This window comes from Arvicola amphibius, chromosome 17 (genome assembly GCF_903992535.2).
Source record: "Arvicola amphibius chromosome 17, mArvAmp1.2, whole genome shotgun sequence".
Lineage (NCBI taxonomy): Eukaryota > Metazoa > Chordata > Mammalia > Rodentia > Cricetidae > Arvicola > Arvicola amphibius.
The window spans coordinates 14,956,129-15,028,217 of record NC_052063.2 but is presented as its reverse complement, the minus strand read 5'-3'; the positions used below and the strand labels follow the sequence as shown (position 1 = coordinate 15,028,217).

Sequence of the window (72,089 nt, the reverse complement as noted above, 5' to 3'; positions counted from 1 at the left end):
CTGTGTATTTGTATGTGTGTGTGCGCGCGTGTGTGCCAGTGTGTCTTAGAGACCAGAGGTTGGTGTTTAGTGTCCTCCTTATTCACTGCCCACCTTGATTTTTTGCAACGGGGTCTCTCACTGAACCTGGAGGTACTGATTTAGACCAGCAATCCCGGCCAGCAATGTCCAGGGATCCATGGGCCTTAGCCTCCCCCATGCTGGGACTACAGACTCGTACCACTGTGTCTGGCTTCTTATGTGGGTGTGGGGCTAGAACTCAGGGCCTCCTGTTTATGTGACAAGCATTTCACTGACTGAGCCGTTTCCCAGTGAGGGAAACATTAATATGAACGCTCATCCAGCAAACTTTAATGCGAACATCCACTTGGTCTTCTTCGTTACAAAGGATAAGCAAGCTCGCTCACGTTTTGCTTTCACCAAAACCCCAGAGACTAGCCTGAGTAAGGAGAGGGGCACTAAGGTGTCTAAGTTCCTGTCCTTATAGTAACAGTGAGATCAAAAAGAAAATCCAGGATTCTAGCTTGAAAGGTGGTATGCGGGCTTCTGAAGCCTTCACATGTTTTAGAGAAGGTTCTATTTACATTCCAGAAGCACCAACTCATAGTTTAGCTTGAGTACTACTCCCTTAAATAGAGGAAATAGCTTGAAGTTAGTCACTGCGTGCTTTTGCTCATTTATTCAGGCACACTAGTTCTTAATGTATGCGGTTCGACAAAACGAATGCTATCAGGAACCACGTGAATATAGAATTCTGACATTAGAAATTATGGGTTGAATCCAGCAAAGACGCCATGATTATAGTTTTTTTATCATATAGTTTCCTCTGCGTTTGCAGCATGTGAATGACACCCCTACTAATTACCAATAGCTATTTTCAAAACGTCGCCCGTGGTCTTGGCAATAATTAGTATTATATGTATAGAAAACTGGCAGAGCAGATGCAGCTCCCCCATTCACAAAGTTGCAGGTTTTCTATAAATAAAAGGAGGTGATAATTATTCCTGGAGGATTTGCACTTTGCATGCGAATGAGCAAAGGAAGAAGAGTGAGGGCTCTCAAGGCATAAGATGGGGGAACTAGCCGGTTAAGATTTCCAGCTTTCATCCATAACTCGCCTTTCAATTAGATCACCCTAGTTCTTCCTCTACCCAAATGATGGTTAAACACGCTTAGGAAATGCAAGCCACACAACCCCAATTAGGAGGTGTTCCTGTTGAACTCTTTCTGGCAATACTGTTCTGATGAGAAGAGTTTTAAGGACAATATTCCTATGAAAGAGCGGGGACTCTCTTTCAGCTATTTGATTTCAGGGCATCACTGTCGGAGTCAATTTTTCTGTTGCAACAGAATACACGAGGCTGGATGATTTAGGAAGAATAGAGGGTCACAGTTCACGAAACGGAGGCTGGAAGCCCAAGCCCAAGCCCATGCGGTGGCATCCAGGAAGGGCCTCATGACACTTTAACTTCTGGCAGAAAAGCAGAAGCAGAAAAAGTAGATCACAGACAGTGAGGACAAAACTGTCCCCCGGGGAGGTAGCAGGCTCACTTCACAACCGTTCGCCACGGAGAACTGCTCCAGTCCTAGCCTAGCGACGACAGCTCGCTCACCGTTATGGTAATTAACTCAGTCTTGAGGGAATGCCATTAATCTATCTTAAACAGCTTAACCACCACTTAAATGTCTTTTAGCCTGGCCAACACTGTTAAATGAGGGCTGAATTTTCACGTGAATTTTGCAGGGGCAGACCAAATCCATGCCACAGCAGCACCCGCGGTTTGAATTAGCATGATGACACTTGCATATATGAGACCTGACGATACCTATAGTGGGGGTTTGCAGATCGAGTAAGCTCATGCGTGCTTTAGTTAGTGTTTTCAAGGTCTTCCAATGCGCTTAGCCTTGCATTTCCAACGTTATGTTTAAGAAAAGCCTCTAAAATCCATGTATAGCAGAGATTCCATTCCAGAGACTCTGTTTTGGTTCATTGTTAATGGAACCCCAGGGCAATGCCAAGGACTTTTCACCTTCAGGCTGTACTTGGACCTGCATGAATGCCCAGTACTTTGGGACACAGTAAGGTAGTGGTGTAGGAGAGCTCGAAGTGACTGGGTTTCATGCTCTCAGTCCACTCAACCAATGCGATATCAAGAAGAGGAAATCTACAAGGTTAATATGTGTGTGAACTGCTTACAGATGGGGACACATTTTGAGGCACACTTCAGCAGGCAGCTGATGCTCTAGGAACATCATAGGGTATACGTACATACACTGAGGGGTTAGAATGCCTCAGAGGACAAAATACTGAACCATGTTGGATGCTTTCCATCAGTGACTGAGATGGAGTGACAGGTTGTGGAGAACATCGAGGAAAGTTCTACTCTACTTCGGGGCACATCGGGATAGGACCTCTGTTGCCCATGTGGATAATCAGCTGGATTCTGATTTTTTTTTAAATCTTCATTATTTTCTTGACTCACTTTTCGACTTTCCTACTAATGCTTTCTAAAACAATCTCCTAGATAAATAACTTACACTGAAATTCTTGCCTAAGTCTATTTTTAAGAGCAACCGTAGACGTAGGTATTTGTGACATGAACTTAAATGATAAAGCAAACAACATATAAATCTACAGGCATTATTTAGAAGGAACAATGGTATGGATAAAAAGCATTGCTGTTTTTGCTGAATTCTTGTTTCATCATTACTTACCAACAAGAACTCTTCAGTGTTCACACATATTAATATGACCTTGCCAATATAGCACTTATGAGGCAGTTAATGTCATTTGTGGAGCTGAAATTGAGTCTTACACATAGGCATTTTACTGTGGTCCTTGTGCATAAGACTTTTGGAAGCCCAGATCTGAAACTAGTGTGTTTAAGTATCATTGAGCAGAAAGTCTTCCCAAAATGCAAATCCCTTTTAGAACTTATACCCATAATATTAAACTGTCTTCTAAGTCCTTGTCTGTAGATGAGTATAGCTCTTGCTCCTCTGTGGAGGAGCCCCTTACTGTAATGGACAACAGATAGCACAGAGAGACTCACAGTCAGCATGCTGAAAGCAGGACGCTGTGAGTGCTTACCCATTGATGGGACACACACACACACACACACACACACACACATATCGTTCAGCTGGAAACTCCACCTCAGCCTCACTCCTCCCTCTCCAGATACCATCCTCTCAGAAAGAGCACCACAAATCTAGGCTCTTCCCTCCAAAGCTCGACTATATCTACAGGGTATTCTACAGCGTCGGTGGAGAAACCTAATATCGGGGTACAAAAGCCTATTATATATTACTACTTCCCCCATGCCTCAGGGTATTACTGTGGAAGAGAGGGTGGAAAGACCATAACAGCCAGATGTTGGGGAGAACGCTGCAAAGCACAGTCTGGGGACAAGACTCACAATAATCTGCCTCCCAGCATAAGATCAGCACAAGATCAAACCATCAACCTTCCAGTGTGGATGGGGAGGGGCTCATAAAGTCCCACCCCAGCTTAGAGCTTTTAGCAGTCGGCAGTTTCTGGGGAAGGACAGTCAGTTTCCTCAGAGGTGGGGTACCCATAGGTTGTCCATGCTGTGATACATGGCTCCCCACCCATGTGCATTTGGATAGCTCTAATTAGACTTAGCGAGGTATTAAAGAGAACAACAATAAAGAAGATATGAGGTTGGGTAGCAGGTGGAGGGAGGAGTATGGGAGAAGTTGCGGTGATCTGAGTTGCCTTATATATAAAAAAAATAAAACTCTTAAATAATAAATAGATCAACAAAACTTCAAAAATTAGTGCCTTCAGGAAGAAACTAATATTTACCTAATATTAGTTAACCTTGTTGAAAATCTCATGACTACCTGAAATAAAGGCCATCTTTCTTTAAAAATCAAGTAAATTTTATTCATGAAGAATACTACTCATTATAAAAACATTTCAAAATAACAAATAAAACTTGAGTCATGGAAGTCGCATGAGTCACTCACTCACCATCTGCCAAGCAACTTTTCCTCAGAAATGAGACTCGAGTCCAGTTGATTGATGTCACAAGGTGATAAATCACTGGCAGAAAAATCTTAATTCTGGTTCACTTTTTAAAAGAGGAAGTTCTAGTTTTCTGTAAAGACAGAGCCAATGGCTCATATTCACAAATTTAGGATGTGACTAAAATTTGTAAGTTGCAAAGACTTGGCCTTCTTGTCTACCGCTGATTTACAATTAACCAGAGAAGATTCTCTGAACATAGGAACCTTGCTGTGGTAGAAAGTGAAGAGAAAAGCACTTCTAATAATCCCTAATAAGACTCATAATCATGCTCAATGAAGAATTACTTGTACTCAGTACCCTAGCAATATTTAATGTACAGTAATAAAACAACCCCCAAACCTCAGAATAATGAGGAGTGTATTTATCTTAATAATAGCATCATCATGGTGGAAAACAATGTGGGACACTATTGAAAGCATAAACACTAATGTCTGGCAAGTATTTGACTAATGCTAGCCCCTTACATAGTGAAGTTAGTTTTACATAATTAGAAATGAACTCTTTTTGAAAATAGGAGTTTATTATTTTATTCATTTTATTTGAATGTGCCTCTGGATATGAGTTCAAGTGTCAGCAGGGGCCAGAAAAGGATACTGGGCTCCCTGGAGCTGGAATAAGAGGTGTTCGTGCCATGCCCAACATGACTGCTGGCAACTGAACTTAGGTCCTCTGCAAGAGCACCGAGTACTCTTATCTGCTGAGTCATCTACCCAGCCCCTCTACCAAATCCCAAATGAACATGGATTTCTTTTCTCCTTGCTGCATTCCTTTCTCTCTTTTGCTTCTCTCTCTCTCTCTCTCTCTCTCTCTCTCTCTCTCTCTCTCTCTCTCTCTCTCTCTCTCTCTGTCTCTCTCTCTCTCTCTGTCTGTCTCTCTCTCTGTCTCTCTCTCTCTTCCTTCTCTTCCTTCCTTCCTTTCTTTTCCTCTCTTTTTTTTTCTTTATGATTGGAGCTAATTATACAATGTTGTCTTAAGTAGGGTTAAGTTTTGGTAAGTTTGCCTCCACACAGCCAAACATCAGAAAACAGAGGACAGCTTTTCATGTTAAGTTTCTCACAATTATAGACATCGCTGCAGTAAAATAGAAAGTCAGTATGCAGCAACTCAGGCATGCATAGTTTATTTTCTAAAGGAAAGAATAAATGTGAGACCAAAGGCCTACTTTAAAATGTTAAGTGTTTACCTATATGGTATTCTGCCAAGGAAGATTCCGTTTAGTGGTTGTAAGTTATTTGTAAAACTAACTTGTTCTATAAAAAGAGAGAACAAGTGTATCTCAAATTTTAAAAATAGCAGTTCTTTCATCTTTGCACTATGGTTACTTAAATATGTATTTGTTACTGTCACTTCAACCAAATTCTGATCATAGGATCAGATATGACTTAATGACTAAAAGAATATTTATGTATACCTACTTGGTACACATATTGTCCCAAGCTTTCGAGACACAAAGGAAAATGAGACAAAGGTCTCTTTCTGAAACTCCTTTGAGAGTTTGAAAAAAAAAACAGATGGAGAGAGAGGTTGTTCAAGAATGATCAGATCAACTACTGTACGTCTGCATCACTCAGGGTGACATTCAGACATAAAAAGTAAAAAAAAAAAATGGAGCTGATCTGCAACAGGGTGACAATGCCCCTAACTAGACACCACAGGGTAACAAACAAAAACCACAGTGTCAGACATGGATTATGTCTCTTAGAGTTCCTGATTAGTGAGGTCCACAGACCCTGACCCAACATTACAGGCTATTACCATGGTTTGGGTTGCCCTCCATAACTGTACTATTGCCTTAGAGACCACATATGTTACTAGAGAACACGAAGAAATCAAGCGTGTAGTCACCTGGGAACTTTATCCCTATTGGCTAGCATTCATCATGCTGGAAGTGCTGTGTACAGTACTGAAAGAGAATCATCTTATCCTTTGTAATATTGTCAGCCTGTGAAATACGATAATGACTGGCTTGGCAAGACATGTCTACCGGTGCAATGGTGGCCCAAATATCACGGGTGTAGACAACAACTTTCTGATTGAAGTCTTATCCACAAGATGACACCCATAGGAGGCATGGGCCAAGAACCTATGGCTAGACAGGTCATAAGCCCTGAGGGAGAACTTACTATTATTTTGCCGCAAAATGACATAGTTTTAAATTGATTCTTAATTACTTGTTGTTGTACCCATAGATTAATTCATCTCTCAACGCTCATTGGAGAAGCTTCTGTTTGCAGTACATAGCTATTAACACAGAGACAAAAAAGCAAAGAAAAAGAGACGCTGGAATGCTCAGCTCTAAATGGAACATACGTGGCATGCCTTCCTCCTAAGGCTCAGCTATTACATAAGACAGGCCGGAAAAAGTGTAAGAGACAAGATGGTAGGTGACCACAAGGAACCAGTGTCTCCTGAACAGAGGAGGACAGCTGCACAGGAGAACTCAGGATGGGTTTGAAAGCATGTTCAGGTTTGACCAAATCCCAGCATGGAAAGGGTGTTGTGCATGAAGGCCCGGAGGACCTATTGGTAAAGGATAGTTTCTAGGCCATAAAAAAACTAATTTTCTGTAAGAATGTAGCCCCTGACCAGTTGACCACACTCCACTGGAAAGACACATGTCTTAAAATATTATGTCAGAACAAATTCAATTTGACAGGTTAAGAACAAAAAAGGACACAGAGCTGGGTGGCTAGGGGATGGGCTGGATCTAGAAGCTAGGAGTGTTGTAGAATATTCCTTTACATTGTGTGAAGATGTGTCCCTGGGATTGGTTTAATAAAGAGCTGAATGGCCATTAGCTAGGCAGGAAGAAGTTAGGCAGGATTTCTAATGACAGGGAAGACTCAGAGAGAAAGAGAGGCAGGGTTACCAGCCAGACACAGAGAAAGCAGCATAGGCAGTAAGGGGAGATGAGGTAACGAGCCATGCAACAGAACGTAGATTAAAATACATGAGTTAATTTAAGTTATAAGAGCCAGTGGGACAAGCCTGAACTAAGGCCAAGCTTTCCTAATTAATAATAAGTCTCTGTGTCATTATTTGGGAGCTGGAGGTACAGAGATAGACTTGCTACATAGAGGAGGAGGAGAAAAACGATTAAAACACATTGTATTCAGTTCTCAAAGAACACACACACACACACACATGCACACACAATGATTGGTTATCTTAGGAGAGTTTAAAAGGAAACAGAAAGCAGTAACCATGCCTTACTCAAGTTGTCTAGGAAGATCATTTTTATTGAATTTATTGATTATTGAGAGGCTGTCAAGCACATTAGAAACATGGTACTAACTTCAACACTCAAGAAGAGGAAAGTTAAATTATCCAGTGAGATATTATTTATATAAAAATGAACAGAAGGCCAGTGAGATGAGTCCATGCGTAAAAGAACTTGTCAGCAAACCTGACATCCTGGGGTTAATTCTTGGGACCCAGATGGTAGAAAGCTAACTCCTGAAAGGAGTCCTCTGAACTCTACACAATCAGTGGTGTGTGTGTGCCCCTCCCATGCACACTGAGTGCAGGGGAAGGGCCCACCAGCCCCTTCTTGTCCCATCTCTCTGTCTCCTGGTAGGCAGCCTCTGTCAAATGCTCCTGAGATATTAATGTTCTGCCTTGCCCCCAGCCCAATGTAGAGGCTTCAGTCATGCCTGGATTGAAACTGCTGAAACCATGAGTTAGAATCAAATTCCCTTCTTAGCCACAGCAAGAAAGGGGAGGGGAAAAATCACCTTTATGAATCAGAGGAAAAGGGTAAGTGATATTGACTAAACAATATTTGAAAACCTTTACCGGTTAAGCATACTGTCCAGAATTGTTCTCATATTTGTTAGAACCTGTCCAAAACGCCCATTAGTTTCTACAACATTGCTTTTAACTACTCAAGGTTGAACCCCAAATATCTAATCAAGTTCTTAAGCTAGAACTGAGCCTGCAATATGACTTGAAATGGATAATCAAATAACTAAGAGCATTCAGAAGCTAGTGCTCAATCTGAATACAAGCTTCAGCTCTTAAAGAGTATGTCTTGGGTTTTTATTGCAACGGCAGCTCTTTTAATTGGGGTGACTGGCTTACAGTTTCAGAGGTTCAGTCCATTATCGTCATGGTGAGGAGCATGGCAATGTGCAGGCAGACATGGTGCTGGAGCTGAGAGTGCTACATCTTGCAGGAAGGAAATAGGAAGTCAAACTGACTCTCAAAATGAGCCAAAACTTGAGCAAAAGAAAGCCCCCCCCCCCAAAGCCCGCCCCCACAATGACACACTTCCTCCAACAAGACCACACCTCCTAACAGCGCCACACCCTTTGGGGGCTTTTTTCTTTTAAACCACCCCAGAGCGCTTGCAGCGTGAACCGAGGTTGGAAGTCTTATTAAATAGGTATAAACGAGCTTGCTTCTGCGACAGAAATAAACTAGTTTGCTTCCTTTCCAGTCTTCACCGTAGTTCCACGGAACTACTCTGAGCACGGCTGTCTGGCTGAACTCAGAACAAAGACTAAGAGAAGAAAATGATGGAGAGGCGGCCGTGAATGATGACAGGAGCCTGGAAGCAAAAGCAGCACACTGGCCTGCAGCCACTCAGAGAGACCAGTGGCCCACACGGCTCCTGACACGAGGAATCTTGCACGAAGCCACCTGCTTCCAGGGTCCGTTTCCTTGTTTCTGGAGCCTGTCAGGTGGACTGAGGCCAGCCAGAGTTCAGCAGTAGGAAAAGCTCATTTGTAATGCTCCGGCAATCCTGGCGGCTGGAGGAAAAGTCATTCAAGGAACAGGAAGTACGTAAAGCATGCTCAAGCAAATTAGTTCAGGTGATTTATTGGTTCGCCCGTCCGCGCACAACTTCGTGGAAAAAGTAGAAAACAAATTAAGAAGCTACAATTCAGCTACTTTTACGGTTCCACAGGGTACAGGCTGTTCAAATTCTTCAACACAGAAATGCCCTTTGCAGGCGCCATCATTTGATCCGTGGAAATCAAGGGGAGCTGCTCGTTTGTGTCCATTCCTGCCACTCTCCAACTCAGTTGAAAAGAAACTACCTTTGCCCCGCTTTGAACTAAAACGAGGCTGCACAGTCCAGCATGGGATAACTCCTCCAAAGGACTGATTAAATCTCTCTTTTCTTCTCCGGATCAAAGGGAGCTTTAAAAAAAACAAACTTGAGGTTTTATATCTGCAGGTATTAAATTCTCCCTTCACATTTGCGTTCGTTCATGTAGCATTTGTGTGGCTTATTACAGCATCTTTCATGTAGCAGATCTGAGAGCCTCTTTGTGAAGCTGGAGATAATACCATAGTGTGCTATAGGTTGTAAGCCGGCAAGTAGCCTTTTTGCAGACAGTAGCTGCTGTGCCCATGTGAAAAGTCTCTTTTTCTGGCCGAGGTTGAATTCTCCATTCATTCTAGGAACTGCTCTTTTTTTTTTTTTTATTTTAACAGGTAACATGTTAGGTGGCCATTTTCCCCCTTTCCCTGTCAAGCAAACAGAAGTTGCTAAATATAAAAGTATAAAAGTAAATGAGAGCCACCTGGAATGATGGTTGGACCTTTAGCTGGGACCTTCGGCTGACCTTAAGAGTCAGGGGTCTCAGAAATATAATCCACTAGCCTGCTTTTTGAAGTGAGTTCAGTTGATTTGGATGAAGGTCTTTTGGGGGGAAACAATGGGCTAAAATCATTCTTAGAAGAACCTGAACAGGGTGCTCCTGAACAGCCTGCTTTGCCACTTTCTGGGGCTGACTGATGAATTTTCTGGAACTCCAGTCATGCGCATAACAGTAAATTAAGTTTTGGAAATGACAAAAAAAAAAAAAACAACTAGAAAAGATTTAAAAGGAAGTAGCCTTTCTTAGCCTCTGATTGAGTGCTATGAAAATCATTGGTCAATGTTGAATGGACAGGAAAATAAGAAGCCATTGGTTGATTTTAAAGCATTACAGAGATTTCAATAAACCTAATTATATGTCATGAAATCCAATTCTTATAAAGCATCTTGGTGAAGGCAAATCTATAGATTATAGCGTAGATTAGTTTAATAAGATTCTGATGAACGTTCCAGCTTGTTTGCTGTCAAATCAGCAAAGATACCACACGGAGATGGCAAAATGCCTGCCATTCAGTTGTAAATATTGATATGCACTCTACTCAGAAACCCAACACGGGGCTGTAACCTGTTCTGTCCCAGTGTCCTTCGGGGGACCGGCAAGGGAAAGAAGATAAGGCCTTCTTGTTGGCAACAGCGGCCAACAAGACACACCTGCACTCCATTCTGTGAAACCTGGGAGTGGAAGGAAGAATAGAAAACATCCCAAATATTTCAGCGGACCACACAGTGATATTGCTCCAACCCGATCAGCCAGCTGCTGGAAAGGTTGCCAGCTCTGAGAATCTGGCAGTCTGGTGGGAGCACCTGGAGAGAGGAAGCAGTCCTACCTGCTGTAAATCCACGTGATCCAGATGCCCAGAGAAATCCATTTGAATGCACACATGCTTAGCTGGTTCTAGTGTTGCTTTCAGAAGTGTTTCTACTCTGTGGAACCTAATATTCCTAAGAAAAAATTAACTCCTTATCTTTCTGTCAGTTGGTCGTGATTGCCTTGAGGAATTCAGAGGCCGCACATGAAGCATTGGGAGACCAGGTAATTGAGAGATGCAGGGAATCGGAAGAAATGCCTGCATTAATAACCTGGCTCCATGAGTCTCCACCCATGAGCAATGGAGCATGTGAATGCAACATTCTGGACTTCAACTTCCTATAATATTCAAGATTATAATGATGCCGAAGACAGTGACATCAGTTTGCTTTGAGGATTTTTTTTTAATTTGGGCAACTTTTATCTATTTATTTATGATTTGTTTTTATTTTATGTGCGTTGGTGTTTTGCCTGAATGGAAGTCTGTATGAGGGGGGTCAGGTCCCCTAGAACTGGAGTTACAGGCAGCTGTGAGCTGCCACGTGGATACTGGTAATTGAACCAGGGTCCTCTGGGAGAGTAGCCAGTGCTCTTAACCACTGAGCCATCTTTCCAGCCCCGACAATGACATTGATTAATACGTGTTTATCATAGTGTTTGATTCTTGTCTTAGGTTTCCATTGCTGTGATAAAATACCATGACCAAAACCAACTTTGGAGTTGGGCAGTGGTGGCGCATGTCTTTAATCCCAGCACTCGGGAGGCATTGTGAGTTCGAGGCCAGCCTGGTCTACAAGAGCTAGTTCCAGGACAGGCTCTAAAGCTACAGAGAAACCCTGTCTTGAAAAACCAAAACAAAACCAAAACAAAAACAAACAAACAAACAAACAAACAAAAACCAACTTTGGTAGGAAAGAGTTTATTCCCATCTTACAGATCTCAGGTCACATCTCATCACTGAGGAAACTCAGGGCAAGAACTCAAGGCATGAACCTTGGGAGAAGAACTGAAGCAGAAGTCATGGGAAGAACACCACTTAATGGCTTATGGGTTACTCTGGGTTTTCTCAGCGTGCTTTCTTATTTAACCTAGTACCATCTTCTCAGGGGCGGCATTAAACACAGTGGCCCACATGCTCCAGCATCAATCTGCCCAAGAAAATGCACTATAGATGTACCTACAGGCAATCTGATGGGGGCGTTTCCTCAGGTGAGGGTCTTTTTCGCAGATAACTTGTGTCAAGTGGATATATAAAACCATCTAGGACAATTGGCACCTTGTCTACCGGCACACAAGCACATCAGTATTGAACTGTCGCATTTCTTTCTTGCTAATCCCCAAGATGGCATATTGATACCAACATCACAATAGAAAACATAAATAACTGTAAAGGTGCCACAGTCTAGAAATTCAAACACTTCTAAAAGTTCACTCTTTTTAAGACATTCAGCATCTCTTTCAAAGTTCAAAACCTTTCAAACTGACCCAGTCTCTCAAAGGTGGACTTGTACAATGTCAATGAAACAAACAAAAACGGGTTGAATGCTTTCTTATTCCAGGAGGGAAGAACCAGGACACGGTTACATTCAAATCATAGGAAACCAAAGACCAGCTTCTGATCCAAAAGGCTCTTTGGGCACGATGACTTTTCTGGCGCCTCTCTCCATGGCACACACAACTTGTCTACTGCATAGAGACTGCACCCTTATCCAGAGCCTCTCGGGGACTCTGACCCTGCCACGTGGTGCCGAGCCTTAGCTTTCTCTATGAATCCTGGCCTTCTACTGCCGCAATGGCTTTAGCTTCACCAATGGCCTCTCCTGGCCTCTCCCACTTGACCGCTTTTCATGTCTTCTTCAAACCAAGCACCACCTATGAGACTCACATTACCACGTTAAGGATCCAGCACCACCTTAGCCCCTGTTGGACCACAATTCCTGTGGGATCCCAGGAAACCCTTCTTAGAAGGTTATGCCTCAAGGATGCTGGTCTGAATCACAAGTGATACTTCAGGCCCGTGTGATGGGTATCAGTTGTCCCAGCAAAGCAAATATTTAGCTTGAGTGGTTCTGGTCTCTTAATAATCACCACTAATTCTTCAACTCCAGTTGATCAAAACCATAGAATCTTAACTCAAAATAGCAAACAACCCTGATAGATTCTTTAAGGGTCTCTCAAACTTCCCTCTAAAACTTCACAAGACAGGCCTCTCTCCATCAGCTGCGCTTTTCTCGGCATTATCTTTTAGATTTCCACAACAGCTCGTTAAGCTCTGAACGCCCAATAGCTTTTTCTAGTCCAAAGTTCCAAAGCCCTTTCACAATTCTCCCGAAAGCACAGTCCGGCCTGTGGCAGCAATATCCCATGACCTACTACCAATTTCTGTCTTCGAGATTCTACTGCTGTCATAAAACAGCATGACCAAAAGCAATCTGGGGAGGAAAAGGTCACCTTACCTTACAAATCTTAGGTCCCACTCCATCACTGAGAGGAATCAGGGCAGGAACCTGGAGGCAGAAACCTGGAAGCCAAAATCTGGCAGCAGGTGATGCGAGAGCCATGGAAGAGTGTTGTTTACTCTTTCACTCCTGGTAGCTTTCTGAGTCTGCTGTCTTACACAGCCCAGGACCACCTGCCAGGGCGGACTGGGCCCTCCACCCACCTGCCACTGTGGACTGGGCCCTCCACCCACCAGCCACTGTGGACTGGGCCCTCCCACAGCAATCTTTTCTCAACGAAATGCCCTACAGGCTTGCCCAGAAGCAAAATCTGAGAGAAGAATTTTCTCAATTAAGGTTCCTCTTCCCAGACATATCTAGCTCCTGTTAAATAGACAACAAAACAAAACCAGAAAACAAAATAAAACAAAAACCCCAACAGGTCAGCCCACAGTGAATATTATCCTATTATTATTATTATTATTGCTTTTTTTTGGAAAAAAGATTATTCTTAATTTGAAAAAGAATTTATTGTTTGAAAAGGGGTCTCTGGTAGCCAAAGTTTGTCTCAAACTTACTATGGAGCTGAGGGTAACCTTCACTCCTCATCTGCCTGTTTTCGCCTCTAAGAATTACAATTACAGGAGTGCGCTACTACAGTGAGCTTCAGTATGCTTTTAAAGATCTATTGGAGTCACACTTTGTATGTAACAAAATGCATACGTTTATATTGCACAATCTACTGACAAATTCCAGTTAACAAACTGGAACGTACTGGTTGTTTCCATCACCCCTAGAAATTCCCTAAGACACTTTTTAACATTCTATCTCCTCTGAACCAGGGAAACACTCCGGCTTCTAAACCTTTTACTTCGCTTATTGCCTCCTTCTAAAGCCTCATCTAAATGGTCTTACGATGTCGTCCTGGCTGGCCTGGGACTTCCTCTGTTAGACCAGGCGCCCTTGAATTGGTTACAGTTCCTCACTGTCTCTGCCGCCCTAGTACTGGAAGTCTAGGCAAGTTCGGGCATGCCTGCGCAAGTGTTTCAAGTTCTCATCGCATCACAATACAGCCAGCCTTGCCCTGGAGAACAAGCAGACTGTCTTTTTTAACCACTAGGAATTAATTGTTGCATATATCTTGTAACAAATACATGCTTTCATTCACTTTATTAAGTGCCCAGATATGGAATTGTTAGAATATATATATATATATATATATATATATATATATATATATATAAAATGTTTAAGTCTATAAGCAACTTCCAGATCCTTTTCAAGTTGCATTCCACACCATCACTGATGATAGATGAGGGAACCCCTACTCCACACCCTCAATATTAAGCATGTTTTAGTCCTCCAGGAGCTTTCTCACAGTTCGAATCCTGAATATTCTCTAAAGCCTACAGTGTTGAAGTCTTGGTCCCTGACATGTTAGGAAAGGTTGCTCCCATTCTGTGGAAGTGGGACATATAAGAAGGAAGGGTCAAGCCACTCCTTGGAAGGAGGTATCCTGTCCCTTTTTGCTTTTCGGCCACCCATGGAGTGAGCTCTTTACCTCTGTGTGCTCTCTCTATAATGTTCTGTGATCACTAGAGGCCAATGAGTAACTCGCCAAAACTGAGCTAAAAGTATTTCTCCCTCTTTTTAAATTAATTACATCAAATATATGGCTACATTGATGGTTTGATTCATTTGTTTCCCTAAAAACTAATGGTGTTGAATAGCTTCTCATATGTTTTAGAAATCGAAATATCTTTTATTCAATGCCTTCTTTTAATAAGTTTTTTTATACTTTTACACATGTTTTGCCTGCCACTAAAAAGGAATTCTTAATGTATCATAAACACAATTGTTATTATCTTCTTAGAGCATGGATTTAATTTTGATAGCATATCTTTCATTACTATGGTGCTGTAGTAAGAATCTGTTGTGTCTAAGAAACTTGCACCCACCTCAGCATTGTAAAGATGTTCACCTGTATTCTTTTAGTTTACAGTGTTCATTTTATAATTAGGTTGGTTGATACATTTAGAATTTTTTGATCTTAAATAGTTTCATTTGCCGAGAAAAGCACATTCTTCTGCCCTTGAATTACATTGCTGTCTTACAGGAAAGAGCAGTTTACAACATGGCAGTGGGCATCTGTTTGGGACTCTAGTCTTCCATCTACCCCTTTTCCTGCCTTTACTCTGCGGCTGTGTTTTCTTGATAAACGTAGTTTGCATTCTTGAAATCGCAGCTATCGGTTTGCTCATTACCCCATCAATTGCTCCGGGAGTGTCCCAGTCTGCACGTAGAGATGCAGGTTTCTCTCATATTGGCTCTCTGTTTCCCCTCCTGCAGTAGAAGTTCTTGGAATTAGAAGATCGGCGCTTTGAGAATCACGTCGTTATAATAATCTATAGCTGGCGGTAACTCGAATCAACAGAACAGCGGCACTGAATTTCCCAGAACTAGAACTATGTTTCTTTTCATCTTTATACTTTAACTTACATACTTTACTTATAGTTATGCTTTAACATACTTTAACACTTGAGGCGCTTGACTTTCCATTCTCATCTAAGCCAGTCTAGGATGTTTACCAAGTTGGACAGTCATCGAAACAATTCTCCCTCATATTCTTCCCAACTTTTCTAAAGCGTCTTTCACCTATTTCCCCTGGCATTATTTTCGGTTGTTTCAGGGGCTACAATACAAACTCTTACCTGATCAGAGCTCACTTAAATCACCACCACCACACCAAATACCCCCAACACACTAACTCCAATTCCTTTTCTCTTTCCTCTGTAGTAGTTAAGCTCCATCCTTACGCTTATGTATGTCAGAAGATATAAAGTATCATTTTTTACTTAAAGTGGTTTACTTTTTCAAGAATTTTTTTCATTTCTTCAACTGCCATAGAATTTCATCATTTCCTCCCCTTCCTTTCCTCCCTCCAATACCACACACAAGCCTTTCCAAGTTAGTAGCCTCTTCACCTTTGATTATATCTTTGATTATATCTGTTACACACATACTCTGAGAGAGAGAGAGAGAGAGAGAGAGAGAGAGAGAGAGCTTTCAAAGCTGACCATTCTGCACTAGACAAACTATAAGAAGGCTCACCGCTGACCTCCTTTAAATAATTTTTAACAGGATAAAATAACTTTCTATATCCACCTACATACATACACTTTCCTTTGTGCTCCATGCAAAGTGGTAGTTGCTTTTTTTGTTTCTTGTTTTTTTCTCCTGTGCTTTGCCAAAGATGACTTAGTCTCTTAAAGACACACTTGTTCATATATGGAAATTAGGCTTGGCAGTGATGAGGTCTGCCTTTGACTCACATCCCTAGAGGACATGTCTGAAGCAGACTGCAGCTCAAGATTTGCCAGAGGAAGGTTATCAGAAAAGCAGCAGCTGGAGGACAAGAACAGCGGCAAGAAAGGCCAGCTGCATCCTAAATCCAGCTGAAGATAGAATACCGCTTCTCATTTCTTCTGTCATTCGCTGTGATGTAAAGAACCTAGGAGACATCACAGTAAGCAAAATAAGTTCGGGGAAAAAGAAACGAATACTATGTGTAGAATCCAAGAAGGCAGAACCCATTGGGAGAGCAGAGTGGCATTAGCAGCGGTGGGGGATAAGTTTCAGTCAATCAGACTCCACAGGGGAGGTCTGCAGCCCCAATTCTACTAGCCAGTTCGGTATTGAGCAAGGTCGCTGCCCTTTGGTTCCCGCTGCTAGCCAATTGCTGGCTAAAGTGGCCCTTCCTCTTGGAATGGAAGAATGCTCAGCCTCCTGGGACAGGTGGTTTCTGTTAGCTGAAACGCAGTCTGTTGTGAAGGAGCAGATGTGCTATGTTATCAGCCGAGATCTGGCTAGGCAGTAAGTTATCCCTTATAGGGAGGCGAGAATACAGTCGAGTTTTGAAAAGAGCACCCAATACTCACCGATGTGTTTCCAATAGACTGAGTACATAAATTCAGAAATGAAAGTGGGGAAAAAAGTCTCTTCCTTTCCCCTTTGCTCTAGTGGGCTGCTTGAAGAAACTGACTTTCTTGCTATTTGGAGAAGTTGCCTTTGTTACCGCCACAAGGGTATGTTCTGTGGTTGTTGATGCTCCGTCGGTAGAAAGGCCAGCACAGAAAGGGTATATGCTGCCAGGTGCAATTGGCCCTGATCTTTATGAGAAAAGTGACTACCTCTCAGTGTGGGAGCTGAGTAAATGGGTCTAACACACGGCCGAGGTTTTATAAATGCGCGCCTCGTTTAGTAGTCCTATGAGTATGAAAAGGAGCCATGATCTGACGCAGCCGTGACCGCTGTGACGGCTAGAAGCCTAGCATTCCTCGGAGATGAGAATCTGTGTTGCTACCCAAGACAAACAGCTAGGTCGCAGCCCTGCGTTTCTAGGGTGGTGGAAAGCTAGACTTGGAGTATCTGTTGTTTGATATTAACTTCAGGGACAACGAAGTTACTCCGGCCAATAATATTCCCCTTGTATCTCTCCTAGGAATTTTGATCAACCACCTTGGCGAGGTTGAGGTGAAGTTAGTATGAAAGGCATGTGCATTTTTATGGGGCGAGTTATGAGCTGAAAGTCTCGGGGTGACTGACCTTCTCTGACCGCTTCATTGAGCTGGAGATTCTATCCCCAGCTGAAGTGAGTTTGGCTATTAGTCACAGGGAGGAACTGTCCGTCATGTGGGCTGATAGGCGCAGAATCACTCTAGAAGTTGCTTCCATGAACCCGTGTATTCCACTGGCTGTACAAGGGTTCAAGGTCTACTCCTTGTCTTTCAAAGGGGAGCAATACTACTGTGAACTCCGCGATCTACTTTTCTTCCTGTTTCTTTCCTTATGTCAGTTCAAAACCACCTTCCAGATCAATGCTTCCTGCTTCTAGGGAACTGAAACTAAGCCAACATTAAAAACAAAAAGAAGCCAGGAGGTGGTGGTGCACACCTTTAATCCCAGTACTTGTAGAGGCAGGAACAAGCAGATATTTGTGAGTTCGAGGCCAGCCTGGTCTACAGAGCAAGTTCCAGGACAGCTACGGCTGTTAAACAGAGAAATCCTGTCTCGAAAAATCAAACCAAACAAACAAATAAATAAATTAAAATTAAAATTAAAAAAATAAAACTTAAAAACATTTCTATGCTCCCTATTTGTATTTAATTTTACTTCTTTGTCTCCAGAAATTTCTCACTGTCTGACAATACATTTTGAAATATTCTAAAAACATTTTGCTTAGCAGAAGTGTTATTCTACCTATCCTATTCTATGGTTTCTGAATGAAAAAGTGGATCAGTTTATTTCTACCCAGGTTTAGGCAAACCACATTCTTAGTTGTTACAGTTATTAATCACTTGGCATGTATTAGGCATTATGCCTAAAATATTACCTTTATTAACTCATTATAATCGGGCCACTAATCCTACAAATTATCCAAAGGTATTCTAGTTGCATTCTGAATAAAGAAATTATGCCACACAAATTTCAATTAATTTATCTTAAACAATGTTAATGATAAGGGGTCAAACCAAGGTCCTACTTAGCAGAATAGTTTCAAAGCTCATAGATTACCTACGGAGGTACAGTAGCTACATACTATAGCTAAGGAAGTTTTCCTAGCTAACTTTTGCCAAAATAGTTTTTCACAAATTATGTGCCAGCACGAGGGGTTTGAAAGTGGTTTTCCTGTTAACTCCCACATATGTTTTATCAAATGCAAATTGCACTCAATTTGAAGCTTTCTGAAGCAGCTTCACACCAATGGATGATGGTGTGAACATTTTAGATCTGTGATAGGAAGAAACAGTGGAGCCGGACAACAGTATTGCCCAAGTAAGAATTGTAGACTAAACATTCAGGTCATTTTTACTACTTTTTATTATGCTACTGAGTACCAATAGGATTTCCTGATAGTTTCAAATCATACGTTTAAATTCATTAAAACTTCTTAAGAAAATGCATTAGGGGCTAGAGAGAGCACTCAGCAGTTTGAAGTGCTTCCTGACCTTGCAAAAGACCCAGATTTGATTTTCCAGAACCCACATTGCAGCCCACAACTACCTGTGCCTCTAGCTCTAGGAGACCCAAAGCCTCCTTCTGACCTTTGTATCCTCCTGCATGCCTGTGATGCACATACATGCACTTAGCACCACATACATGCACACAAAACATCTAAACAGAGAAAGCAGTGTACTGGGCACAAAGTATTTGCTGAATGAGTGGTAAGTAAAATGTGAAATAGCATTTTGCTAATGAACTGAAGGAAAAATACTACCACAAGAAGTTGAGGGTAGCCGGGCGGTGGTGGCGCACGCCTTTAATCCCAGCACTCGGGAGGCAGAGGCAGGCGGATCTCTGTGAGTTCGAGACCAGCCTGGTCTACAAGAGCTAGTTCCAGGACAGGCTCCAAAGCCACAGAGAAACCCTGTCTCGAAAAAGCCAAAAAAAAAAAAAAAAAAAAAAAAAAAAAGAAGTTGAGGGTAAGTAAGAGTTATGTGACCAGAACATCAAGCACGTCTCTCTGGTAAGAAGGAGATCCATGTGTTAAAGAATTAGGTACCATGAAGAGAATGTCTTTCCCTAGTGTGTATTATGGGCATCACTGTCAAAGATCAGTGAACTTTGAGCCAGGCAGTGGCAAGCCCTTGAAGCCCAGCACTTGGGAGGCAGAGGCAGGTGAATCTCTGTGAGTTTGAGGCCAGCCTGGTCTACAGAGAGAGTTCCAGGACAGCCAGGGCTGTTACACAGAGAAACTCTGTCTCAAACAAACAAACAAAGGATCAATGGACCTTACATGATTAGTTTATCTTTGGTTCTCTTGTGCATCCCACTGCTGATGTATCTATTTATACATGCCAGAAATATATTGTTTTGAGCATGATGGACTTATACTATGATTTGAAATCAGGAAGTATGATATGTAGTGATTTTCTTTCTCAAATCCCTTTTGCTATTCAGGGATTTTCTTGTTTGTTTGGGTTCCATATGAATTTTAGGATTGTTTTTGCCTTTCTATATATAGTAAATGCCAGTGGGATTTTGAAAAGATTTGATTGACTCTGTGTACCACTTTACAGTGTATGGACGTTTTAACAATATTGATCCTTTCAATGTGTGAGGATGGGCTATCTTCTCTTTGTATCTGCTTTAATTTCTTTTTTTAGGAGCTATGCAATTTTCAGCGTACAGGTCTTTTGTTTAAAAATCTCTTTGCTTAAGTTTGTTTCTATGTATGATAATATACTGTTTGATGCTGTTGTAAATTGGTCATTTTCTTAAGATTCTTTTTTATAAATATAATCAGAGATTATAGAAGTAACAGTGGTTTTTAGATGTTGGTTTTACATTCTTTAATTTTGCTGGTATTTATTTGTTCAAACAAATTTGTAGTCTTAGAGTTTTCTAAATAGAGATAATTATTCCTTTTCAGTTTAGACAACTTTAATTTCTTTTTCCTACCTAATTGTGTTTGCTAGAACTTCCCATATTATGTTGAAGGGAGGTGGTGAGAATAGAAATATTTTTCTTTCTTTCTTTTTTTTTTTTTGATCTTAAAAGAAAGACTTCAATTTTTTTTCTATCATTAAATGTGATGCTGTGAGCTTCTCCAACATGGCCTTTATTATAGTGAGATCATTGCTTCTATACTAAGCTTATTGTGCTAAATTACATTAAGAAAATAGGACATATACACATAGCAATTAGGCCCAGATTGAACACCACACATACAAATTATTATGAAGAAGATTAAAATTTAAGATTTGACATTGGAAGAGTCTTAGACGAAAACAGAAAAAGTTATTGGATATTAGACTTGGCAGCTAGTTCTTGGACATCAAAAGCACAGACCACAAAACCCAAAGAGACAAGTGCAATGTCATCACACTAAAAAGCTTTTTTGCATCAAAGAAAGTGATCAGCAAGGCAAAAAGGCAAGCCACAGATGGAGAGACAATATTTCAAAACATATATGATAAATAGCCAATCTCAGAAATGTTCAAGGAATGTCTTCAATGAACAGCAATGGAACAAACAAACCAATTATGAAGTGGGTGAAGGCACTGAGGAGAAGCCTTTGTGTAACAGTTTCCTCTGACCCTGAAACATTCCAAGCTGTAGGAAGCTGCTAAGACAGAAGGTAAACAACTCAAAATAGCCCCAGGAGTCCCTGAAGCTGACCAGATTCATTAGGCCCCTCCCTGCCAGAGTAAACAAGGAAGACTGAGCTGCGAAGACTCAGAGACCTGGATCTGCTGCCTGGAAGAGGCAGAAACCAGCTGAATTGCCTGGAAGAGGTTGAGATCAACCCAGTCTGTTGGAAAGTGCTGTGCAGGGTACTCCAGACTGCCAGCTTTCGTGAGCTGTCACCAGTGCTGGGGTAGGCTTTGGTGATGCAACTGTCTTTGTATCATTTCTGCCCTGTCAGTATCCCCTCACCCCTATTCCTGTAAGTAACACCTATGAAACTCATTAGTTCCCCAAATTGGACTTCAGTGGGTGGCATCAGTACTTTGATCTGTCAAGGTCTTGTTATCTAGGGTGGGTAGTGTTGCACCTCACCAGAAAGAGTATTTTCCTACAACAGTGTCTGTCAGTGCAAGCATACACATACACGGAGCGGTACTAAAATTTCCAACTGTCAGGAAAACTAACCTGCAATATTATTTCATACCTGCTAAACAATTTCCTTTATGAAAAAAAAACAGGAAGCAAATGCAGGTGAGAATGTGGAGTATACAAAGAGCTCATTACTACTGTGGGATGGTTAGTTGGGATGACCACAGTGGAAGACACAAGCACTTCCTTGATAAGTTGAAACTAATACTCTCCTATGACCTAGCCGTCTCACATCTGTATACAGACTCATGAGACAAAGAAACCTCAGTGTGAGCTGGGCGGTGGTGGCGCACACCTTTAACCCCAGCACTCAGGAGGCAGAAGCAGAAGGATCTCTGTGAGGATCTTAGCCTGCACTACAGAGTGAGTTCCAGAACAGCCAAGGCTGTTACACAGAGAAACCCTGTCTCGAAAAAACAAACAAGAAACAAAACAAACAAACAAACAAACAAAATGGTCGTGCAGGAGAATTGTCTGTATTCTGTCAATCATGTTTTAAATAAACGCTGATTGGCCAAGCAAGAAGTATAGGCGGGTCAACCAGACAGGAAGTAGAGGCAGGGCTATGAGAACAGGAGAATTCTAGGAAGGAGGAAGCCCATTCCTCCCAGTCCTGCCCAGATCACTGAAGAAGTAGGATGTGACCTGCCTTGCTGATAAAGGTACCAAGCCATGTGGTTAACATAGATAAGAATAATGGGTTAATATAAGTTTAAGAGCTAATAAGAAGCCTGAGCCAATGGGCCAATCAGTTGATAAATAATGCAGACTCTCTGTGTGATTTTCTTTGGGGCTTGCCAGCTGTGGGAACTGGGCAGGACAGAAACCCCAACAAGCCTGGCCCTCATGTTACAAAATGGGAATCTCAATGTGAAACCTGCACACTTATGCTGGTTCCAGCATTATTAGCATAGGCCAGGACAGCCACAGAACCGAAATATATCCATTGTATGCTACTTGAGATCAATGACCACGCCCTGCCCCAGACTATGCAATGGCCCTTCCAGTGGCAGGTGGCCAAGCTCTGTCATTCACACACACACACACACACACACACACACACACACACACACATATATATATGCAAGATTATGACACAGAATCCCACCAATCCCAGGCCACCATGGAAAGCTACTCCTATCGCCCCCAAGAGGCCCTATATAAAGCCTTCTTTCTGCCCAATCTTTGTTGCTTCTTGCCTGAACAGAGGCAGACACCCTCTTGTATCTTTCTCAGTACTTCTCCTGTGTAAGGTTTCTTTTTTGTGAATGACTTTGTGGTATTCCTTGCCTCCCAACTGCTGAGATACCTTTCCCCTCAGAGCTGCAACACTTGCATGGGAGGAAGGGCGGGCTTTCCCCTCTGACCTGTAATGGTTATCATCCATCACCAGATGAACGCGTAAAGGAAAAATGTGGCCTATACATCAAATGAAATATTATTCTCCCTTAAGTAGAAGGAACTCCTCTTATGTGTTTATCATGGCCGAGCCTGGAGGACACTATGCTTTGTGAGTTAGACAGAGGAGATCAAATATTATGTAGTATACTTGCATGACAAACTGAAAATAGTCAAACAAAACAGAGAGTAGAGTTTTTTGGTCTCTTCTCCCCGTCTCCACTCTGGGAACCGAAAAACCATCTGGGAATGTTTTACACATTAAACCTGGACTTTTAAGTCTTAATTTGGTTTGATTTGGACTACTGAACCATCAGAGAGTCTTAATATTGAGGTACAGAAACCTTTCAGTGAAAAACAGAGAGGTTTGAGTCAAAGGTGTAATGTTAGAGTTTTGCTGTAAAGTATAGGGATTATAGTCAACAATATACTAAAAATATGAAAAAATAAAATTGTACTTTACACTAAAAATATGAAAAAATAAAATTGTACTTTATACTAAAAATATGAAAAAAAAACCCCAAAAGGCCAAACAGAAGGCTCAGTGGGGAAAAGCATGCAGTGTGCAAGAGTAAGGACCTAAATTCAAGTTTCCAAAGCCCATGTGAGAACCTGTGCATTGTTGTGTGTACCTGTAACCCAGCACTGTGCAAAGCAGAGACACAGGGATTCCTGGGAGGTGTTGCAACTCAGCTTAACTCCAGGTTCATTGAGGCATCCTGCTGTATGGAACAAAGCATCGGTAGAGCAATGAAGCAGGGTCCTATGTCATCCTCTGGCCTCAGCATAAGGGTGTGTATACTCACCCTCACACACATGTGCACATTCACATGCACACACACACATACACACAAAGAAAGAAAAAAAACCCTGATAACATATATAAAAATTATCTGAAGAATATACATCAAGAAAGAAGAGAAATGATATCACCTATAAAAATTATCTGAAAAATATATCTTATGCTCAGTGCTCTTAATAATTAAAATACTGGTAACTAAGAGAAAGGGAGAAATAGCTGGAGAGGATGGGTGCACAAGCCCTTTGTGGTCCTGTGCTACTGCACTCCTGTCTGATTTCCTTAGGCACATAAATGTCTTTAAGAGAGATTTCTTAGTCTATTGCATTTGCTTCTGTGGGTCCTTACTTCCTTGAGCAATCCCTGGCATAGAACGGTTGTTTTATAAATATTTATGGAATCACTGAATGTATAAATATAGCTACTAAAAATAATGTAATGTTAAAACAACAGGTTCCCTTACGAAGAGCTCTTAGACAACTTACATGTACAAAGCTGCTCAAAGTCACAAGACATGCATTTTTTTCTTTCATTTCTCAACCTGCATTCCAGAAATTTGTGTCGTTTATAGGTAAAAAGATGAGAGGATTCTTCCAGGTCTCTTCTTTTGGCCAAATGTGTACTGAGAAGGACTGAATGAGTGGGAAGAATTGGGTTGTGCCCTCAGGAGAGTTTGAGATTTTTTATAGTAAAAACTATTTGGCACATAGAGAGCCTTTGAATGGGCTCGGCATCCTTCAGAATGAGACCCAGACAAGGCTCTTTGCCTTTGTTCTGCCACTGCTCAGACTGGAGTCTGTCCTCCAGTCTACAACCTAGTGACCTCCCATTTTCCAATCATTAAATAGAGCTTATAATCCTGTCCTTACCTACAATGGTCCTGGGAAGTGTGATTAATTAGCCAAGGTTTATGAAACACTTTGACATCCTCAGATGAAAGACACTAAAGGGATACAGAGTGCTATTATGTTTTTTAACAACCGGTAAACCTAATATTAAAGCAGTGACAACTTATACTTTAAAAAAATTATACTTTGAAAAGATCAAAAGTTTTTATCCAATGTGATTTTATACCCTTTGCATAAAGAAACAGACAGGGCTGGGATAAAGCCTGTTTCCAGTTATGATCTGCAAAGGAAATGAAGGGGTACCCACCAATGTTCTGTGAGTGTGAAACTTCAGAAGAGGCTGGGTGGGGGCTGGGTAACTGCATAGTTCAACAGATTGCCCCAGCTCTGAGATTTGAACGACCCAGTTGCTTGCACTGCGGGGAGCAGGGGAGACTTAAAAGCCAAATGGCTTCATCATACCTTATACAAGTGTTCACAAATATCAATACTTTCTCCACTAGCTATCAAGTAGAAAACACAGTAAGTACTTCCTCAACCCCTCCTTCTACCCAATTGCAGACCTGTGCTCTAATCTGATAAGAGCCACAATAACTAACTCCTTCCTTGCCCATGCAAGCACGATAGAGATAACCTCAAAGAGGCAAAAAGCAAGAACAAACTAAGGACCCAGTTACCTAATAAAAGGAAAACAAGGGACCCCTTTAAGGTGGAAGCCACTGGAGGAGTCCGAAGAACTTTTATCCATTTCGTATTTGTAAATAGACCACATGTAAAAAACAAAACAAAAAAAGCAAAAACAAAAGACTGCACTAAGCATGACGTTGTCCTGGGTGACTGAAATCCCTACTGAATCCTATGAGGAACCGATTTTCAAAACCTAACAAGTCCTAGCTTGGTCATTTTTATAAACTTTCACAAATAAAAATAAAACCTTCGACTAGTACACGTTGATCATGTCATTTTATAGTCCTGGATAATAGGGAACAGGGATGTTTTCATGGGTAGGTGTCTGTGCAAAAAGCTGCCATGCAGAAAAGTGCCCAGCCAAGATATCATCCCCCTGGCCACACACAGGTAGATTAACAAAAACCCAAAAGTTCAGAGAGTAAATGACTCTGTGATATATTTGATAAATGTACCATCTGTGTCCAGATTAAACGTTCAGGAGCCTGATAAGAGAAATAAGAAAAAGTGATTATAAATGAAGTATTGCCTCTCTATATTTTAAAATATTACACCTGAAGCATATACGACATACATCTGTCCAAATGGAAAATGACCATGCTTAGGATGCTCTTTGGGGCAAGGAATGAGATGGGAAGGAGAGAAGTAAGTAGAAAGATAGGGAGCGGGAATTGTTAAGACCTCTAACAATTTCATCCATTCTTCCCTTCAAGAGCAGATACCCATAAAACTTCTATAATGGATGTCATGACTCTTGATGGTTCTATCAGCGTTATTTTCCCCATGCCCTGAATAGTGTACATTGGATGATGGTGCTGTACACAGATACATTTATTTGAGTCAGTATGACTTGTAACATCAAGATAGTTTTCATCTTGTGGTCAATGATGAATAAGGGTAGTTTTGCTAGTTGCAGGTTTATGACTTAAAAACCTAAAATGAATAAATTATGCAATACTGTAGATTAATTAGCCCCAAGAATTCAGGAATGGATGAGTTTCAGAAACTTCGTTCTGAGGCCTAGTAGAATAAGGTAGAAAAGGGACTCTGGATGTGTTGGGATGAAACAGAGAAAAGCAAATATGGCAAATGATTTGAAAGAGACTGAGAATTGTAAGGCAATATTACTAGACAATGTTTTGTAGCAATACATTTGAAGGTCCAAAGTACTGATTTCTTCTTCAGGAGAAACTAAATGATATTCTAGGAAGTCATTAAAACTAACAAAAATGGAAAACCCAAGCTAACAATCATCAAAGACATTAGGACAGTAATGTAAATACAAATCTTTAAAAAGTAAAACCTTTAAGAAATAGGCCTTTGTTCTCTATTTAAACCATTTCTAATTCTTGGGAAAGACACAGGTTTCATTAGGCCAGTAAGTGGCTACAATATCACAAACTTAATGTATTCAATAATTTAAATATAAAGCTTAAAAATGATGTTAGTTGACAGAAATAGTTTACCAAAGGTGCGTACACCATGATCCAAATGAGGTTATTTGAGATGTGAAGATGGTCTTGAGATAGTAAAATCCATTAATGCAACTTATTATACGAATAAAGAGATATAATAATTTATTACTTTATACAAATTTGAAATGCTCATGCTTCTTTGGGGACATGATACCCAATATTAAAATGCACTCTAAATCAGTGGTTCTCAACATTATGATTCATGACAGTAGCAAAGTTACAGTTATGATGTGGTAATGAAAATAATTTTGTGTTTGGGGGTCTCGTCAACATGAGGAACTATATTAAAGGGTTGCGGCATTAAGAAGGTTGAGAACCACTGCTCTAAATAGTAATATTTACAGTGTAGGTAAATAGAGTATTTATTCAAATCTACTATGGCACATAGTACATAATGAGATTCAGCTACTACTTAAATTAAAAATGAAAGATCTCTCTGCTTCATACGTGCATATGCATATTATATATGATCTATTACATTGGATTATGCCCTTTTTCTTTTATCTTAAAAACTTAGTATTTGCAGAGGTGTGTCTTTATATGCATCATTCTCTGTCAATATTTTCTAGGTCAGTGCTTTGTTAGATAATCACTTCCCTGTGATTTTAAATATTTTAAACAAACATCTCTTTCATATATTTGGTTTGTTTGTTGTTGAGATGTGGTATAGCACAGATGACTCTTAGAAATACTTGCAAAGGAATAATCATAAGGACTCAATATTGTATGATTTTATTTGTGTGAACTTTTTATAATAGGTGAAACTAGACAGAATAGTTTGGGGCTCACATCGGGCTGAGGAAAAGAGGGGGTAGACATGTGTTTTTGCCATGTGGGTAATGGAAGCATGAAATACATCCCTCGATTAAGTTGTGGTGATGGTTGTACAACTTGCCTACACTAACAACACCACTTCTAAAGTTTAAATTATATATTCTGGATGGCATCTGAATCATCTATTATCACTAGTAAGCCAGTTTATTTATTGATGTTACTGCTTTAACACTGACAGTAAACAGGCCCAATCATGATTTCTCTGCTTGCAGCTGTGAATTGAGAAGTTCTTTCATATCCTGAAAGACACTGCAAGAGGCTGGTGATGGTCATTCCTGCTTCCAAGTTGGGCAGAAAAAATAAAATCAATCTATACTTAACAACAGCAACAGAGTCATGAAAATACCAGGAAAGTCCCAGTTATCTAATATCCAATACATTTTATATATATATATATATATATATATATATATATATATATATATATATTAAAAGAGTATCCAATACATTTTTAATCCCCAATAATCGTATTTTTCACTTCTATGAGTTCTAATTAATTATTTCCCAAATCAACTTATTGTAGGCAGAAATTTCTGTCCCACCTGCCAGTTCCCAAATAGCAGACACAGAAGCTTAATATTAATTGTAAATGCCTCGCCAATAGCTCAGGCTTATTACTAACTTACTCTTACAACTTAAATTAACTCATTTTTATTAATCTACATTCTGCTAAATGGCTTTTACCTCTATCCCATTTTGTGTATTCTACTTATCCTGCATCTGGCTAGTGACTCTTCTGACTCTGCCCTTCACTCCAGCATTCTTAGTTTGAATTCCCGGCTATACTTCCTGCCTGGTTACTGGCTAGTCAGCTTTTATTAAACCAGTCTGAGTGACAAATCTTCACAGTGTACAAAAGGATTATTCCACAGCAACTTTTTCTATTTTTTTAAAACTTACCGCCTCTTACATATTTAATAATAATTTAAGGATTCTTATTGAATAATTTGTCAAAGACTTTATCTAATTAAGAGTATTTACTTAAGAAAGTTTAAATCCCTTACATAAAGAAGGTACTCAGTAAATAATTTTTGAATTTATGAATGAATGCCTACTGCAAGGAGAAGAATTCTCCCCATTTTCCCACTGTTTTCCTAAAGAAGCGTCATTGTCTCAATTCTTGTTTTTCTTTATAACACAGAAACAGAAATAACTCTGCCAAAGTTGTTAAGGATCAAAATGAAAGTATGTCTAGTTACTACCGGCCACATAATCTGCATGTAGTTAGCCACATTGCCTTTCTGCCATCCTCCACACTGCTGTTTGGTGTCTTGTCGAGTCTGAAACATTGCTTCAGGATTTGCTGATTGTTCGCTGTGTTTTACTGCTCAGGAGGGCTTCATTGCTTCTCTCATCCTTACACAGCCTGTTTCTCGTTCTTGAGTCCCTTCACTGTTGGGCTCTTAGGCTTTATATATAACATTTTATATATATATATATATATATATACATACACATACATATATACATATATATGTGTATATATACACGTATATATGTATATATACGTGTATATATACATACACACACACACACACACACACACATATATATATATATATATATATGACAGTCCTTGTGTTTTACTTCTATTTGGTTTGTTTAGACGCTGGATTGATTGGTAACAACTGTGCGATATGACCTCAGGGCCGGCTATTCCACCTGCCTCAGGTGGGTGGGTGTGGGGGATGGCATCTCTCCACCAGCCAACCTGCCCGGTGACAGATAATCGGGTCAACTCTCCCATGTTCACATCTTCTGGGCTAATTCATCCACAACTCCGCTAATAGGATCAGCTCGACTGTGCTGCCCAGCTGGTACAGGGATGCAGGGCAGCAACAGGATGTTCAGGAAGAATCCCAGGGATGGATCACCATCGTTGGTGTGGCAGAGACCAGGGATCTCAAACCAGACCACTGATTCTTTGCGATGAACGTCTACATGTAAGATGTATGGCTAATGGGGCTTGCTGCGTGACTCACTGTGTCACACTGCAGCTTCTGTCATGAGGTTTTCCTTTCTCCCATTTCCCTTCTTTTTTCTCTTAATTTTTATTCTGGGGGTGGGAGTGAGGGGAGGAAGATGGGGGAAATCAGGAGGAAAGATGTGAAAGACACAGAGAATAAAAAGAAAGTTAAAAAATAGCTATGCTATAGTGTAAAAATTCACTGAATCATAACTGAATCTTAACTAACATACATCCGGAGGCCACTTCCAGTTCTGCTTCCTCTCAGTTTTACTGGGTACTCTGTTCAGTACCTTAGGACCTGCACTTTAGACTCCCTTCGATTGATTCAGGAGTTACTTTAGCTAGCCCCTGAGGTATTTTGTACGTCCTTCTTTGAGGGAATAGAGAATCCACTAGTCACAAATCCAAGTACCGTTCATTGGGAAGGAAATGAAAACAGACAACTGGAAACTTAAAATTGTGTATCTGTGCACAGTGCTCTTTAATTTTTTGCCTTGCTTGAGTTAAAAGTAACAAGCTATGCTTTTGTAAAATGATCTGCAAAGATGTTTTTATTTTTTATTTGTCTGCTCCCTTTGGTACAGAAATGTACAGTATACAGTACTCAGCAAACACTGAATTATTCCATAACCCTCATCCTTCTTAAAACAGGCTGAAATTTAGCTCCCCCTACTCATATTATCCAGACAAACATGTGACTAGCAAGGCACCATGGGAACACAGCGTTATCAACGTGATAGTCTTGGTACCATACAGTTCAGAATCCACATGACCTCCTTTTTTTCTGTGAGCAATCTGAAGCAAGAATTGAGAGAAAAACAAAGAAAAGAGGACATGCCTTCTGAGGTAGTAAAAAAATAATATTTTCAGCTACTGTTCAGTCTTAAAAATGCTTTTTTTTCTTTGTGTTCTAACTGTTCTTGTAATCTGTACTGAATGTTCAATAAAGAGACTCATGGTTGTTCACCCGAAGTCAGAAAGCTATGGTTTTATTAATTATACTCATAGTGTTGGTTATTTTGTTTTCATTCTTTTGAAATACATTCTTCATTCTGAAAAAAAAAAAAAACTCCTCCCCCGACCACTTTGGACAACCCAACCCAATTCTGCTTTAGCCCAAGGGTCAGGAGACTGACCAACTGTATCTTCTGGGAAGAACTCTCTGTGAAAAGACAGACACAGTCGTATTTGGGATCATTCATTCCTGATAAGGGCTATGAAACTCTACTAAAACCAGGTAGCTAGAGAAGATAGCCCATTGTACATCATTGATTCTAGGGTCACTCACAATTTGACATAACTGATATGGGGTGCTTTGCATAATGAGTCATTTTATACAGGTTAGCATTTTTTAAAATTTTTTTTATGGTTTATTTAACTTTATTTTATGTGCATTGGTGTGAAGGTGTTAGATCTCCTGGAACTGGATTTTCAGACAGTTGTGAGCTGCCATGTGGGTGCTGGGAATTGAACTTGGGTCCTTGGGAAGAACAGTCAGTGCTCTTAACCGCTGAGCCATCTCTCCAGCTCCAGCATTTTTGTTTTCTTAACTTTGTTGTTGTTGTTGTTGTTGTTACACTCAGTGATACTGCAGATTTTATGAAATACATAAAGTATAATCACCCTAGACTTTTGGGGAGCTTGCTCTCTCTCCTCTCCTCCTCTTTCTTTCTTTGAAACTGTATCATTAAGTAGCCCAGATGGACCTCAGATTTCGTATTCTCTGCTTCCACCGCCTGTTCCTCGGTATTCACCTACGTAGCCCCACACTGTTAACTACGAGTGCCGAGTGCTTTATGCCGAGTGCTTTAATATTAGGTAAAGAGATGCTTAAGGCATAGTTAAGGATCTCAAGAAAGAGACTTGATAGTCACTTAGCTTCTTTTCGACATACCTGAAGAGAACTAATAGTCGCAGAGCAACAGAGGGCATCTTTAATCGGACACAATAAGCCAGATTGTTTGCCAGCATTCTCTGTCAGAAAACTCTGATTCTGTGCAGTCTGTGGATGGAAATACAATCTTGGAACACATTGGAAGGCCTTTGACATAGGCATGATGCATAATAATCCCTAGAATAAAGATTATGTGCAGAGAGGGTTTAGAGGGAGGGAAAGGAAGGGAGAGATGACGCAATTACATTATAATCTCAGAAAGTGAGGGTGTCATTGAAAAATAGCTTGCAAGCCTCGGACTATGGGGCTGTGACAGAGAGCTTGCCTGAGTCCTGTTTCCAGCCCTGTAAACAAACAAGCAACGATCCAGAAACAACCCCAAAGACTTGCCGAGATCGGTGACTCCATGAGAAAGAAATCTTCCTCTCCTCCTCAGAAAAACTCAAGGAGTTTGCAGGTACTGCCTGCCCAGGCCGCGTTTTCAAGTCCTCTTTGGGGGACGGCAGTGGGGAGCTGACGAACATACATATGAGAGTGGATGAATTTCAAGAGCTAAAGCTGCCAGCTTCAAAACGTGAAACTTTCGAACGTCAGCGTGACAGGTGAGACTGCGTTTGCTTCGGCTGAGGCTTGCCCATCCTGAAACAGAATCCCTGAAGATTTCTGCAGCCTTTTCCATGCCGCTGTATGTAATCTGACCATGGCTTATCCTCTAGCTACCAGGAATGCTCTCTAAAATTTCAAGTCACCCAATAATCATAAACCCTTCCAGCCCCGTAGAGCAGAGGATGTACGTGGAGACATTGTTCTCTCTTGTTCAGACGGCTTCCCCGAAGACAGTGCCTATGTGCATAGCTAGTATATTTTGGCCTTAAGCCTTGCACCTCCTAATGCTTTTCAAGTGATTAGGACTGTCTTAGAAGTGCTATAATCCTTTAGAAATGCACCTTTCGGTTTTTGTCGTTATTGTTATGAAATTGCTAGGAATGCATGAACCAGTTAAGGAACAATATTCTCTGGCAGTCAAATGACCAGAACAAATATGTATAGGCCCCATCACGTCTGCTGAGCTAAAGATAGCTTGAGATAATTTCCTAACTGACTTATTTAACACCGATATTATATAATTAGCATTTGTGCTCAGTCTGTTTCTCTTTTAAAGCCATGGAAAAAAGGCAGAGGATCAAACCTTTATGCAACAAGGGTGTGGACCCACCTTTGAAAAAAAAATCACATTCCACTTCCCAGGCAGATGGAAAACATATCAAGGTCTTTTTTGTTTCGTTATTAGATTTTTTTTCCAGTCTGCCATCACATTGAGAAAAACGAAACGATATCAATCTAGTTGAGATGTGTATCATTTCAATGCTTTATTTGAACAATAAAAGTCGGGCTGCACTCTTGAATGAGCACTTGGGTTTATCCTGAAAGAACAGTCGTGATGGAACTGAGCATGCCCAGATAGCAAAGTTATAAGCTCCTCTTTCATAACTAGCTTTAAGACTCCACCCACGCCTGAGCACATTGTAATCCATGATATGTATGTTCCTGGGATTGTTTTGATTCAACTATGTAAAAAGCAATGCTTACATTTTATTTGAAATTCGCTGTTTATGAATTATGATCTATTTGGCATAAGTAAAGTCAAACATGTACTAAGGGTTTAAGTTAAGCTTTACATAAGTTTTTACTGTTGACTAGCTTTCTGGGATGCCTACATTTCCCCCCTGTTTGCATTTTTAGTGAAAAGAACAACATATTTAGTATGTCTTATCATAATAAAAAGGCATTTTAGAAGACATCACTTGGAAAACCAAGTACTCTAATATCAAAATAAATAATTCTGCACTCCTTCTATATTTCTAAATTGCAACTGTTAAAAGCATGCATCTTATCTTGCAAATGGCTAAATAATTACACGGTAGTCTTAGGTATCCTTTAAGAGAAAAATTCTCTGCAGCCAGACTTCTGCTTCTCATTCTTCCATATTACCTAACAGCGGGGTGACTATCTCCTGGAGGATCAATTCCATGCTCACACTCAGAATTTCTTCCTCTACTTCCTCCTTTTTCAGAGCACCGACCATAACCCTCCACTTTATTTTAGTTGCTAAATTTTATAGTCACAATGCAGTTTTATAATTAACCATCTATTATATGAATTACCAGAATTTAGCCTTCTAATCTTAGCTCCTCCCTTTATAGCTTACTTCCTGATGTTCTGCAACCCCAACACGTCTTTAATTCCAGTAGACCCTGCAATCCCCCGAGATCTGCTTTCCATGCTTATCCAGCTCCCACGTGCTTTCTGTTCTCCTTCAGTCTGGGGTCCACAATTATAATAATTTGTTTGTGCATCATCAAGTTCTTAGAAGCTCTTCTCCCATCACGATCACCGACAAAGCCCAACTGCTGCCAAATCAAACTTTCCACACCCTTGCTAGCAACCTTCTAGTGCCAGGTGACTGAAGAACACTGTTGTGACACAGAGCCTCTTCAACCGGCGTCACTGTGAAGCTGGGCTCTAATGTGTGTCAACACTCCGTCTTTTCCCGTCTTTCTATGGATAATCAATCTTTACTGAGGGCATCACTAACCAGGATGCTAACTATTCTCCCTTATTACCTGGTCCACACAAATCTATGCTAGCCATTCTCTTCTCTTTCTCTATCATGCCCGTTAGTCTAATCAACCTGATCACTAACACTATCACACAAGGAAACATCCATTTCTTTCATTATAAATACACACACATACACAGACAGACAGACATCCTTCACACTCTTCCTTTTCACAATATGGTCACTGTCTTTCCTGTGTAACCAAACATCCCCCAGCCTCATTTGCATATATGTGCTCTCATTTCAACTGTTTTATTCTCATTCTGATTTAAACTCTGTTCCTTGGGTTTTAAACACTTTCACTGCATCAAAAGCTTTTTCTTCAAGGACATGGATGTTTCCAAATTTATTGTTCGAGTTTCTTTGCCCCTATTTGAGAGTGGATTTCGAATTCCTACTTGAAGCATCCTCATTCCTAGGACAACATATGCCTCCCAGGTCTCCCAGTTGCTTCCTTTCCTTGTTCTTTTTATTCTTGGATTTTATATTTTATTATGTTTCAAAATGTAAGATTTCTAGATATTTTACTTTCTAGTTAGGTACCTTTAGTGATCTCGTTAGTTTTATTATTATTTTTTAATTGAAAAGAGATTCTTTTCACAACCACAGTTGACTTCCTCCACTCATTCTAGCTCCTCCCACCTCCCCTCTCCCCCAGATCCACTTCCCCTCTGTTTCCTTTCCATAAAGAGCAGGCCTCCAAGAGATGTCAGTCAAGCAGGACAAAACAAGATACAATAAGACAAGCCAAAAGTCTTCATATTGAGGCTGAACAAGATAACCCAGTAGAAGGAAAAGAGTCTCATGAGCTGGCAAAAGAATCAGAGACACACCCATTCCCGCTGTTAGGACTCCCCTAAAACCACCAAGCTGGTAGCCATAACACATACGCAGAGGACCTAGTGCAGACCCCTGCTTTATTCTCATGACTATCTTCAGTGCCGACAGCCCTCTACTGCAGTTCTTGAACTTAGTTCCTTTCCTCTGCTCATAAACTTCCCATCCACTTGTTGCTCAGAATTAGCACTCAGATGCCTAGACAATACCTAAAATTTCATCTCCTGGAAGCTACTGATGGTTCTTACTGTGTTTTTTAGTTTATCCCCATTTCAGTGGAAGAGGAAAAAAAAAAAGAATAGCTGGACATGATGGCACGCACTTGAAATCTCAACACTCAGAGCCGGGCGGTGGTGGCGCACACCTTTAATCCCAGCACTCGGGAGGCAGAGGCAGGCGGATCTCTGTGAGTTCGAGACCAGCCTGGTCTACAAGAGCTAGTTTCAGGACAGGCTCGAAAAAAGCTGCAGAGGAACCCTGTCTCGAAAAACCAAAAAAAGAAAAAAGAAAAAAAAAATCTCAACACTCAGGAATTGAGACTAAAAGAAGTCATGAATTTTGAAGCAGACTGTGATACTTGCCTGGCTTAGGTGATTGCTGCACAGCTTGACAGCCTGAGTTTAATTCCTGGGATCTACATAATAGAAGAAGAAAATCAGCTTTCACAACAAATAGTGCTTTGAGCCCTATTTCCCCCAACACGCATATGAATTGCAGTAACCAAGCATTCACTCAATGAATGTAATTAAACACCAAAATGCACAAAAAGAGCCTACATATTTATACCAATATAAAGCAAGTATGGGTGAAAATTTATTTCATGTATTAGAAATGTGTTGGTTCTTGTCTATGGTTAAGGGAGTTTGTTATTCTTCAGGGGACCTGAGTTTAGTTCTTGACACTCAGAATAGGTGGCTCAGAACCACCTGTAACTCTGGCTTTAGGGGATCCAGCACCCTCTTCTGGACTCTGAAGGCACCTGTATACTCTCATTCATGTGCACAAACTCCCCTCATGTACCAGATTAAAAACCAAACAAATCTTTAAAATAAAAATGTGTCAGTTCTCAGAGGAAGGAGGCAACACTCCAAAAAAAAAAAATGATTCTGAAAATCAAGGAGCAGCTGGAGCGACCATTCAGCAGGTATGAGCACCTGTTGCTCTTGCAGAGTTCCTAGGTACAATTCCCAAGCCCCATATGGTGACTCACAACCGTTCGTATCTCCAATCCCATGGCATCCAATTCCTTCTTCTGTTGTCAGCGTGTACCCGGTACATATGGGCTGTATGCATGCACATGTAGGAAAACCACTTAGACAAATAAGAAACAAAATTGAATATCATGTGAGAAAAATTATTTTCAATAAAGGGGAAAAAGTGATAGAAAAAAAAACAAATAAAGCTAACAAAAAAGAAAGAAAGAAAGAAAAAGCAAAGGACCCAACAGAGACATCCTAGGTATAAAGAGAAGCATAGTCTATAGTGAAAAAAGAAAAGAAGCAAAATGAGTTTCCTGAGCTTGAAGGGAATGTGGACAAGGACCTTCTCACGAAGCTATTGGCATCATCTGCTCTATTGGGTGGAAAACATTTGCAAAAGTATACATGTAAGTAAGTAATTCTTCGATAGTATTTAGTAACGGCAATGGAAAATCAGCATTGGTTTAGGCCCAGATTACTAAATCAACCTTGTCAGAACCTGTCATCAGCATTGGTTTGGGTCCAGAGGACTAAATCAACTTTGTCAAAACCTGTCAGGGAATTATCTACTAAGAAAAGACAGAGTATAATCCTTTCTTTTAATTTCTAAATTCTTGATAATATTTTTATGTAACTCTCGTCTTCATTATTTCTGTCTCATTTTCAAACCACATTTTCAAATCTTGTGACTGTAGCCCTAGAACATCCTTAAACCCTCCCCAATATTATGACTTTTGCTGGTGTCATATTATCCGCATTTCTTGCCGAGATCATTGGCATTCCTTCTGACTGCTTTTTGTTCCCCTTTGATCATCACTTTCCTCTTGTTGAAATTGTCTACTTTATACCTTCTCCTCCTCCTCCACAGAAAGAGTATTTGCCATGGGTCTTCAGGGCTCCATGATCTCTACCCTTGAGCAAACTTCCTGTTCTCTACGTTCACTTCCAGTGGACTCAGAGTCTCCGGCAATGCTCAGGTCACACAGCATATTTTTATTTTATGTCCTTCCTCCTTCTTCCTGTTGCCAGAAATGTCTTTTCCAGATTCTTCTGGCTCATCCCACATTTACTGCAAATCATGCTCAACTATCAACTTTTCAAGAAGGCTTTCATGGCCACTTTGCAATTATCTCTCTGTTGTAAGAAGGGCCACTTGTTGGTTCCTGGCTGCGCAGCCCCAAAATAATCACACAGAAACTGTATTAATTAAATCACTGCTTGACCCATTAGCTCTAGCTTCTTATTGGCTAACTCTTACATATTAATTTAACCCATTTCTATGAATCTGTGTATCCCCACGTGGCTGTGACCTACTGGCTAAAGTTCCAGCATCTGTCTCCAGCTGGGCTACATGGCTTCTCTCTGATTCCACCACCTCCTCCCAGCATTCAGTTTAGTTCTCCCTGCCTATCTCTGTTCCCCTATAGCTCTGCTATAGGCTCAAAGCAGTTTCTTTATTAATCAATGATATTCACATCATACAGAGAGAAATCCCACATCAATCTCTCCAACATTTCTTACCTTAACACTCTCTGTACTGTCTTCTTGCTTTGCTTTTCTGTGCAGCATTTCTCGCCTTCTGACTTAGGCTATCTACCATCTGTTTTGTTCACCATGTCTCCAAACTTGAGTGACTTTTAGTACCTGGAAGCTGTTCTAATATTTATGAATGTATAAATAAGTCTCTCTGTAGTGTGTGTGCGTGCGTGCGTGTATGCATGTATGTGTAGGTTGTTTCTGTGTGTATTGTGTTCTTCTGTATAACTGTGAATGTGCATGTGCCTTGGTACACTTGGGAAGGCCAGAGGACAACTTTGAGTGTTAAGCCTTGCATTGTTTACAAACAGGGCTCCTTAGTTTGTCGCTGCATGCACTATGCTAACTGGTTCTTGCATTTCCCATCTCACTGTGGAAATACTAGATAGGTTGAGTATCCCAAAGTGACCAGTACTGACTCTGAAAAGAATGAGCTTTACTTAAAAAAAAAAAAAAAAGTTTCTGTTTCATTCCCTGGCTTCTTCCAAAAAAAGGTTGGACGCTTCGTAGGTAAACCAAGAACAAGAAAGCCTGTCCTGACAACGCAGAGTGTTTCATTTCCTTTGAAAACAGTTTTTCTGACATTTCTTCTGGGGTTTGAGCTGATACAACATAGAAAATGCCATCCATCCCGAAGAGCCAAACATAACTGAGAGTCAAAAGATAAATATAATGCACTTATTGCAGTTTGTCGTCCACCCATTTGGAAACTGTCTTTACCCTCAGGGCAGGCACCGATCTGTCTGCAGTTGGTGCGCCATTCACTTCATTGCTAATGTTAAACAAGCAGGAAGTGAGTCTTCAGAGCCGCTGTGGCCTTTAGAGCGCTTGCTCTCCGTCAAAGCTGATCCAGCAATAGATCAGAAAGTTGCAACCCACCTTTTCACATTTTCAATATGCATTGTTTTCTTCTTTACACAGAGTCAATAAATTGAGCAGACGGCACTGAGAGAGTTCTGTGCCTTTATCACTTCGACTTCGCAGTACCTGCCTTTATAAATGTAGGTCAAAGGAAAAGCATGATGTTTCTTTTGCTTTCTCTAAAGTCAGTTTTAATTTCTTTTTTTTTCTTTTTATCTGGGCTATTTCTGCTTCCCTGGATGCTTATGGTGCCAAGGTAGCTGAAGGATGTCAAAATACATTGCCCTAGATAAGTGTATTGCTAACTATTATTATACCATATAATTAAAAGTCCTTCTGAAGTCTACAAAGATACCTGGTATAAATCTTGATAATATCTTATGTGTTTCTGCTCCAGCACGTTGCACACTCGACAGCGATGATTAATTAATTTCTGTTTAAGATGAAAGTGGATAAAAATATTCACTGCACCGAACTTATTGGGAATTAACCATCATGCTCCGCTTATGATTTTATAACCGTTATTTCTCTTAAATACTAGGCGGGTCCATGAAACTTGGCGAGATCATTAAAGATCATTTCTTATGAACAATAAAACCAATGAAAATTCCTGACATGTGGTAAAACTCAGAAGCTATAGAAAAATAAGTCTGCCCAACAACATTTTGAGCAAAGAAATCTATTGGGTAATATGATTTTACTCGTTTACAGATCTTAGGTAATGTGATATCAACTTTTATCATGCATGATATTAAATTTATAGATAAAAATTGAAGCAGGTATGTGTCTTTGTGATTTCCCAGACAATAAGTAACTGTAATTATTAAAACTCGCAGTTAAGGCTTGTTCTTTGAACTGCTGCTGTACCTACTTAAACGTTGTGCTAAGTTCTGGACTCATGGTGATAATACGGACACACTCACTAACCTAGGGAATTTGTTCCCAAAGGATAAACAAACAATTTCGGTATGGCATCCTCATAGGGGTAGCATCTTCAGGGACCTATGAGAGCCCATTCACAAACAGCATCTGTTTCAGGGGTGTAGAATTAGAGGAGGGGAGAAAATAGTTCCTGAGAAAGAATGCCATTTGAACTGCAAGCTGAAGGATAAATAAGAATTTTCGTTGAGAAGTGAATTCTAGAAAGAGGGACAAATGTGATCAAGGTTTAGAATTCAAGGCTTGCCTGATAAATTCTAGCATTCCCAAGTATAGCTACCGGGAACGAGAAGGATACAACAGGGAAAATTGAAGCAGGAGCAGGATGTCTGGGTTCCATCCTATACTGTTTGGAGCTTTGTTCTGAAAGCATCTGGAAGCTATTCAAGAATCTTCAGGGGGTCCAATTAGTATTAGAAGATGCTGGAAAGTTGTGGAGAGAGAAGGCAGAAAAAGGAGTAATTATCAAGCCATTGGAGCAAATACAGAAAAACTACCAAACTAAATCATCAGCCGCAAAAGGGGAAGATTGAGGACAAAAGCCAAAGTTATGAAAGTGTAGAACTTCAAATATTTGGCAAATGGCTGTTGAAAGGGCCGAGAGACAAGGAGGAATGTACGATGACTTCAAGCTTCTCGGGGCTTTTTGGAAAGGCTAGATTTTGTGGAAATTGAGTGTCAGCGGAACAGGACAAAATCAGCTACATAGCCCATGCAGACTTACCTGTGTGCTTGTAAAACTCAAAGGGAACTGACTAACTGGGCAAGTGTTGTTTTGAACTGTGTTTGAAAGTAGCTAATTGAGCTGTCAAGTATACTGTTCCAATACTCGAGCACAAAACTCTGTAAATTACCTGGGCGTGGCTCGTCATCATTCTCTCCCACAACCACCTTCATCCAGAGTCAAACATTCTTACTCTTAATGTAAAAGAGAGAAACATTTAAATTAAATAATGGGCTTGTTTTTAAAGTAAAGGTTAAAGGCCTGGATTCCTGTAAGAGTCCATTATTTTATCGAAACACTAAGTGGTTCTTAAAGACTCATTCCACATTTCAGTATTTTCCGAGGCTTTTTTTCCCCCATTCTTGGCCAATTTTATTGAAACATGGTATACTTAAAGTTCTATTTAACTTTATATTTTGTTGTTACAAACAAGGCATGCAATGTTCAAATGCTAATTTTAAGATTTGATTCTCTTAAATTAAAAAGGACACGGACATTCAACTCATTTAATTAAAAAAAAGTAAGAAACAAGCTAGTCCACTCTAAACTAGGAGATATGCATGGAAGCTGGGACTGTACAGTGTTTATGACTGTAACTGTAAGCAGACTAGTACCCCAGCAGACTACAACCAGGAACCATGACTAAGTCTCTACAAACAGTGACTCGGGACAGGACTGGGCATTACCTATTGCGTCAGCTTTGCTAAATCTCCGAGTGACGACATTGTTCATGTTTCCATTCTCACAGAGCTTCAGTTTTGTGGGATACACTTCTGCTTTGCAGTGCTTCACAAACATACCCTGTTCTACCACCTTTCTTGCTATTGGCTCTTGGCCCTCCATCAATGTGTACCAGCTGACAAGTTTATTCCAGCCCTCGGTTGGCAGCAGTATGTAACCCGACTCATCAATAAGGTGCTCTTTAAGTGACTGGGCATCGCCATCTTTGAGTAGTCCAGAGTTATCAATGGGTTCAGGATAGATATTTTGATCTCCCATCTGGTATTTATCCCAACTGTCAAAGCCAACATATTTCTTCCACTGTTTGAACCAGTGACTATCTACTAACTACCAGGTGTCCCCTTTCCGGAGCGAGGTTTTGAGCAGCGTAGCAATGTCAGATTGCTGGGTCTCTAGGTTTGCTGCTCCACCTTCTGCCATCTTCTTCCACTAGCGGTACTTTTTCTGAGGCTTTTGAAGTTAGCCTCATCCCCATCTCAGGAAACATGGTGTATCAGAGCTATTGGAGAAGGTAGATACCGTTCGGAGAGCTAGATAAAGGAGATTTTTTTTAATTGATTTTTATTGTGCTCTGCATTTTTCTCTGTCCCCTTCCCTGTCTCCCCCTTCCCCTTCAACCCACTCCCAAGGTCCCCATGCTCACAAATTACTCAGGAGATCTTGTCTTTTTCTACTTCCCATGTAGGTTAGATCTATGCATGTCTCTCTTATGGTGTTCACTGTTGTCTAGGTTTTCTGGGATTGTGATTTGTAGGCTGGTTTTCTTTGCTTTATGTTTAAAAACCACTTATGAGTGAGTACATGTGATAATTGTCTTTCTGGGTTTGGGTTACCTCACTCAAAATGATGTTTTCTAGTTCCATCTATTTGCCTGCAAAATTCAAGATGTTATTATTTTTCTCTGCTGTGTAGTACTTCATTGTGTAAATGTACCACATTTTCCTTATCCATTCTTCAGTTGAGGGGCATTTAGGTTATTTCCAGGTTCTGGCTACGACAAACAATGTTGCTATGAACATAGTTGAGCACATGTCAATAAAGGATATTTTTAACATGTAGATACTAGTTCTCAATGTACTGGCTTTCTGAGATTTACCGATTCGCTATTCCTTTTGAGGGAGAATTCTGGAAGACAAGTGTCTAGTCACCCATGTAGGAATCTTAGGGGTAGAAAGGAGGAACTTCTTAGATGTTCTTTCAACATGGAAAAGCACCCATTGAGAAGATGAGGCAAACTGAACGAGAATGAGGACTAGAGGTTGACCCTCATGTCTCCTCATCCATATTTAAAGAAGTAATCCCATGAGTGGAAGAAAAGAATTCCTCAGCAGACTTGGCATGTCCCTGAATGGTCCCAGAGACACACAGTGAGGGGATTCTTCAGCAAAGGAGAAGAGGAGGTGGTCAGAGATGGTTGATGACGGTGGTAGTTTCCTACCTTGTGTAACCAATGGAGGAGTTGAACAATCTGAGCCATGCCCACCAGCAGAGAGAACCTTGAAGCATGTGCCTGTCTATCCATGCCTAGAGCCTGTTCAAGCATCTGCCTCTCACCCTTCAAAAGTAATCACCCTAAAGAGAAGACACAGAAAGAAAGGGAAGCATGTGTCCTTAGGTGGCTCTTTTAAATAATTGAGCAGGTTTTTCCCTTAATCCAGTTTAAAGCAAACATAACTACCTTGAACCATGGTTGTACTGTCACAAAGAGTTGAGGCTAAAGAATCTCTTCTTGACCTTTTGGCTAAGGTCAAGAATTTAGGCTATGGAGATGAACGTGGTTATAGAACACAAAGGAGGGTGACTCTAGGGAGGGTAATTACAGAATTACTGTTAAGACATGACTCCAAACTGGAGGTTGATGATTCACAGTTTAGGATTATGCAAATTGATGGAAAGAATGTGGCTTTGAAAGAGACACATGTGTGATGGGTGTGCCTGCAATCCCAGTCCTTGGGGGGGTGAAGGATTGACATTTTACCTTTAGCCTGTGCTATGTGAGACCTGCTTTCAAACAAACAGATAAACACACACAATGTCAATCTTCTGCTCAGAAACTGGGAGCAAGTTTATTTTGTTTCACTGATCAATAAGGTTCACCTCTGTAACTTTTGTGGAAATGGATGGTTTCTACTATTTCAGGGAACCAGATAGTTTTGAAATAAATCAGCATAGGACATATACATAGAAAGCATCTTTTTTATAATGAAGGCAAATTCTCATACGCTTTACATTATTTTTTGGATTGTTTGTAAAGTTCCTTTCCAAGTGTTAAATTTGCTGTTGGATTCCATTAGGTTCTTAAGAGTTCAATCAACTTTACTGTGTGTGTATGTGTGTATATGTGAGTATGTGAGTGTATTTTAATAACAACTGTGATTTTTCAAAAAATATCTTTCGTTTCTGAATTTAAATTTTACTTTTATCCGAAGTTATTCTCTTCCACTTGTTTCCCCAGGCCTTTGTCCTCTTCTAAATTCTGAAAATTGAATCTTATCTTCATTGATTTTCTTGATTTTAAAATATCTATATATTATATATGTATATATATGTCAATTATTTGTAAATAGTATTTTCATTCATCTTACTAATAAAATGCCTACATTGTGAAGCTAGAAATGGTTTTAATACCCCCTAGTTTAATATAACTAGTACTTATTGTATTCCTTAGTTCTAATGTGTGACTTTTTAAATTTATACTATGCAGTTTGTGGCTTACAAAAATATTTGAGTTTTAATTTCTAAGCAATTTCATTTTTAAAAAAATAAAACATAATACAAAGATTTTATTTTATAGAATATATAAGTATTTACTACTAGATATTTGACCAGTGTTTTTGATTTTCCTATTGCCACTTGAGATACAAATATGTCTTTTGGTAGTAAAATGATAAGATGCTCAAAATACATTCAGTTTTACTTTCTTTGTTCTGTTTGATCTTTCTCTTTTTATCTCTTTTGTTTCCCTCTTATGGGCTGATAATGATTTGTTAAAAATCTTATAATGCTGTTTCACTTATATCAGTTTTTACATTTATTTCTATTTTAATCTTCCAACAGTTTATTAGAGAGAATGTAGACTTTTTAAAAAGTCTCCACTGTCATGAACATAAATTAATGTTTTCTAAGCTGAAATCAAGGTAGGAAATAAAAATATCCAACAGTGTATTAACATTTTCCACTCATTTGCATACTGGCAGTGCAAATACAAATCTGGTCTAAAATGTACAGACTCTCAAGCAACAATGTTCAACTTTCTTCATCCTCCATGCTACGAGATATAAAAGCTCAAGAGCCAAACAATACCAAATGCATAGGCTTCAAAAACCATCGAAGTTAAGGTCTTCATTAGTCTTTGCTAAAATACACCTGAACACTGGCAAGTGATCACATACAATAATGTGATGTGGGAGAGTCTTCTGTTTGAGTTGATTTCATTGGTTAATTAAGAAACTGCCTTGGCCCATTTGATAGTCCAGCCCTTAGGTGGGTGGAGTAGACAGAACAGGATGCTGGGAGTGAGGCAGATGCCTTGGGCAATCGCCATGCCTCTCCTCTCTGGGTCAGATGTGATGGAGCCAGCCGCCAGGGGTCAGACATGCTGAATCTTTCCCGGTAAGACGCCACTCGTGGTATTACACACATTACCAAATATGGGTTAAAGCAAGATGTGAGAATTAGTTAATAAGAGGCTGAAAATAATGGGCCAGGCAGTGTTTAAAAGAATACAATTTGTGTGTTGTTATTTCGGGTTTTAAGCTAGCCAGGCGGCTGGGAGCCAGGCGGGAATGCAGCCTGCCGCTCTCCACACTGCAATAATGTAAAGTATATTTTTTAAAAAAATAAATCTTAGTGGAGTAATTCTGGAAGGGACACTGGAAGAATGGCAGGGTATCAGTTTAAGAATCAGCCAATCTGTTTCCGCCCCCTTCAAGTCCGTGGTCTGGGATCTAAACTAGGGACCTTGGGGCTGGAGAGATGGCTCAGTGGTTAAGAGCATTGCCTGCTCTTCCAAAGGTCATGAGTTCAATTCCCAGCAACCACATGGTGGCTCACAACCATCTGTAATGAGGTCTGGTACCCTCTTCTGGCCTGCAGACATACACACAGAGTATTGTATACATAATAAATAAATATATAAAAAAAACTAGGGACCTTTCCCTAAGCTGAGAGCTTCCTAGCATGCACGTAGCTGTATTATGAAGAAAGAAGACTTAGGTGAAATGTGTTTATTTCAGAGCTGCTGTATCAGTTGCCTGCCTAGGATCACAACTGCTTCACAGTATCCCGGGAAGGATTTTGCCTTAGCTGACTTAAACTGCCTCATACAATGGTACATTATCAACCCTGGTGAAACCTTTAAAAAAAAGTTTAAAAAAAATCAGGTTGAAAAATGGGTTAAAGGAGGCAAACATGGCTTCTGCCTTTAAAGCTGTCAACTCAGGGATTGTCGCAATTATGAAATCTTGCGGAAGTTACTTTTCTTTCTCCAAATCCAGGCGATGACATTCTTTACTCCAGATCTGGCAATTTTTCCAGCATCACTGTTTTGTGAATTATCTGTTCCATCTAATTCTGGTAAATCTACATTCTCATTATCACCCATGTGATCCATCATCTCAGAGAAATGGTCAAAATTGGACCCATCTTCGTCTGAATCCTCCTCCCGGTCTTTCCAATCGTTGAAGTCCACACTAAGTCAATTAAGCTTTGCCCTCTCCTTTGTTAACCTAGAACACGATTGGCCAGATTCTCCTTTCCACAAACAACATAAAATTGATCTGTTTGTTCTTTTATGCTTGGAATCATTTGGATCAATAGAGTGAAAAAGATCAATTTCATTTAAATGCTTAAAATCAACACTTCCTCCAAAAGAATCGAAAGTGTAAGTTTGGATTTTTCAAAATTTGCATTAACATCTGTCCTCAACACAAAATTCAATAAATATGTCATCTCTTCGATCATACCTCTTTGCATGGCGAATGGGATGGGGGTACAGGCGAATGGGTGGGAGGGTCTCACTGGTCGCTGGGGCAGCTGACAAATTGACCTCTGGCCAGCAGCTACTCCAGCATTTTCTGCCCAGTCTTTACAATTATTTCTAAAAGCAGATTCTTAAATGAATTTTGATGCCTACTGTACTATTTTCCTATAAAGGCATATTTTCAGCTTAGATATTGCCTTCTATCAACTAAAAAAAAAATCATCTTAAGAATTGCCTTAGTTTAAATGCCTTTTACATTCTGCTTGTTTTTGGCTGGTTTGTTTTGGTCAGTCCCCTTGTTTCCATTGTAGCCTAAGACGTGAGCTATTGCCTGCCGTGTTTGCTTACATGTTTGCAGTCATCCTTCTACCTTGTACTAGGGATGTCTTCCTTTCATGAGTTTTCTCCATGCATAATTATTCTACCTCATTATTGTCTAGAAAATAAAACTTCCACCATGGTTGAGGTTTATTAATTATTTCCCCAGCTTCGCAAACCCTGTTATGAAGCTGCCCTATCTCAATATATCTAGACTTTTCCCCAGTTTCATTGCCTTCTGTTTTCCTGTCAATGGTCTATTTCTTTTGCATTTTGATTAATGATAGGATCTGTGCTTGGAGGAGATAGTCACATTAAAAGCATTTACTGGAGGAAGGCCTATTTTTTGATTGTTTTCTTTTTGGTCTTGAAGCTAAATGGCCTCAGTGACAAGAATGCTTAGTGCCTTCTCTTTTGTCAGCCTTGCATGAAAAATGATCATTTTGGTAGCTAAAGAACACTTACTCTTTGAAATAAGGAGAACTGAACATCCACAAAAGGAGAAGGTGTCCCCGAGCTCCCCATGAGTGTTGGGATGGGGGCTCACTGCCCTTTGTTCCATCTGCCTTGAAAATGTGTGGCTCCCCTTGAGATCTGCATGAGACACAGCATGGCTAAGGACCAAGGCTCAGCCTTGGGTAGAAAGCCTCATTACACGCGTCAGCAAGAGCTGAACTGGCTGACTATGACAAACACTTGATTTTGTGGACTCCCAGGCTGTGATGATCTAAGTATAGTTCACCTTACCATTGAGATCAATGAGAATACAATTTCTCAGTCCTAAATCAATAGCTTTCTCTGCTGTCTTTCCCTTTACTCTTCCTCCTACATTGAGAGGAAAATGATATAACTTTCCCCAACCCACTTATTCCGGGGAGGTGACATTCTCTGTACATACTACTCTATGTGTTCATGTTCCTTTAAAATGCTTCCACTAGTAAACTGAGTTTAAAATTCTCAAACATGAAAGCAAGAAAGCAATGGCTGTTTTTAATATTCTATCTTTTTCTAGCTTACCGATTTTTGGTTTTGACTGTTAGTGATTCTGTTGACAGATTTTTCCTGTCAGGAAAAAAACTGGAAATTGAATGATTTTCTTGAGCAGTCAAGGGATATGGGCTTATTCTAAATATTCAGTTTCTAAGCATGACTAATTTTATGTAGATTCACTATACTGTGGTTAAAAAATATACTTTTAAATGTTTGTCCCTAGACTTAAAAAAAAAAAAACCTCAGTAGCTTATAATTACCTACAATTGACTGTTTCTTGAGCCTCCATCAGAGCTGAAAAAAGGATAAAGGAAAACATTCCTGTCCCTCGTGCCTGTGGAGGAGGTCACAGAATGATAGAGTGAGCTTTAAAAAATACACAGAGGTCACACTTATAATGAGCTGGTGTCAAGAAAACAATTAATTAACAGCAGCAACAACAACATGACAATAGAAATGAGAAAATACAATGAAAAATACAACAAAGATATGAAGAAAATACCGATTCAGAGAAAAATCCTTGACCCAGAAATGCTGCACTTATTATAAAAGTTACATAAGATATTAGCTGGCTATGTTTTAGACATTTTATGATTAATATCCACTTGTCTCAAATTCCTTATTTACTAGAAATGTGGTATTCATTAGGCCAAGGTCATGGGTTCAATCCTGCTATGAGTTGGTTACACAGTATTGGGTCAAGCAGAGCAGTGTATGTTTTTTCAAAGATTGGTCTTCTAGAACCATGACATTATTTATTAGACAAAAGCCTATGAAGAAATCTACTACACTCTATAAGCCTCAGATTCTTCCTATAAAACATAGATGTAATAGCCTCTTATCTTCTTATCACAAAAGAATATAAGGGAAAAGGAAAAGTATTTAAAACATACCTCTAAAATATGGAATTCACATAATATATGGTTGATGCCATTTTCACCATACTTGCCTTGCCCAGCATCTTTCAAGCTATATGTTTGACATACAAGAGCAAAAAGCACCTCAGCTAATTTAGGGATAGCCTGATTTCAGTAGTGAAATTCTGTAATTTAAAATATCTGCTTTGTTTGTTCTAGGATGTTGGGTGTGGCTACCCTATAGTAAGCTGCTCAAAAGGAATAGAGTCGAGTCTCTCTGGTTGTTGTGGTTTAAAGACGAAATGACTCCAACATGCTCATGTGTTGGAGGCTTAGACCCCAGCTGATGGCACTATTTTGGGAGGTTCTAGAAACATTTAGGAGGTGGGGCCTAGTTTAGAGGTAGTGGGTTAGGAGTGGGTGGAAAGGGTAACAGTGAATGTTATGAGTGGTCCCTGGTCAGCTCTTCCCTTCCTGTTTCCTGTCTGGCAGCGTAGCCTCTGATATATTCCTGCTACCATGATGCTCCGCTTCCTCCTTGGGCCAGAAGCATAGACCCAAGTGACTTTGGATTGAAGCTGCTGAAACATGCCAAGCAACAATGAATCTTTCCTCTTAAGCAGTACTGAAAATTGAACTGACACAGTAATTCACAGTTCAGTGTTAGTTTTGCTCATGAACAATGTGCTCATTAAGATGTTTACCATAACCTTTTAACTATCTAAAATATGGCATTTCTTTGTAAGATCAGTATAAAATGCTAAACAGGGCAAATTGGGGTTCTGTCCGGTGGGAGGTCCTTCTGTCTGTGTGTTGCTTTTATTGGTCAATGAATAAAGAAACTACCTTGGCCTGTTGACAGGGCAAAACTTAGGTAGATGGGGAAAACTGGACTGAATGCTGGGAGAAAAAGGCAGAGTCAGAGAGATACCATAGAGCCACGGCCAGAGTCAGACATGCTGAAAATTTGCTGGTAAGCCACTGTCACATGGTGATACACAGAATAATGGAGATAGGTTAAATTAATATGTAAGAGGTAGCCAATAAGAAGCTAGAGCTAATGGGACAAGCAGTGATTTAAATAATACAGTTTCTGTGTGATTATTTCAGGGCAAATCTATCCTGGCGGTCGGGAACCAACAAGTGGTTCCTCCAACACTGCCCTAAGGAGAAAAATGATTCAATTTTTTTTGTGAAAGAGAAACTTAAATGAGCAAACATGTAAGTAAATAAGAATATGCATGTAAATTGAAAGACATATATGAAAGAAATAAAAAACAGACTTCTATGAAAGACAGTACAACAGAGTCCCTGTTTATGGAATATGGGACTCTGTTAACTAAAACTGAGCCCTGGAGGATGTTAAATTGTCATCAGGAAAACAGTGAAGTGGGGCGGGGTATATTGAGACAGAGGAAGAAGGAAGAACATGGGTATAATCAATCGTCCTTTTTCATTCTGCATCTCAATGTACCTTAGTACCTGGATTCCCAAGGACAGTTTGCTGAGAAAATTAATGGATCTACAAATACAACTTTCTTTCAGTAGTAATTAATTCTAGTAGTTCAGTTTTTTTTTTCTTGCTTTTGATGACAGAATCATTTGGGACTCAGTCACCTTCCCATTTTTAATCTTTTATATTACACTAAACTGGGATTTCTGTCTTTTATCTTCCCATTGTAATCTTTTATATTACACTAAACTGGGGTTTCTATCTCCACTTTCCTTAACACTGTAGGTAAATTGGGGACCAGGTCATCCTTTCTAAAGCATTTTCAGTTGGTGGTCTATACCATGAAGGCCTGGGATATTTCCGATTTACCAGCATGATTACGACTATCATGAGTGGTGCAGGAATTTTGCTGGTTGCTGCTTCCTTCAGACGAATTAACTGGTTTTGTCTGGATATCTTGAAGTTCTCTACCTGATGTTTCCCTGACTTTTCAGTGTAGTTTGCTGTCTGCACTGAGACCCTTCTGCTCCCCTCTTTGGCTACTAGCTTATTCCGAGACATTCAATCTTGAAGTTGAAGGAAGCTCACTACTTGTTCTCATCCCTACCTTGACGCCATTTTCCTTACCATAGGCTTCTACACCCTTCTGTGTCTTGTTTACTTCCACTTCAACATGAAGTGTACAGAAACTCTTTACATGGCTGCCATTTCTCTCTCTGCTGAATTTTCTACATGTTAAATTTGATTCTCTCCTTTGGTAATTAAGACTTTAGAAATGCCATAATGTTGAATGGTTATCTCTTTAGCACCTTGAGGATTCGACTAGTACTTCTTTTTCCTTTCTGTTTAGGTTCTTTCTCTATCTAGTCTTTCTTGTTCCTGCCTCTGTCAGGAATATGATAATACTAATAGAATTTCTTTGGCGGAGAAAATGGGCTTTCAGATATTACAAAATAAGTATGGAACTCTTTGTGGGATAACCAGAAACACAGACTTGAGTTTTGATGAAAAAAGTGTGGTAAAAAGTACTGACATCTGGCAAAAAAAAAAAAAAAAAAAAAAAAAAAAAAAAAACAAAAACAAACAAACAAACAAAAAAAAAAAAAACGAGATAGAAGGTATGTGACCACAAGTCAAAGCCAGCACATTCATTCATCAGAAATGAAAGCTAGTACGTCATTTATAAGAGGAATTTAAATTCAGGTCAATTTTTTTTTTTTTTTTTGCCAGAATGTTCTAGAGTAGCTATTTTTAAAGTCAGTGGAAGACTTGAAACTTTCAGATTTGGCATCCAAAGCAACAGACTAGCTTAAGCTCTCTGTGAGCTTCGGAGCCACCAGCAATAACTATAAGGTGAAGCTAATAAAACCACAAGCTGTAGAAACACAGGTGTCAGTATGGGGGTTACTTTGTGGAATTCTTTGTCTGATCAGATAAATTGCTATAATTTAATTAGCTGACTACATCCCACAGAATGGACATGGTGGCATTTTTTTTTGTTTGTGCTCTAACAAATAAAGCTTGCCTGAAGATCAGAGGACAGAGCTAGCCACTAGTTAATTACAGAGGTCTGGAGGTTGATCCAGCCAGACCGGAAGTGATATGGTTGAGCAGAGAGATTATAAAGCAGGAGGAGACAGGAAGGAGCTCAGCCCTTTTTTGGCTGAGGAGTTAGCAAGGTAAGAGTTGACTGTGGCATTTAAGACAATATCTGGCTAATTAAAACTCATGTAACAAACAGGTGCTTCCGTTTTCATTTTGCATTTACATATGAGATGAAACAATGAAACCAATTGGTTTCCGATTGTTCATTTGCTGGTAGTTGGATGGACACCAACTTGAGAGTTACAGAATGAGTTATTCTCTCTCAGCACCCTCATACCTTGCTTTCCCTAGTATTAAGAGTTTAAGGGAAGGAACAACAGAATTGCTAGTGAAGACAATGCACAATGTATCAGTTGTACATCTTTATCTAACAATAGTGCGATGTGTGTGACAATGTATATAAATGGTTTAAATTCACTAACCCAAAGGCATAGGGATGAATAGGTTAAAAAAAAAAACAAGGCCATATATATGCTGTTATATGACATACATTTAATTTGTAAGGACACATATAGACAGAAGATGATGGTCTGGAAAGGTAACTTCTGTGCAAATGGAAGCCAAAATAGTAAAATATATTTCTACCGGGATTAGACCTTCTTATTCCACTATGGGGGAATTTTCTGTTTTGCAATATATGCTTATGTAATTCTTGATATTTTTCAACAAATTATATTATATTTGCACATATATAATCAAGATTTATGTTTTAAATATTGTATTTGGATATTTTGTATGTTACTGTATAGAGAAAAATATTTTTTTAAAAAAAAACAGAGAAACAACTTTACAGAGTAGTTTTTAGATATGTGGCTCTCAATTATTTATTCATTCATTCTTTCTCCCATCTATTTATTTTCATTGTTGGGAATTATACCCTGGGCTCCACGTATGCCAGGTAGAACACTACTACTTAGCTGTATTTCCAGTCCTCATTCATTGTCATAGATGCATTTTAATCCTCCCTTCTGGTGGAGTATATCCAACTGAAAGAAACATCCAGCGGGGACATGTGCCCAGCTAGTGAGGGCTTTCTAAATTGAATGTTTAGGCAGAAAAATAGTCAAGTAGTGGAAAATTTGCTAAATAAAACAGACATATAGTTAAAGTCTTTTAAAATAAGAACTGTCATATCCAAGTAGCTATTTTATTAAAACAATACTTTCATTTTACTTTAATATTATTTATCATCCACAGACTCAGCCATCAACATTAGTTTTAACACACTCAGCATAACATGTTTAGACTTTCATCCACGCTTAGGTTTTTACCCATTTGTGATCATTTATGTTTCTTTATGCTCATTTCTTATATTTTTAAGATTAAGATTTATTTGTTTGTGTCTCCTTTTTTTTTTTTTTTTTTTTTTTTTGGCTCACCCACAGCTGCTTCGGAGGTGGCATCAGCATAGCAGAGCTGGTGGAGTGAGACACAGCCTTTTCCTACAAGGCCTCAGAGTTTAGCAGAGCTGTGGCCCAGGCAAAAATCTCGACAGAGATCATAGACTCCAAGGAATAGCACTGCAAATACTGGCTTGCACGAAGCTAAGAACTTTAACATGATAAACTTTTATTTATTTATTTTCCCCTTTCAAGATGTGTTCCCACGAGGAGTTAAGATAAGAAAAAACAAACAAGATTAAACAGAAACAATGGGTGGCAATGAAGACTTGGGCCTCTTTCTGAGTGGCTAATTTAAAAAAAAAAAAAAGGTCAGATTAGGGTAAAATATTAAACAGGTTATCTTAGTAAACTACTTCTTAGTCTGGTAAATAATTAACATCTTTCTTCAGAATTCCAAAAAGAAATGCCAAAGCTCCTTTTGTAGCTGTAGGAAAGCAGTCCTCAGTTGAGGAAGTGACAGCATAAAATATCGCTTAGATTTGAACTGGGTAGGGGCATGTTTAAGAAAAATGTAATAGAGGTGGGTTAGGGAAGTACAATCTTGTACTTTCCCGCCCAGTGTCAGGGATTGCACATTGAGATCAGGAGAGCCTCGTGGGTACGGAGAACAACCCAGGTGTAGGGACTCAAGTTCTCAACGATTATAGTCATGGGTTGTGGTTAAAGATGCAAGAGTAGAAAGCCATCATTCCCCATTTTCCTTAACTTCAACTTTGTGAATTTGCCTCCCTACTTTGCTCTTTTATGCCAGGCTAAATTGTTGTGTTTAGGACATTGCTATGGGTATGTCTATGCACACGCATATATAATCGTGCAAATAATCATGTATTTAGACACATTAAACTTCTAAATGGGATTATGCTCCTTAAAATCATGAGCCAGAATACGTCTTTCCTTGATTAAAATGAGGATTGTATATAAAAAAAAAAAAAAACTCTTGGTGGGGAGATAATGCTGTTGTGTCTGAGGCAGGGGAAGCTTGCAGCGTTGATCACACTTTGGCTGATTTTAAGAAAAAGCATCAATAGAACTAGAAGCAGGACCAGACTTTAACTCTTAGGATCCAACCCTAGGACCTGCGCTCACCAACCAGGCACTATGTCCTAAAAGCATACAGTCTTCAAAAATAGTACCTCTAACTTAAGGCCAGCTGCTAAACCATGAGCTCATGGGAGATATTTCACAGCCAGACCATAGCAATAAAAGCACGAATGAAGGTAGCTCCTCCCATTAAATGTGGGAGTCTATTGGTTTGGACGGAGGGTGTTTTTGCGAGGTGCGAGGCATGTTGTGCGTGCCAGGGCAATGCTCTGCCACTGAGCTCCATACTGCTCTTCTCAGTCTCTTCCTGTCTGTAAAACCCAAACCCCTTTCTGCTTAGCTCACAGAACACCCATTCTTCGCTACGGAACACAGGATTGCCAGGCTCTCCGAGTGTGTGCAACAGTCCGCGAATATCTTAAACTTGCTGTCTGTCATTTTATCTTCTGGCACTATATAGCTAATGGGACTCTGCGTTCCGTTAAAATTGCATTCATGGAGTGTTGCAGCCAGGGATGAAGGAGTAAAACAAGAAAGGGTCTTGCAATAGTAGTTTGAGGAGACCAAAATACTCGTGGGAGGAAGAATAGGATCTATTAAGAAAGTAGAAAGGACATAAGGGAGGTGAAGTGAGCATCCCGTTGCCGAGAGCATCCAGAGTTGAACAGGGATTTAAGTCAACTGAAGTTAAAGCCAGACCTATTTCCTTAACTTGCCAATTTTCCTTTCTTCCCCATCCAGGTGTTTTGGAACACATGCTGATCATAAAATCAGTTTTGCTCTTGGAGTATGTTGCTTCATCCTTCATAGCAGGATGGAAGTGGCTCTACAGAGATGTGAAACATTACTCCACCAAGTGCTTATGTTCCTACGTCATTAGAGAAGAAAATTGCCCCATTCCTGGAATGCTTCAGTATTTTTCTACTGAGCTGACCACTAGAGCATAGGTCTTCTTGATGTGGCAATTTATTTCAGAATAGAAAGGGGGAAAGCTACACAGCATACCATCTAAGCGACTAACTTCTTACCTAATCAAGATGGAGGTCAGTGCTGGGAGCAGTTCTCTTTTAGCTGATTCCAAAGGCTTTACTCCAGTGGCATCATGGGCATGGAGGGTGAGCCTCACGCTAACCAGCTATATGAACAGACTTTTCACCCCTTTCCCTCCCCACAAATTAAATCAATGGGAGATCTGTGTTTATGTTAATGACTGAGTGTGAACTTTACATGTTAGCAGAAGTATTGGGGGTATTATTTTTACAAGCTTTGTGGGAAACGAAGTTGAAAATAGCTGTGATTATGCACATCTTGCTTGTTTAGCTGTTCTTATTATCTAGGCACAAAACAAAGGATTCCCCCAAACATAGATTTGATGACTCCCTGATGCCTATAGGGTTCTTCTGTGTTATATAGATCCGTATTTTTAGATGTTGAGACCCCAATTAACTTCAGTTCATATCTGTGAAGTACAAGTCTTTACTAATTAAAGACAGAACAATTGGACATGTCACCAGAGTTGTGGTTCAATAAATCATATTTTTACCCAGCCAACTCAAAGCCCCTGTGGTGCTTTATCATAAAGGCTGGCAGATACACAGTTACTTTGTGTGTAGGTGATTTCAAAATCTTGGTCATTTGATTGCAAGGACAAATTGTCGACATTCTCATAAATTAACACATAGCTTCTGTTCCTTTGCTAGATTGTGCCTATCCAGATTAATAGTTTTTCCACTGTCTGTAGCTTCTTTATACCTTCCATTGTTTCCCTCCCCTGGAGATGGTGTTTTATGAATATTGTGATGATACTACGCCACAAAGGGTAGTCTTCTAGTAGTGAATTTATTGTTTTGGTACAGGTGATCCATGATCTTGTGCAACACATAAATAGCATTCATTTCATGGGCTTTTCAATTTATGATGATGGTCTCCATTTGTAAGTTATGGAAGCTTGTATGAGGCAGGTAACCCAAGCTCATTTGGTCTCTTCTTGACCAAATATGTCAGGACTTTCTTCTGCATCTCAGGTACCTTATATGTCTCACTTAATATTTATAGCTCTAACCATGGCTAGCTAAGTTTACATGCATTTTTTAAATTTAAAAGATGCCTTCATACAATCTCAAAGCAATTAAGATAACCTTCCCCCAAATCACCCAAACAGGTCACTGAACAAACACTTAACCATGGGCTGATTGTTTTCTAGATCATGTGGCATTTCTCACATGCCATAATGGGTAATATTAAGTATTTTGATATAGGCATTTTGCTAAGAGCATAGTTCTCCAGAATAACTCTTTAAACCTCCTCAAACGCTAGTAGATAACACTATTAAAAGTGATATTTAAATCCTCTTTAAAATTGAAGGTCCAAAGTTAATCGGATGCCACTGAGTCATTGGCTACCATCACCCATTTTAAAGTAATTTTGGCATGCTCTCTTTCTGCCAGTCACTGACATGGATGCTGGAGGCAACAGTAAGCAAATGAGAGACCAGGCTTTAGCATTGAGTTCCTTGTGATACTACTAAAGAAGCTCACAACTGTTTGCATAACTAATCACATTTACTATGACCCCCCTTTTTACGGGATACGTGCAGGATTGCAAGAGGCTGAAAACATTACACTATGAGGACGTGGGCACTTCTGTGCTGTAGGAGAGCAGCCTTAAAACAACCATGAAAATGACCTTGGGCTAGTTATGATGGTAAAATGATGCCGATTAACACATATGATGCAGTGATTATTTCTAAGCGTTGTTGTTAAATATAAACACTGTTCTGATTTCATTTGTGGTTTATTTTTTTTCTCATGGTTTATTTTTTTTTATATTTAAAAATTTCCATCTCCTTCCCTCCTCCTCCCCCCTCCCTCCACTCCTCCTCCCCCTTCCCTCCCCTCCTTCATTTGTGGTTTATTATGGAAATTGTTTTCTCTTATTTTTCTATTTTTGACATATGTACATGGCTACACGACTTTTAAAAGTGAAAGCAAAATATCTCCAAATGTTAAACTATTTCTTAAGAGATTTGACAACCTTCATTGTGCATGTGTGTGAGTGTGTGTGAGTGTGTGTGTGTGTGTGTGTGTGTGTGTGCCTGCAAGAAAACACTGACTCTTTTCTTCTCTGTGTTTGGTTAACTAGCTTTGTGTTTCTGCATTTCTGGTATGTGTGGTCTTCACATTTGGGGGAGGAAAGAGGGACAAGTCAGTGGCAACGATCTTCTCTCCTGGTTTCTGAATAACAGTTTCAATTAAAAAGAAAATTGAAAGCTCATTCAACCTTGAATTAATGCTTCCAAGATTAGGACAAATCTATGGGACTTAGGATTCCAAGGTGCTAGCCCATTTCTATACTCAGTAAGCAATCAGACTAAAAAATAAAATGAAAATAATTTTATTGATCAATCACATGTATGCAGTCCTGTTGCCAAAGGATCAGAAAGTTTTATGTTATACTTTAAGTGACGCAAAGTCATGTATTACACAATAAAATATGCTCAAATCTTTGCTCCACAAACCTTACTTAAATATACTTATTTGATTCTCCTGTTAGGGAAATAATATTGGCAATGCATTTACTTAATAATTTTAAAAATATACATTAAAAAGAAACTAATAGTTATCCAAAATCCCATAGCACAATGACAAACCATGATTCTATTTTGTACATCTGCTTCTAGCATTTTAATACACACATATAATTCCTACTACAGACACATGTATGCACACACAGTACATAAAGACATGTATTTATTATGAGCATGAGAATATATTTTTACATATACTGGTACTTTCAGATATCTTATATTAGGTGTATGACATCTAGTGTCAACATCTTAGGTCAACCTATTAGCTTTTGATTGACTTTCAAGGGTTTCCGTTTTTCTTGTATTATATGAGGAGATGTTGATGCCATCAACTTGAAGGCGGAGTTGATTTAGCTGCCTAAGTAATGTATTAGAAATACATGGGCTATAAAATAATGCTCCCCTCATCTACTTCTCCTCCCTCTGGATGTATACATCCCAAACTCCCTCATAAATAAAGCCTTCTAGGAAGGTTTAAGAAGGCGATCTGTTTTAAGTAACATGTAACAACGAGTTTTGAAGTGGGAATCATACAGCTATCTTATTATGCGGTGTCCTGGCTTTTGCCCTGTTGCTGCAGAGCATGTGACAAAAATGAAACTAAATTTAATCTTATTTGTTCTTGATCGTTGTCACTACCCGGAAATAATTACAGCCCCACTAGTGTTATCCAAAAAGGCAGAATATAAGGAACAGAATTCCAAATGTCACTAATACCAGTGTTTCCTTTATAAAGGCTTTATGAATACTAGCTAGCCTCACCTGTCCATCAACCCTACCTTCCCATTTGCCTCTATCCTATTGAATTGCCCAGAGTCACTGACTGAGAGCTAATAGGGCTACTCCTGTATGCGGTTGCTGTTGTTTGTGAGTCCATAAATCAATGCTAAATTATGAGCCTGCAAAAGTAATACCTAGAAGAAAACCAAGTGACTTCTTTCTACGTGGGACATGAAGGCGATCAAAGTTGATGTGCAGGATCTCTGGCCCTCTTTGTTTACATGTAGGGCCAGCTCTAACTGGTGTGACATGGCCAAGTAATGATAGCCCGAGGCCAGAGACATGGGGAGCTGACGTCCTGACATTTATTTTCAAAATAGCTCAACATTTTCCAGGCCCATTCTGTCCGTTCTGCTGACAACGGTTCTTCTGTTCGCCATCTAGAACGAAGACATTCTTCTCCACATGACATAATTGAGGATCCACCTTAAACCACTTTGAAAAAGAAAGTTCTTCTCAGCCTCAGAGTGACTCTCTGTTTTTGCTTTCGGAAGAAATGAATGTGGCTTGGAAATTTTATCATTAAAAGACGAAGAAGCGATTTAAAAAAAAAAAATCCCCTTATCTTCTATTGAGAAGTGGGCTTTTTAAAAATAGTTATAAAATTTGAGGTGGAATTTAATAGCTGTGCTGTTGTCCAGCTTGTCTGTGGGTTTGGGGTTTGGTCACCAGCACACACACACACACACACACACACATACACATACACACAAACACACCAAGAGAGAACAAACAAAATCTCCCTGGGCCTGGGCCTATATTCCCAAGATTTCAAAGCCTAAAGCTGGTGAACTAGGAAACCAGGCAAGCCTGGATATGAAAAATTAGTAACTTTTAAATATTTTCAAGTCTTTCAATGTTTTATACTGATATTAAAGCATTAGCTAGGCAATGAGGCTCATTATAACAACAGCTGTAATTTTAAGCGTACAATGTCCTGTGGCTATGAAACATTTAGATAAAAAACTATGAAGAGGGTTGGGCTTTGCTGTTGTATAGAGGAGAAAGCAGGCAATGTGCAAGGGTACATTCTGGAAAAATGGCCAGGTGAACCATGAAGATTAAGGTTAAGGCCTTGGCACTAGATTGAGTGTGAGACAGCCAGAGTAAGACGTGGCATCCAGCCAGGATGTGGCATGATCACCCTGAGAGGTGCACTGAGTTGAGTCAACCTAGATGAGTCGGGTACTCTAGGTGAGGAAAGGAAGTGAGGATCAGCCGGTATGTTAGACAAAAAGTACGTCTGGAGGCTGCTTAGTTTGATTCTTTCAAAAATAAAAGAAACAATCAGGAATTGGGGGACTTTCGTGAAAAAATGGATACCCCACTTGGATACTTTCATTAGTGTGTGGAATTCAGTTTTAATCTACACCGAAATCTTTTTTTTTCACCGTATGGCAAACCTTTTTAAAAATATCCTTTTCATGATTTCCATTTACCTATCACTCTGATACTTTTGAAATGTAGACTAGGCTTTGGATGATGTAATTCCTCAGCTTGAGAGAAGATGGGGAAAATACAGGCATATTCTAAGGCCTTTCAAACATACCATTTGAACAGCCAGATTCAACGTAATTTCAAGATATTTAGTACATATTACTTAACTACATGCCTTTACCGGAGGAAACGATAATGCAAAATAGAGATAAATATATAGCTTAATAACATTTAATTTTTATCTTTATTTATTTATTTATTTATTTGTTTGTTTTGTTTTGTTTTTTGAGACAGAGTTTCTCTGTGGCTTTGGAGCCTGTCCTGGAGCTAGCTCTTGTAGACCAGGCTGGCCTCGAACTCACAGAGATCCGCCTGCCTCTGCCTCCCGAGTGCTGGGATTAAAGGCGTGCGCCACCACCGCCCGGCTTAATTTTTATCTTTTTTTAAATTGACTGTGATTTATCTTCAGTGAATATGTTATATTTTGCACCACAAGATGCTGTTATTTACAACATGCAACTATTTTTGTTTTCCTTTGGGGAGTTTCTAAATAGTCTTTCCCTAAGATTAGGATATACAGTTAAATCTAGGTAGCCTTTCAAGGACTGTCTCACTCCCTCCTTCTTAATAACCCAACACAGAACTGTGCTTGACGACCTCCATGGTGACATCATCACTGTTCAAAAAAACGCTTCTGAAAGTCAAGCGGCCTTTAAGCCAACCCCATGAGCTTGGAAAATATCAAAGGGGACTGAGCTGCTTAAATAATGAAACAAGGTCATTTTCTGCTTCCTCAGAAAATGTTTTTTATTACTCTGAAAGGAACTTTGGAATTGAATCAAAAAATGAATGGCAGTCCATCCTCCTCTAGAAGTTGTGTTTAGATTATTAAAAGGGTTTGGCTAGTGTCAGGGAAATTAAACGGGGACTAGACTGTGCCATTTCAATGTGAAAATGCCTATAAGTCTCCATAAGAAAACCACACATTAATATTTATTCGGGTATCTTTACAGTGGTTTCCAGAGCATAGCTCTATAGTAATAAGACATTAACGTGTGATTTATTCTCAGTAACCACAGAAAAGTTGAATGCAGATTTCATTATGAAATAAGTTAATCATATTCAAATTCTTAAAAAAATTTTCAACATCTCTCCCTCGAATAGCCCCAAAATTTTAAGCATTGGATTCTAAAAAATATACTGAATGAAATAGGAATTCTATGGAGTTTTGTTTTATTTCTAACTCTATTATGTAATTTTGTAGTGAAATTTCGTAGACTGATGCATAGGGAATAAAATAAATATCTTCTTTAATATATATCTCCCACATAACTGTAAAAAGTGGGCTCATTGAAAATGTTCCCCATAATCAAAAAAAGTAAAATTAGTTTTACCAGAGGGGAAGAAAGTCAGGGACAGCTGTTTTCCCTCTAACATCTTCATTTCCCCTTCTGTGCTCACATAATTGTCTCTCCAGTGAGTCACATATTTTACTTGGGCTTGGAAAATTAGCTTTAGACACATTCCAAAACAATCCTACCGTTGGCTAATCATTAACAAATGTTAATGTTAAGGAGCCTGACCCTTCTAGACAGACAGCCACCAAGAGGTAATTGCTTTATGAGGCTTTCCCCATAGAAGAGATTGCATCTACCCTGTGGGCAGCTATCCCTCTTTCTTTGCATTCCCCAATCAACTGATTTATTGGTTTTCTAAATTTTGGTACCACCATCATCCTGATAAGGAAAGTCTCTATTGCTTACTATGAGTCACTTAACCCAAAATCAAGATAGGATTTGGAATATTCCCCAACCTAGCAGAAAACTAGAAAAGAGCAAATATTAGAATTTACCTTACTTATGTAAATTCCCCAGCTGTGCCCTATGAACACCTCAAACGGATCCTCTTCTGTTAAATTAACCTCTAAATGGACATAAATCATGTGAAATTTTAATCTTCTCCAGAATCGTCTATTGTAGAGCTTAGAACAAAACATGTGTCCCATGACATTGTCTTTGCTCACGAGGACTTTTGTGAATCAGCAAACAGATTTTTTTAAAGCTGCCTAATACGGTGTATAGAAGGGAGTAGATTATATTTAACACAGAGCCTAATTAAAAAGATGGGTGTTATTTCTATTTTTTGCAGCCACTGTCGCATCCTTTTTAATATGATCATCCTCATACCTTTTCACCAACCAGAGTCAGGAAACTGGTTATTAAGGAACTAGGAATAATAATAATAAAAAAAGGCTAGGGTAAGCAGCTGTCTGTTATCTTCTCTCTATAGGAAACAACATAAAAATAAGCCAATCAACCAAAGAACAATGAGAGATGCTTAACAGAAGGCTGAAGTGTACTGAGCTGTAAAGGAGGTATGCCATGGCAATTGAGAATTATTTCTAATCACAGAAATTAGAAAATGATATTTTGATGACTAGTTTCTAGGGAAATTTTCAGAATTTCATAAGGATGGCTTCAGCTGAGACTCCTAGCAATAGTGGAAAGGGTACCTAACCCAGCCTTCCCCTATAATCAGATTGGTGAGTACCCTAATTGTCATCATAGAACCTTCAGGCAGATGCAGAGATACACAATCAAGCAACAGACTGAGCTCTGGGAATCAAGTCAAAGAGAGGGAGGACAGATTATGTGAGCAAAGGGGGGTGGTCAAGAACATGACAGGGAGATCTTCAGAGAACAGCTGACCCAAGCTTTTGGGACTCCACAAACTCTAGTCTGACAGCTGTGGAGCCTGCATGGGACTGAACTCTACCAACTTAATATGGGAGACAATTGTGTTGCTTGGTCTATTTGAGGGGATGCCATCAGTGGGACCACAATCTATCCCTGGCACATGAGCTGGCTTTTTATAACCAATTCCCTATGCTGGGATGTCTTGTTAAACCTTGATGCAATGGGGAGAAGCTTGGTCCAGTTTCAACTTAATGTGCCAACCTTTGTGGACTCCCATAGGAGGTCTTACCCTTTGGAAGGTGTTGGTGGAGAGTGATTGTTCATTCCTGGCCACCCAGACCAGAAATAAATACACAAAAACTATATTATTTGCAATTATGTTTGGCCAACAGCTTAAGCTTCTTTCTAGCTAGCTCTTATATCTTAAATCAAACCATTTCTATTAATCTGTGTATCACCTACTAGCTAGTTCTAGGTCATGGCCTACTAGCAAAGTTCCATCCAGCATCAGGCATCTGCCTTCTCTCTCTCTCTCTCTCTCTCTCTCTCTATATATATATATATATATATATATATATATATATATTTCAACCTGGTGATATTCTGCTCTCCCTTAGGCCCAAAGCATCTTCTTTATTAACGAAGGGTAATAAAACATATTCATAGCATACAGAGGATAATCCCACATCAGGGGAGAGGGGACGGGGGGTAGTTTGGGAGGGAGGCAGGAAAGTGTTGGAGAAGGTATGAGAGGGAGAATTGTGGTTGCAATGTAAAATGAATAAAAAAAATTAAAATTGAAAATTAAAAATAAAAAAAGAAACTAGAAAATGAAAGACGATGGAATGTCAGTTCACGGTCTATTTTTGTGAGCATGGCTGCTATTTGGAGCAACTAATGAAGGCTAAAATACAATCAGAAGAACTAGATAGAATAAGAATCTAGGAGGCCCTACAAAGAAGGTTAAAACAATTAGACTCCTATGGAAATTCATTTCCCATATAGTCAATCAAATATATTAGTTTTCAATTTCTTTATAATATCAAGAACTCAGTGGTCTATAACCTTTATTATCTCCTGGTTTTAGAGGACAGAAGTTCTATTAAACTGAGTGATTTGGGATCTTGTCTCAGGATTACACAAGATTGGCAGGTGGCTTCTGGGCTGAGTTCTTATTGTGGATATGGAGTGGGTGGGGAGCTAGGGCAGGTGGGAGGGATTGGCTTCCAAGCTTAGTTAAGATGGAGGAATCATTCAAGTCCATGCAGCTGTAGAGTTGAGGTCCCAATTGCTGGCTAGTTTACTTATGCTCATAGAAGCCACCTTAAGGATGCAAAGTGACATTTACAGTAAATACACCAAGGGAATGGGGAATTGGAAATGATCTAGAATTTTGCTTATTAAAATGATTCTTTTTTTAAAATATTTATTTATTATGTATACAGCATTTCTTCCATGTATGTCTGCAGGCCAGAAGAGGGCATCAGACCCCATTACAGATGGTTGTGAGCCACCATATGGTTGCTGGGAATTGAACTCAGGACCTTTGGAAGAGCAGGCAATGCTCTTAACCTCTGAGCCATCTCTCCAGCCCTAAAATGATTCTTATAACATAACTAGATGGTAAAAGAAAGTTCTTACATGCACTAAACCCACCAAGGAACTATTTTAGCAACTTGAGCTAATGCAATGCTACACCCAGCTTGCTACACATTGGGTCTTGGTTGTGTTTTTAGCACACAGAATTTTGACAACAACAACAACAACAATAATACTAATAATTTGCTCGTTGAAGAAATAATGGCTTCAAGTGGTAGAAAAAGTGTTTCTATTTACATAGCTCATAGTTTGGAGGCCCACAATTTAGACCCAGATTTCACCCTGGCTAAGAATCACCACACAACCTAGACTTCAGTTGAATGGCTAGAGACTTAGTGTGAAGGGTCAGGGTGAAGATAATACAACTGACTTCGTTCTGCTTAAACATTTCCATATTACAAGCCTCTGCTTTGATTTGCTCTGAGTGTTACGTGTACGCTGTATACAGCCTTTTGCCAGAGACTTGTGATGAAATACACCACACCACATTCAATCCTTGTAGAATTTTCCTGGTGTTAGGGATAAGAAAACTGAGATTGGAATTAACTATCTTACACAAGGCCCCGGAGCCGCAGAGCAGCAGTTGTAGACTTTGGATTCCACATTATCTAACTCTGAAGGATTTTATTACACTCTGTGGTTAACCTTAGAGTTACTAATGTCGATATGCACATATCTCTAGGAAGCAGAAGTGCTCGGGTATGATGGAGCGTTCACACTTCACATGTCTGAGGCCAGTTCTGTTACTCACCTGTTTCTCTAGCATCCGCTCCCTAATGCCAGAAAGGAGAACATTACATTTGGCGGGTATTAGAAAAATTAATGCTTTATAAGGGGTCAAGATTGTACCTATAAAACAAAACAAACCATTCTTTTTTTTTTTTTTTTTAGTCTGGGCCAGCTGCATGGCATAAACTGTGCATCAGTTCTCCCTTGTTCTTTGTGTACTTTCTAGGATTGAGAATTTATTTGACAGCATGGCACGAAAATATGCTTCCATGGGGCTAGCTAACTGGTAAGGAGAAAGAATTGTGAAGACGTTGAATGTGCATGCAAACAGAAGGCAAGAGGAAGGCTATGAATGTAGGTCGCTTGTTAAAAGGATTACCCAAGGTGGCTAATGTATATGACAGATTGGTAGAGTTTCTTACTTGGAAGTTGGGGAGACAGTGATTAACATATAATCTGTGTGTGGTAGTAAAGTTTGAAGCAATGACTATATCGATAGCAAGTTACATCCTGTACTGGGTTATCCAGCAATTCATTAAATATTTAGTAAACCTTCCTAGGCCTCGAAAGTGCAAGGTGTCAATGAAACACAAAGGTGAAGCATGAATTATTGCTCGAAGAGCGGGTCTGTCTGCTGACAGAGGAGAGGAAGCATGTGAGCATTGATGACGGCAAGCGGGAAGTCACACAGGAAGTAACAAGGTTCTGATGATGACATCCAGAGGGGAAGATAAGCCTCCAGCTGAGAGGAGTTGGAAATGATCTGTGGGGATGGATGCCGGCAAGCTTCAAGAAGGCCAGGCAGCTGGTGAGACATTTGGGAACTGAATGAGAGATATGGAGTGTCTTAGGGTTTCTATTGCTGTGAAGAGACACCATGACCATGGCAGCTCCTGGAAAGGAAACCATTTAACTGGGGCTGGCTTACAGTTCAGAGGTTCGGTCCATTATCAGCATGGCAGTACATGGCAGTCATGGTGCTGGAGAGGTAGCTGAGGTTTCCACGTCTGGATCAGCAGATTGTGAACCCCCAAGCCTGGTTTGAACTTCTGAGACCTCAAAGCCCACCCTGAGTGACACACTTCCTCCAACAAGGCCACACCTCCCTATGGTGCCAGTTCCTATGAGCCTTCAGGACCATTTTCATTCAAACTATCAGGAGGATACTTCAGTTCACCAGATATGAGAGTGATTATTTACCGTCATTAGAGAACTGCTATTCACAGTGGCGATAAGAAGGTACATAGAGAAACACTTGGTAACTTACCAATTAGACAAATTCTGGTAGAAAGAATTTCTGGGAAGAAAGAAGTGAAAAGTAAGGCTTCAGTGGGCAGAGAGCTGGTGCTAGTAGGAGAGACACTGACTCCAAACAAAAGTATTCAGGAGGAGTACGCAGAAGGGCAGGTAATGGGATTTTTATTTTTTGCTCTTTCTTCCTTCCTTCCTTCCTTCCCTCCTTCCTTCCTTCCTTCCTTCCTTCCTTCCTTCCTTCCTTCCTTCCTTCCTCCCTCCCTCCCTCCCCCCTTTCTTTCTCTTTCTCTCTCTCCTCTCTCTCTCTCTCTCCTCTCTCTCTCTCTCCTCTCCCTCTCTTTTCTTTTTTCCCCACAAATTCTATTTTATCTAATGGTTAGCCAAAATGACCAGGAAGGAAATACAGTCTGGATCACGGCTGCCTGCAACAGGGCAGGGGAGAAAGGGATCAGAGGAAAACTTTGTCATGGGTTTTCCAGACAGCTTTCCATAGCCGGAGGCCACAGAGTTCCACGAGCTCTTTGGGCACACATGGTGGCTCAGTGGCATGGCACTCATGCAGTCGCTGTGACAGCTACAGCTATGCATGCTTCTTCTGGGGGTTAGTGACGGACACTGGGACTGTACAGAAACTGGGACTGGGTCTGAAGTCCATTGGCATCAGAGGTCATGCACGATCATGGCACCGGCCCGACAGGCTTCAAATCCTCAATTTCAGGCAGAATCCCCTCATTCTGTCTACTTTATATTGGTCATGGTTCTGCAGGACATTTTTGTGTTTGCTTGTCAAGAAGACTGAAACCCTTCGGCCCATGCAAAAGTTTAAGGTTCACAAACAAAAAGATGAAAACAAGACTTAAAAAAAAAAACCTAAGGGGAATAAAAAGAACTGCTTTTTTTGTCTCCTTCTATTTCACAAGGACAGGGGTGTTAAAATATTATGGTAGCACGTGTACTTTTAAAATTACAACTATATTTTTAAACAAACCATTTGTTGGTGAAGCAACTGCAAAAGACATCTAAAATTATCGTGTCTATATTTGATTCATAGAATTGCTTGTTATAAACGAATGAATAAATTCACCCAGACTATGTTTATAATTCGCTTGTACGTTGTGACTTTGTAAGCCTAGCTTCATCCTGGATCACATTTTTTTTTTTAAAAAAAAAATCATGTTATATAATGTGAAGATGAACACTTTTAACAATAGCGGCAAGTGTGGCATGAAAATTAGTTGCTGGAAAGTCTAAGGCTTCCTCCTGTAAGTCACTAGGGTTAAAAAGAAAGAAGAATCATCCACATACATTGAGGATGCCAATAATAATACCTTACAAATGTTCATAATACGTAAGAACTAAACATTGCAATAAGGCTAAGCCCTGAAAGGCTGTTTGAATGCACAGACATCATTTTGACTTTTAAAATGCATGTCACAGACTTTGTGTGCTTTGTATTAAATTTTATTCAAAGTTTAAAATTCTAATTTTAAAAAGTATTAAATATGACTGTAGCTAGAGGCTACAGATATACTAATGTTATTACTAATTATACTAACACTAAAACTATACTGAATGCTTTTGAATTCAATTTTTGATTTGGTTTTAAATTCTAAATACAATAAAAAATAACCTTTAGAGACTACTGCTTTACATTCTCTTTTCCCTTCCTCTTTCATCTTCTTCTTTGAACATTTATTGAATTTGTTATGTATTTAGCAACTGAATTCATTGTGTATTAGGTTTGTGCTAACCCTATGAATCAATATCCCTTTAGGAGGACCAAATATGCCACTCACAATGTCCTATCCATAGATGGTGTAAGATTTTATCATGTTAAGAAAGTGTTTGGTAAAGCTCCAGACATTCCCTCAGAATGCACACAAGTTTGTGAGGAACCAGGCCGAGAAACAACCAGGCTGCTGCATACAGTGATGTGATGAATTTAGCACAAGGCCCTTTGGAACAACAATCAGGGCTCTCTTAATTTAGTATTAGCAGGCAGGAAGACTGGGCAGAATATGTATGACCTCAGTCCTGAAAGCCGCTAAAATTTCCCTAAACATTTATCTCATGTTGCAACCATTTAATACAGCTCCTCACATTGTGATGGTCCCTAACCATAAAATTATTTTGTTGCTACTTCATGTAATTTTGCTACTGTTGTGAATTGTAATGTAATATCTGATATGCAGGATATCTGATATGCAACTCCCAGAAGGATGTCAACCCACAAGTTAAGAACTGCTAATTTATCTCTCTATGGATCCAAGCATTCTAATCAGTGTGATCTCATGTACATTCCTTTCTACTTCCTTGAAAAGATAAAAGCCAAACTGGAGGCTTTTGGTGGGTATATGTGAGGATAGTGGTGTTGCTTAGATAACTACCTCCAAACTAGCATTCTAGCATTGATAACACTGAGATACTTACATTCAAGAGAATAAAGAGAAACATAAGGAATTTCGTGTGTGTGTGTGTGTGTGTGTGTGTGTGTGTGTGTAGTACTTTAAGGAGGGAAAGCATTGAGGGAAGTATTCAAACAGCCATGGCTTTTCAAGTCAGATGCAATGCAATGATATCCAACTCTCAGTTCACAAAGTTGCCTGCGCCCAAATTGAAGCATGGATACATTTTCTTTGAACAGCCCGAATTCAAACTCTCAAGCTTAATAGGATGGCAATCGATCAGATTTCCGTCACTTTTTGACAGCTTTCAATCTGAGCTTGTCAGTTTTTAGACCGTACATAGCCTAAGGGTGTGGGCATCCATCTGGTTATAGGATATGATGCTGTTACCTCTTACCAGTAAGACATCATTGTCTAAGTTCTCAGTTCTCTTCATGGCTGTTTGCCACGGAGATCTTGGTCTTTGGGGGAATCCAGGCTTTATGCCTGCCTGTGTGGATCCCATTCCCTTTGAAATCTCCTGTTTCAGCTGTGGTGAAATTTCAGAGTATGATATCTACTTCCTGTGTGGCCTCACAAGACACCTGCTCTCTCTGATCTTTACAAACCAACCCCGCTGTCTCGTAGTTTTTCTGGTTGCTCATTCCACTTCCTTTTCCCTCCTTCACATAATTCCTTTCAGATACTTTATTTTAAACAAAAGGCAGGAAGAGCCATTGACATTTGAATGCTTCTGAATTGGCTCTGGACAGATAGATCATAGGAACCATAATCACAAAGACTGCCTCCTTCATAGAGGTGGGAGGGGAAAATACATTGGTAGAACACAAAACTTTAATGTCCCAATAAATTCTTCTGCTACTGAAGGCACGGTCCATGGGAGAGATTAGCAGAAAGGAGTCTCCATTAGCAAACCAAGGGTCAGGTACCCTGGGGATGTGTGGTCATCTGCATCTTGAATCAATATCCTCCCTCATGGACGTTGGCAGACTGCTGGTTATCAATACCTGGCTGCTGTTTGAAAACAGCTTGTTTTGTCCATGTACGCCAAATGCCCATTCCTTTGATTCTTTCAAATTAGTGGCCCTGGGGATTTTGATTTAGCACCATAAAGTCTTCTTTAAAGTCATTCCATGTGTTCTCCAGATGCCTCATATTTCGAGAGGGAAGCAACGTCTCCATAGTCCCTGGGTCATAAGCATACATCTCTTGTCCCTGCTGTCAAGGAGACTCGACTTTCTCCTCTACAGTTGTTGTCATTATTGACTCTCATTGTTATTAATAGAAATTTCCACTCAACAGCAATTAAGGTTTTAAGGGTTTTTCTTCCTATTATCTCATTTGATTCTCAAGAGAGCCCGGAAAACTAGGACGAGTGTTCAAGTGTTATTATCTACGCTCCTTAACTATTGTCTTCATCAGAATACTTCAAAGATCATTCCGCACTATCTGAGGCCTTCTTAGGCTAATAGGCACAGAGTAGTTCCAGAACTGCCACTGATTTTGGAAGAACATTTGTTATAAAATGTGCCCGAAGTAAGATTATATTCCCCGGACACCAGCTTAAATCTTCACGAAGAAATTATCAGTATAGCAGGAAAATAATCATGATATTGCCTTTTGCTTTACCTTTCTAGTTTTCTCTTCTGCCATTTGTCTTTCTCTTTCCCCTTCCCTCCCTCCCTTCCTCCTTTCCACTCGTTCTCCTTCTCCCCTCTCTCCTTTCCTTTCCCTTTTCCTTCCTTCCTGCCTTCCTTTGTTTCTTTCTTTTTTTTTTTTTTTTTTTGGTTTTTCGAGACAGGGTTTCTCTGCAGCTTTTTTTAGAGCCTGTCCTGGAGCTAGCTCTTGTAGACCAGGCTGGCCTCGAACTCACAGAGATCCGCCTGCCTCTGCCTCCCGAGTGCTGGGATTAAAGGCATGCGCCACCACCGCCCGGCTCCTTTGTTTCTTTCTTTCCCTTCTTTCTGCATTTATTAACTTATTATCCTCTATTCATTCATATGCCCATTAGCGGGTTCATTTCCTCCTCATTGCTCCTCTCTTTTCCCATCCCTTTCCTTGCATGCACATGCAGACACCTCATTTTCTAGTCTCAGTGTTCTAAAATAATCTAAGCAATTATAATTTCTCAGGAACTCAAAGGTTATTTCACTGAGTCAATCACATTAACAATCAATATTGTTAATTATTGTACAATTAAAAATTGTAGTTATGTGTTCAGACTTCACTAAGATAAAAGGGCCTTTATTTTGATAGCATATTTTTTTGTTTCAATCCCACATCCACCTTTTTTTTTTTCAAAAAAAAAAAAAACCTAGATGTTTCCATTCTCAAAGAAATTGATTGGATTTCCCAAAGCTTTATAACTAAGCAGTAACTGAGACAGAATTTCAAATAGTTCTTGAGAGATTCCAAAGTCAATAACCGCTCTTCCAGAAGCACATAGGGAAAGTGGTTACATTCAAATTCGAATCCAAATCATAGAACAGAGATCCTTGGGAAAGGACATTAGAGGCCTCTGTTTAATAAAATGTGGCTCTTCTGGAATTCTCTGCCAAGTAATTACAGTTTTCTACTGGGAAAGATGTCTGTCTTTTCTTATTCTTTGGCTGTTGTTTTTATGGGCACAGAGACTACATGTCTCAATTTTCCAGACATGGCTTTGGTTTACATAAATCTTAATATAAAGATTACATTTATATTATGCATATAATGCATAGCTATTAATGTCATCCTCTTGTAACTCTCAGAAATGCCCCATTTGGGGAATGGTGGGATGGCTCAATAGGTAAGGATGCTTTCCACCAAGCCTGATGATCTGAGTTGGGATATTGGTAACCATAAGGTGAAAAGAAAGAAAACCAAGCCCACAAAGTTGCCTCTGTCTTCAGACATGTACCATTGCATGTGCATGCATATACCTACACAAAAAAGTAGACCCAAATCTCACCTATAAAACAGCCTAGATTCGATAGTCTCCTAATTATTGGAACACAGTCATTGGTCTCTTGTCAAATAGTTCCTCTGCAAACAATTCTCTGCTGATCTTCAGTACAATGACCCAGTTAGAAGTACTCTTACCACAGACTGACCAGGACATATTCTTAATTCCCATCTTCATCCCGTTTTCCTGGATGAGAAGTGCTGCATTTAAAAGCACCATGCCCATTTCCAAGCACCACTGTAATTTATCACACTAGGTAGCTAAGGTCAACAGAAATTCTACTTTCAGAGCACGGGAGGGCTGCAGTCTGAAGTCACCGTATGGATGTTTCCCTGTGGAGCCCCTACAGGAAAATCGGTTTCATATGTCTGGTTTCTGGGAAGCCCAACTGGTTTTTGACTCGTGCAGCATAACCCCAATCTCTGCCGCTCCTTTTTCTTGATGCTCTTTGTTGTCGTCTACCTCTTCTGTTATCCTTCCTGTGTAAACTGATACCCGGACTCGGCACGCACCTTATATCCAGGATGACCTCAGCTCCACTTTCACTCAGTCATACATAAATAATATAGGATTTATTCCCCCCAAATACGGTCATATTCCAAAATCCCAGAGATGAGAAATTGGAAACAGTGTTTTGGAGAAGGCACAGTTCAATCTATGAAAGACTATACACGTTGTTCTGAAAAGCAGCCCACGCATTTTCTCATTCCAGAGAGTATGCTTTTATTTCACAAAGCCTTATAACCATTAAACTAGTTGGTCATTTATTCCAAATACTCCAGTTCAGAAATCTTAAGAGATGATTTTTTGCTTTGTTTTGAGTTTTACATTACAATGCTTGTATGTGGTCACCATTTTAAAACTCCTTATAGCATGATGGAAATGAAAGGTGTGGCCATTTTTAAAGACAGTCATTTCTTCCTATCTAAAATTTTCTTTCTTGAGCACTCGGTGGCTATACTCACTTTTAAAAGGGAGAGACTAGTGATACTCCAAATCATGTTGATTTATGATGAGGGCTAGTTGGAAGAATCTACATTTCAGGCAGAAAGAAACATGACAATATTCTCTTGCAGATGAGAACTTTATTTTCTCTCTTATATAAGTTCAGATTGAAAACGAT

At 39.8% G+C, this 72,089-nt stretch overlaps 2 pseudogenes; both read right to left on the bottom strand.

Annotated features, from left to right (window-relative positions):
* Positions 1-40,789: 40,789 nt before the first annotated feature.
* On the bottom strand, positions 40,790-41,308 carry LOC119803264 (annotated as a pseudogene).
* A 4,089-nt stretch (positions 41,309-45,397) lies between these two features.
* On the bottom strand, positions 45,398-50,048 carry LOC119803263 (annotated as a pseudogene).
* Between the last annotated feature and the right edge of the window lie 22,041 nt (positions 50,049-72,089).